The 72,089-nt window shown below is 36.3% G+C and overlaps 1 protein-coding gene across 1 annotated transcript; it reads left to right on the top strand.

Moving 5' to 3' along the window:
• Nucleotides 1-24,156: 24,156 nt before the first annotated feature.
• LOC144251639 (cGMP-dependent protein kinase 2-like) lies at nucleotides 24,157-65,769 on the top strand. The gene is made up of 10 exons (XM_077794456.1): nucleotides 24,157-24,183; nucleotides 24,287-24,364; nucleotides 26,187-26,281; nucleotides 28,965-29,033; nucleotides 33,269-33,367; nucleotides 34,987-35,140; nucleotides 36,989-37,125; nucleotides 38,647-38,736; nucleotides 40,764-40,905; nucleotides 65,674-65,769. The coding sequence occupies exons 1-10, from the start codon at nucleotides 24,157-24,159 to the stop codon at nucleotides 65,767-65,769; spliced, it is 987 nt and encodes a 328-aa protein (XP_077650582.1).
• The last annotated feature ends 6,320 nt before the right edge of the window (nucleotides 65,770-72,089 follow it).

Genomic DNA, 72,089 nt, shown 5'->3' with positions numbered 1-72,089 from the left:
TTTTTTAATGTAGGACTCAGTGCTCAAATCTTTCCTCTTAGAACTTCCCTCATTCTGTCTCAGAGATTTTAATATATTGTATCTCTATTTTTTTTGTCATAAGCTTTTAATCACTGTGACCAAAAGATCTGACAAGAACAATTTTAGAGAAGAAAAAGTTTATTTGGAGCTCATGGTATCATAGGCCTTTGTCCGTATATGGCCAACTTCATTTATGTGGACCAGAGATGAGGCAGAACATCATGTCAGAAACGTGCAAGAGGAAAACAGTTCAAGACATAGCCACCAGAAAGAAGAAAGAGCTTCACTCACAGGGACAAAATACAAACTCCAAAGGCATACTCCCAGTGACCCGCCTCCTCCAGCCAGACCTTAGCTGCCTATAGTTACCACTCATTTAATCCATTCAAGTGGACTAATACACTGTTTAGGTTGATACTCTCATAACCTTATCATTTCTAAATTTTCTTTTTCTTTTTTTTTGGAGAATTAAGGGTTAGCTTTATTAACTGCACTGAAATTATCATCACTGTAATTTTACCAAGCACAAAAATCATCCAGTACATATATATGCAGTACATACATATATATATCACATAGTCAGTTTTCTGTAGGACTTGCTGGTGATTCTGATCCAGCACAAAAATGCAAATTCCATGTAGTTAGGTTGGTGGCACACATCTAGAATCACAGCTACCCGGGAGGCTGAGCCAGGAGGATAGCAAGTTCAAGGCCAGCCTCAGCAACTTGGCAAGGGTGACTCAAAGAAAAAAGGCCGACAGTGCAGCTCAGTGGTAGAGCAGGCTTGAGTTCAATCCACAGTATGGGTGTGGGGAGATTGCATGTGAAAACAAAATGTACAGAGGAGCACAGTGGCAGAGTCTATCAACAAGACATTATAAATAGATATTAAAAAGAGAGCAGAATCTAGAGACTAAAACGCCTAAGAATCATTATCCTAGGTTTGATGTAAGGTTCAAGTGGATTAATGTACACAAAAGCTGTTTTAAAAATAAAAATCAGAACATATACACAAGATAATATCAAGTTGGGGGAATCATTTAGGAACATAGCGTAATAGAGGCCTTAAAACTCTGCTGTCCTTAGATAAAAAAATCTTGAAATATGCATAATCTTCAACAGATGTCATAAGTACATTTTTTCAAAAACCAGGAAAGTGAAATGGGAGGTGTTGAAAAATCTGAGGAAAATTAGAACTTCTGAGTATTTCAGGATTGGAACCCAGTGCCACATCCCACACTCCAAATCCCAGGGCAGGATCAGGTCCTACTATGGCACTCAGCTTTTTCTAAATATGCCCCATTTTTTCAGCACTAGTCTGCACTAACCTAAGCCCATCTGCGGCACATCTTCTCTCCTTAGAGGGCAGAAGAGGTGGGGTGAGTAGGACCTGTGAGCCACCATGGAAGCTGGCCCTAATGAGGCCCACCTTCCTGGCTTTAGGCTGGGTCCCCAGAGTGTGGGCAACAGAGATTAGTAAATTGGAGTCCATTCCCACGGCCAGAGAGTATTTATGAAACAGCTGCCTTGTCAGATGGATATAGTCAAAACCAAAAGGCATCTCTAGATCTGCAGTAGGAATTAGAAAAATTATCTGGGCATTTTGGCTTTGCACTCGTCTCTCACATATATATGTTTGGTTCAGGGAATCAAGTAAATTCCAGGGATGCAGCGCGTGATGTTCTGAAATTACTGGATAACAGCTCTACAGAAAGGTTTCAGGTTCCAGCTCAAAACCACAAACTCTGGGTCGTAAATGCTATTTTAGCTCAGGAATGTGTGGTGGCTCCACCCCTTGTGTAACCCAAGCAGCTACTTTTCTCTTAGAAGGATGCTGACAGAAAGGTCTGGCCAGCTAGGAGAGCACTTCAGTGTCCCATTTTCTTATGAAACTCACCTTCTCCTCCTCTAAAAGCTGGTCATTGTTGAGGAATCAAGAACACAGCACTGGCTGCAAGAGCAAGGGAAGGGCAAGAGCTACCTGCTAAGTGTTCTGACAACAAGTCACCTATCACCCAGTCACCTTGCAAGCTCAGCAATCCTGACTCTAGCTCTTCATCAAGGGCTGAGAGAGCAAAAGGGGCCTCCAGGTTTTTTCCATTATGGTTCAGTGGTGAAGCTGCTTTTGGAAAGGCGGATACAAATGAGGATATTCACCACATACATGCAGCCTTATCTGTTTGAAAGGATAGGGGGAAACATTTTTGGGGTGTCAGAGTCAGATGTTTACAAGGTATGGGGAACTTGGGGTTTAATCCTAGGATTCTCCTCGCTGCTCATTAATGCCCACTGGGTGTGGGGAAATTTGGAAATTCATGAGAACCTTGGGATCTGGGTGACAGCTTGCCTAGCATGGATGAGGCCCTGCGTTCCACAAAACCAACAAAACCAACAGGGAGAGAACACAAACTGGCAGACACCAGTGACTGACTTGTTCAAAATGCTCAACAACACAACAGCAAATTTCAAGTTTTGATATAAAATTTCTAAAGAAAAATCTCAAAATCAAAATAGTGAATCATGTATAAAAGTTAAAATGTTCTTTTTGGGTTTTGGTGCTAATACTCCAAGGGAATTAAGTCACAAATGGAACCAGCTAACAGATGCCATACTTCAGTGTATTTTAGGTTGTGTTTTACTAAAAGATTCAATGTATCTTTATTATTGCCTTTTGTGGCACTGAGGATAAAACTTGCACATGCTAGGAAAGTGTTCTTCCACTGAGCCATATCCTCAAACCCTTAAGGACTTAAATTTAGATATACTGTTACAAAAAAAAATTTTTTTTGGTTTAGAGATTTAAATTGCTTTCTTGCCCTTGGTCACTCTATCAAAGGCACCCGTCCCAGCTCCTTGAAAGAACACCCATAGGTCCTCGGCATGTCACATGTCTTCCTATCTACAAGACACTACAGCTCCACTATAATTTTGAAAAATATAGACTTTGTACTCTTCCTGCTCAAGTATTAATTTTTAATGAGAGCTGCATTCTCAACTTAGTAACATCTGACAACTGAAAAGGACAAATGTTCTTCAGAAGACAACATTACACACTAGTTTAAGGATAGGATAATGTTTATATAAAAATACATAAAAACACAGAGAGTGTATGGTCTACATATATGTTCCCATTACTACTCTGTCTCAGATCCTCAGAACACAGTTTGTGAATTCTTCTCCATGTCTAAGTCAACACAAAAACAGAATTAAGACAGTTTAAATAAAAAACAATGTAGGTTTTCAGGAACAAATTATCAAAAATTTTTAAGTAAGAAACTTACTCCAATATATATATATGAATAAAAGTTGATTTGGGAAGGAAATTAATATATTCTGTATTGTTAAGAACACCTTCTGACTTTGAAACAACAGTCACCTCAGTGTTAACAGCATTTTCTATCTATTTCTTTCCATGATGCTTGTTCCTCTGACTTATCTGGAATCAACGACCATGTTCCAGCCATTGTCCTGGTTGGTAAACACAGGCCAAGCAATGACACGTATGCACAGTGGTCTGAGGAAGCCTTTTCTCTCCTGGGAACCCCCACCTGGCTTTATTTCCGCTTCTCATTTCTCATATCCCGGTGTCCTGGGATATTCCGAGCACCCCAAAGCTGCTGGGGAGATGGCTGTGGGAAGAACCCATTAATTTATTATTCTGACTTACTTTTTCTTTTCCGGACCGGGTCGCGCTAGGCCTCCCAGCCTGGTCTTGAACTCGCAGGTTCTCATTTCTAAATTTTCTTGCATTGTCTCACACCTGAGCCTTTGGAGAAAACCTCATATATAAACTTTAACACTCTTGTTTCTAAGAATTTTTTTTTATTTCTCCCCTACATACACTCTTCTTTGATTTATTTCTCATTAAAGTGTATATTATTTAATACTAACGTGTTAGAGAGTTTCTGCTTTTTATCTTGCCATTAATTTATAATTTTATAATTATTTTATTTTTATCTTTATTTATAAGATGCCATGAATTATCTCTATTTTTTGTGTTTGCTGAAATTTGCTTTGTGCACTAAAATATGATTTATTTTAGAGAATAGCCCATATGCCACAGAGATAAAAATGAATTCAGTTGTCAATGGATGAAATATTCTGTAGATGTCTGTGAGATCCATTTAATTAATAGCACTTTTTAGTTCTGGAGAGGTTTTACATATTTTATGGTTGATGGCCTATATAGTGGTGAGAGATGTATGTTGAACTCACCCAACATTTTTTTTTACTGTGGTCTATTTTATTCTTTCTGATGAGAAGATTTTGTTTTTAGTATGCAGCATTGTTTGGGGCATAAATATTTACAAGCATTGTATCTTCTTGTTGGATGCTTTCCATAACCAGTTTGATATGATCCTCTCTGTCTCTTCTGATTAATTTTGGTTTGAAATCTACTTTGTCTGAAATTGGTTTCTGTTTGTAAGGTATGTTTTCCCCCATTTAAAAAAAAATTCATTATGTCATTGTATTTTTGAGGTAAACCTCTTGCAAACAATATATGGTTGGGTCTTGTTTTTTAATTTGTATCTTTTGATGAAAGAATTTAGGCTATTTATACTAAATGTTACTATAGAAAGATGATTTTTATTTCCTGCAATTTTTTTCTAGTGATTCAGACTTTATTCTCATTTAATTGACTATTTTTCTAACACAATTCACCTTTCTGCTGGTTTCCACTTTCATTTTTTATATATCTGCATGAAATACTTCATTGGATATGTTTTGTTGTGGAGGTTAAGTGATTTTGATTTTTTTCATTTTCTACTAATTAATTTTTTTATTTCATTTTCAATATTCTGAAAATTTTGCTGACTATACTAAAATAGGTTTCTGCCTGTTTTCTTTTGGGCCTTGGTATTTATCAAGACAAGCTATCTAGGGTTTTAAGATCTGGGTTGAGGAATGATTTGAAATCTGACTTAGTTTACCTCCAAATGTGACTTTCCATTTTTCTCTAACAGCTTTAAAAAAATCTATCCTTGTTCCATAACTAGGCATTTACTTCAAAATATGTCTGGGAGAAGATCTTCTGTGGTTCTATTTGGAGTTTATATATATATATATATATATATATATATATATATATATATATATATATAATCTCTTAGACTTGAAAACTTGAATTTCCATCTCATTCCTAAGATTTGGATTATTTTACAGTTATCATTTAATTGAAAAAGATTGTGCAGTCCTTCAGTTTGTATTTCAGAGCTTTACTTTACTCCAGTGATTCTTTAAATTTGGTCTCTTGATATTTACCCAGATTGCTATTGAATATCCTGGTCATGACTTTTTAACATCTTTTTATTTTAAGTTTATTATTTTCAAGATTATATGCTTTGTCTACAAGGCCAGCCAGAAGATCTACCCTCAGAGTGGTCTAATCTATTGGTGTATATTTTGTATTGAATTATTAATTTGTTTTATTAAGTATTTCATTTCCAGGATTTTCATTTTATTCTTTTTCAGAACCTCTACCTCTTTATAGGAATGATCTTCTTAATCCAATATTTTTTAATTTTATTTTTTAAATCTTCTTTGGCTCGTTGACCATTTTAACTATAAATTTTCTGAAGTCTTTTTCTGACATTTCCTTCACTATAGTGTCAATGTTGTCAGTTGCTGTGTGTTGTAGGCTGTTTGAGGTGGTTTGTTCCCTTGTTTTTCATACCGCTTGTATGTCTACTCAGCTATTGGGATGATTATCACTTTTTTTAGCAAGGAACAATTTTGTGAGCTTCCTTCAAGTACCTTGGGTTGGGTGAATATTCAGGTATTGATACTCTACTTTTTGTGTCCTCTACTCTTCCCAACATTGGAACCGTTTTCAAAGAAGACACTGAACCCTATTTACTATTACAGCAGAGTCAAGTCACACACTATTCAACCTTACACTATTCCCAAATTAAGCTCATTTTCTGCTATTATATTACTGAATAATTTTGCTATGCCATTAGTTTGTTTCTCCTATCCTTCCTCAATTCCTCTCAGTTTCAAGTTTGACATTTTAATGTTGTTCCAGAGCTCTATATATTCTATTAATTGTTTCCTCCCCTTTATTTCTGTCTAAGTATTCCAATGCACCTATATTATCCTTGATTCCTCATAATGTTAAGATTGGTCTATTCTGTTGATGCAATTCTCCACTAAGTTTTTATGCAATTAATCAAAGACGAAGGCAGAGGAAATGGGGAGGAGAAGAACTAGGGAATGAAGTTGACTAAATTATGCTAGGTATATGTATGAATATAGCACAACATGTTATGATTTTAAATATACTACAATGCCTCATTTAAGGAAATAAGTAGATAAATAGAAAGGAACAAATATAGTAGACTAAGGGGGTTTGGAGGAGGAGGAGTAAAGTCAATAAACAATACTGGGGATTTAAATGGAGAAAACTATGTTACATGCATTTATGAAAATGTCAAAATAATCCCCAGTATTATGTATAAATGTACTGCACTAAATAAAGACCAATAAAAGCCACATCTGAATTCTCCTCAGGAATTCTCCTCCATATAGGAATAAAATAAAATGTTAAAGTGTAGAACAAAACCTATACTAGTTTACCCTGTAAAATTATTTTTCAAAAATAAGAGAAATCAAGACTTCCTCAAAAAACGTTAAATTTGTTGCCAGTAGATCTGACTTACAAATAATATTAAAAAGAAGTTCTTCTGAGAGAAAATGATAATATAAATCAGAAACTTGTATCTACATGAAGAAGTATTAGGAAAAGAGTAGGGAGATAAGATAAAAATCTTATTCATTTTTAACTGATCTAAAAAGTAATGTTCAAAATAATAGCAACAATATTGGTGAGTGTGCATATAATTAAATATACATATTATGTGTACAGCCACATTGTAAGAGAGTTTGGCAATATTTTCTAAAACTAAACATCCTCATCATGTACTTTAGCAATCACCTTCCTTGGTATTTTCTCAAAGAATTTGAAGACTTGTGTCCACATAAAATCAAAAAACCTGGGTGTTTATAGCAGCTTTATTTACAGGTGTAAAACATGGCAGCAGCCAAAGTGTTCTGAAGTAGATAAATGGAAAAGTAAACTTTCACGTATCAAGATAATCAAAGATTTTTCACCATTAAATGAATAAGCTACTAAAACATGAAAAGACAGGGAGGGTCTCAAATGCATATAAGTGAGGGAAGGAATCCATTTGAAAAGATTATGTAGTACTTAATTCCCACTATGATAATATAGGAAAAACAAAACTGTGGCCAAAGTAAAATAATCAGTGGTTGCCAGAAGTGAGGGAAGAAGCAGAGATGAAAAGGCAGAGCTAAGATAATTTTTTTTTACACAATGAAACTATTCTACATGATACTATAATGGGTGATTCATGGCATTATGCTTTATCAATGCTTAACACCAAAAATGACCCATAGTTTGAATTTTGGACTTTGAGTAATGCCTATGTTTTAAAGTGTTTACAAGTTCTAAGAAATATATAATTCTGGTTGGAGATTTTGATAGTGTTGGAGGTTGTGTGTGGTGAAAGAACTACTATTTGAGTTTGGTATGAACCATCAACTGCTTGAAAATAGTTGTTTATAGAAGAATATTTACTTTGGTTTTAAGTGGTATGTAATTTAAGTGTTACATAGATCTGTTATTTGAAGGTATTCATTTTTAAATTTATTCATTTATGCTATTTTGTTATACATGACTGCAGAATGATGCAGGTGTTCATGATTAATTCTCTAGACTGGTTCATTTTCTTACCATATGTTCATCCTATTGCTGAGAGAAAGGTATTGAAATCTTCAAAAGTAATTGGTTATTTGTCTATTTTTGTCCTTAAAAATCTATCAATTTTACTTTTATATGTTTTATACCTGTTCATTTCTGCTCATTTTTAGAATACTTACATTGTTTTGTTGGATTTAACCACTTATTATTATATATATCTCTCTTTTGGTTACTCATCATACTTTTTGTCTGAAATGTACTTTAGCTTATGTTAATATAGCCACTTCTGCCTTCCATGAATGTTTTAAAGATGTATCTACTCCATCATTTTTTCAGCTGTAAATAATATATATTCACTGAGTTTCTTATAGACAGCATACCCAAGTACATCCATCCAACAACTTTTATGTGCATAAGAGGGACAAAATAAAATCAGGAAAACAGTAACAACAACAAACCTGTGGCATGATCCTTGACACAATCCTGAGGAATTCCTGCTTACTATAATGGTTGCTGTGGTGGATGATAGAAATATGAATTCCCCACTTATTTCTCTTTTGATTTGAAGGTGGTTTTAGAAGGAAACAGAGAAACTTTTCTGCTTTTGGTAAGGTCTAGCTCTATTTTGGACTCCTCTGATACCACCCCAACAGGAGAGGGTATTGATTGCTTCATTATAGTTTGGTGTGGGTAGAAGTATGGGCTCTGGGGCTGGAGTTGTGGCTCAGTAGTATAGCCCTTGCCTGGCATGTGTGAGGCCCTGAGTTCAATACTGAGCACCACAATATAAATAAATAAATAAAATGTTTCATTTACAACTAATTTTTTTTTTAAAGAAGTATGGGCTCTGTACTCAGCCTTTGTTGCTATGGGTGAAAATAGAGCCACTCTTGTGACTTTTCACTGTAGTAGCAATATTATTGCCTAAAGTGTTCTCTCTTGCGAGGTTGCCTCTTTCCTGAACATTTGGGTATACAGAAAGAAGAAGCATTTGCCATTTTTCTTTTTTTTTCTTTTTTTTCCTTTTTAAATTTAATTTTGTCTGTCTCTGTTAATGTTTTAAGTTATTTTTTAGGCCATTATTTTCTTATGGGGAGACCACTCAGAAAACACACTAATTCTGATTTAGAAACAAATAAAAACATTGTATTTTGTCAATTTTACCTGGCCAGGGACTACGTTTGTCAGAGACCAAGTGCTCTCTGAAAGAACAGCAGCCCTGAGTTGTTTGTGACCAAAGTATTTCAGGAAGAAAATAGCAAAGAAATTCATACCCTGGGGACTTTACTATGGAATTTTGCAAATTGCAAGCAAGCAAAATACAAGGGCTGAAAATGCAGTTAGAAAAGCAAAAAGAGAAAAACATATACTCATTTATGGGGGCCTATATCCTCATTTGTTTAGATCTACATCCTCATTTGTATAGGTCTACACAAAAACAATTTAAAAATAACACTACATCCATCTCTATATCCATCTCTATATTTATCTGTAAATATCTGTAAATATGTGTAACTATATTAGACCTCTAAGCTTACATTTATTACACTATATTTTCTATATCTTATTGTTAGCAACTTAGATTCTATGTATCACAGTGATTATATTGTTGTATTGTTACTTTTTATCTTTTAACTATGGCAGACTGGAGTAACTTAATATTACTAATTCTGTAACACTTATTTTCTAATCCTATTATTTTAGTAATTAATATTTTATTAATATATAAGTTCTAATCTATAACCAATAAACTGTATTGATTAAATTCAGAGTGTAACAATTTCTTTCATGTCTGGGATACATGACATAAAAAGAAAGCCCAAGAATTCAACACCTGCCTTGTTTTTGGTAATGTGGATTGAACTCAGGAGCACTTAAATAGTAAGCAAGCAACCAACATTTCTAGACCTTCTTTATGCTTTTTAAAAGACTTTCTTTAGAGATAGGTTCCCACTAAGTTGCTAAAGCTAACTTAACAACGGATCCTTCATCCTCAGTCTTCTGTGCAGCTGGAATGACAGGCTTATGCCACCGCAACTGGCAACCTCTTGCCATTTTTAATAATTTATTGAATTTAAGATAGCTAGCCACTTGACCTTCTCTCGACCTTTCAGAATAGTGTTTGTTTGGTTTGATTTCATTTGATTTTTATGTACTGTCCAAAGATGTTAGTTGTACTAGCAGAAGAAACAGGTAATAGTTAATTCTAACTCATCTTCATGAAAGCAGAACTATTGGTTAGTTTTCTATATTTTTTAAAGAAACATAATTTAGATATAAAATATGAAGGGATATTTAAATGTTTTTTTAGACAACAATAAATATCTGGAAAATGAAGGAAAACTTGATGTGAGATGGTGTTTATGCCTGCAATGCCTACATGCCAAGCAACTCGGAACCCTTAGCTATTAAACAACCAGGGTATCAATGGGGACATTTACTAGGCAGTTCCAGCATTGTCCTAACAGCTACAGGGATTACAGGTTTTGGGGGTAGCAGAGGGACTCTAACAATACCTAGTCTTTTGCTTTTTAACCCAATCCCTGCACTTTGGAAACTTTAGGATGCCTGGTCTTTTACACTTTAACTCAGACTTTTGCAGCTTAGAATCAGCTTGGAAATTTTACCTTTACACTATGTCAGTGGATCCCACTGGGTTTCTGGTTAAAGTGAGTAGAGAGAAGAATGCAGCCGTGAATGTGTCCTCTCTAGTGGAAATCTTTGCAGGACTCCTCATGGCCAATTGATGAATGGACTGCTACTTGCCTTGCAGATGGGCAACACCTACCAAGATCCTAAGTTCCTGTATTCTTCCTGAATTTTGGCCACTCTCTGAAGGGGTTCGTGGTTTTGTGTCCAAGATGAGTACCACCTTCAAGCTCTGTGACATGGCCATGGACTGGATTGCTGATGGGAACGCCAAGCATCTCAGAAAAGTCAAAAATTAGCATGACTGGTAAGCATCTCTCTGGAGAATCCCTGCTTGCATAGATAGCCACCCAAGTTGCATGATTAGGAGCTGTCAGTGCCACAGTGTTCAATTCAAGAAAAGTTTTTCTCCAGGCTTCTTTCCTCCCTAATGTTCTGTTCCCCTGAATGTCAGGCAGGTGTTTGCCTTAGGGCACTCCTTTGGGAATCCTCAAGAAAACAGTTTCAAATGGAAATGAAGAGGCCCAATCTGTGCCTTTTAGTTAAAGTGCTTTGTCAAAGCTGTGTCTGAATCAGACTCTTGGCCCTGTGTGTGGCTGTGAATGACATTCTCAGCACCCCAGGAAACTCAAGAAAAATCCCATGTGTCCATCCAAATCTAAAAGGATGAAAAAGAAGTGTAATATAGGATGAAGTCAATTGCCTTGCTCTGGTCAGGCTCCTGACCCCGATGAAGTAAGAACAGGGATCCTCTGGGTCAAATGAGTTGTTGCAAGCCCTCCAGTAACTAGCACACAGGTGTTTGGGTGTTTTCCTGAGTCCAGTCCACATAAAGAATCTACCCCTGGCAGGCAGGAGGACTTGAATTTGTTTAGCAGAGCAGTATTAACTACAGGCCCATTTTATCTATCCTGTTTCTGAGGAAGGGTGTCCAGGCCACCATAACATTTGGCCCATGATGGCCATGAGAGTTTCCTTTGCACACCATCTTAGACTGCGCCCCTATGGAAACCCCCAGCCAGAATGTTATGATGAGTGTCTGTATGGAAGAAGATGAGGGCCATGTGGGAGTGTTTTTGTTAGAATAGTGGTCTTTTGTGTGGTGGGTGGAAATGATGAGTGGGTAAACCTCAGCTTGAACTCTGGTGTGATGCCATTAGAGACTCAGTTCTGGAACTGATCTCAGAGAACTCTTGCCATGAATCCTGTTAGGATTTTACAAGGCAAGGCATTAGAGGAGCCTTTGGAATCTGAGATCTAGACCGAGGGTGGCTTTCTCCACAGCACTGGGAATCTCAGCCAGGATTTCACATGAGTTTGCTGTTAAAGCCTTTTCAGCTATAGTTGAGAGCCAAAACTCACATGAACCTCATATTTTAGACCCCCAATGGGCCTGGATCCCTGTGACCTTTTACCACTCCTTGAAAAGCCTTGCCTGCATGCGATCTCCAGAGCTTTTACTGAAAGGAGATTCCTCAACCCTTAATGGCTCCTGAATGAATCAAAACCCACGGTGCCAACTTCTTCATTCTTGAAATATGGCTAGGCCAATAACATGAAGGTTTTGAGAATCCCATGACCAGAAATCCCTGGAGAACCTTTAGATCTCCTGTTGCTCATCATGACTGAACCGGCCAGTGCCGTTTTTGACTGAGTGGAATTCCTGACCATGGTGAAGAACAGAGATGCCAGTGAGTAGGAGCCAGCAGGGAACTGGGCCTGGAGCGATGGAGGGCAGGTGTGTGACCAACATCTGTGGTGAGCCCCTGTGGTTCTGTCATTGGCTTCCAAATGACATGTGACTGACATGGTGCAGCCAGCTGGCCCTAAAATGTGAAGGCATGTTGATGTGGGGAGAGGATCTGGTGCAATGCTCAGAATCAAGTTGCTACGCTCAAGTGGGAAAGATATATGGGGTAGCAGCCCAGTTTGTGTTTTTTCCTTCAGACCCTGACTCCCCGCACGTGACAGAGCTCCCTCCAGCACTGTGTCCCGGTTGACCTTTATGTATTTCAAAAACAGAGACCAAATTTCCAGGGAAGCTGCAAGAAATGCCATTAAAACTGGAGGGTGAGCCAAAGGCTTCACAATCCCCCCAGGGAGACACTCATACCCCAATGGCCACAGTTACCTACAAAGAGAAGATTCAGCTCTGCTGCCTCCTGTTCGTATTGGAAAATATGAAACCATGTCCTCCTGTTCACATAGACTGAGACCAAGCTTTCCTGGTCTCACTGCAAAGGAAGCTAAAGCACAAAGCTATATTTCTAGTGCACAAATGTCAGAGGCAGATAGTCAAGAAGTCATTAGGCCAGCAATGTTCCATGTTTGTGGAATGTTTACCCTGTCCCCTACTTTTGGGATCTCTTCTGCCACACCCAAGTTTGTGAGCTCCTCAGAATTTCCAATTCCAGATATGTACTCACAGATTTGTTTCCTCTTCTCCTCTCATTGTGTCTTATTTGGGGTGATAGTAATGTCAAGGCATTGTGGTGGATGACAGTGGAAGATTGTTATGTGGCACGTGTTCGCATATATATTAGACTCATTTTCCCTTTTGCCATTTGAAATATTGAATCTCTGACACTGACCCATAACCTACTAGACTCTGACTACTTTTCGTAACATCTATAAAAATAATCTAAAGGAATAGAAGTAGAGGCATTTGATAGGATTCATGGTGTATACTTGGACTTGCCTTTTGCTTCATCAGAGATACATATTATGAAACCTGTCACACATTTTTCTCCTTTTATTTCTCCATGAATTTTCAAAATTAACAAATATGTAACTTCCTGACACCCTGTCTCTGTCGCCTGGGTCACGATGTATATTTTTATATACACATATATAATCCTACTGCCATCACAGGTATATTCTTGAGAGTACTCTGATTTTGGAAAACACAAATTTCATGAAGAGATCACTGCCCCCCAGTACACTGAGGTCACTGAAAATTCAAGCTGTGGTGAGCTTATACTTCAACAAGTTTATCCATGAAACAATGTAGAGGAAAATGAATATTTTGGGTACATGTGTGAAGGATATATATCCGCTTATGAATTTCGATTGGCATACGTACTATTACATTTTAATATATTAAACATATAGTATGGATTTGCAAACATGAAATATATGTGTCATATACTACCTTGATTCTTTCATGTCCATCTGGGTGGATTTATAATCAACTTTTCACAAGATATTTCTCAGAAATATTCATTTTCTTGACATACATATTCATTGCTGAATACTCAAAATGAACTTCAGTGAATATTGAATACTACCTCTAATATTTCTACAGTAAGTGACCCAGTTTAACATCAATGAAAGTATATTCATATGGGACATGATGTGTATTTTGAAGCAAATTTTCATTCAAAATTGTTAAATTCCTATCATTTCATCCAATATTCACAAATTGATATGCATATGATTCACTTACATTCACTCCCTGTATCAGAACCCATGTATTTCTCCATGTTGCTTTACTTGCTTTCTCATGGGATTTCTTTTAGAACACATTACTTTTGAATTCCATCATCATTTTCAAAGCAAAACTCACAGTTTGGTATAATCAGTAACCCTAATGTTACCAATAGATGTATAACTACTTGGATTGGATGTTTGTATGTGAATACCAGATTTCATGTATTTTTTAAAATATCAATTCAATCCATTATTTCAAATAGTAACCTGTTATATTTTTTATTCACCCTATGGTCTATTCATGCATCATCTCTTCATACGTACACCCAGGGTACACCTATTTTTATCCCCACACTCTAAATGATAGGGTTTCAAAACATGCTCCCAGAAATGGTGGGAGAAATACACATGTCACTTGCTCCATGTATTCCTTTCCTCACATCATCTTCTGGACCCAAAATGCAAAACTCACACTTACCTTATGATTCTTCCAAAGCCTAATTTGAATGAGAGCATGGATTAGTAAAATCATCTAGGTCTGCGTTGCCTATTGTTTTCAAATTTCAATCCTATGGTGAGTATACACTTGTTTCTTCCTAGGATAGTGTATTCAACCACCCCCCTGTTGAAAATATCCCTGATCTTATCACTCATTTTGTACTTTGCCCCATCTCCTAACATCCCTATTGATATCTATTTCCCCAAGTGCCATGTTGTGACTGACTCTTCATGTGTGCTGACATTCCCATTTACACTCTGATAGAAATTCATTCGATTGCAAAAAGGGCCTTTTGCCAGAATCCTAAACTCACTCTTCTTCCTTCCCCTACACTGGAATCCTGCCTACTATCTCAATTTCACTGGAAGTTCTCTTTTACATTCAGTAGTCCCAGGTACAAGATCTTATGCCATTGTATATGGATTCAGAGGATTCATCTCTTCAGAACATAATTCAAAATTATGTATCCAAATGAAGGGCCCAACACCATTGTGTGCTTCAGATCTTACCTAGTTTTCTATTTTCATACTTACATTTCACCTTACATTCTTATAAATATCCCAGTTGCCCAATACCCGTACTCATCCCGCAGAATGACTCCTAACCCAAATCGAACCTGATATGACCCTGAACCAGACTCTGTTCCCTCAATCTATTTTCACATAACAGCAGGTCCTGAGTTGATCTTGCCTTACAGGTATGTAGGGAATCCTCCAGCTGCTGAGAAGCTCAAAGGTAGATGCAGAAATGATCCCTGGAGCAAATGTAGGCAGCTAGGTAGGACCTGTGAGGTCTAAAGTCATCTTCCATGGCCAACAACCCAGTCAGGATGAAGGGCTGTGGCTGAATCAGCCTCTCCCTTCTCAATGCAGGGAAGATGGACACAATCAGGCCTGGGTGGGTTGCTGATCCCTGGCTGCTAGGGTATATAGACCTTTATGACTTGTGAAAATGTCACAGGAAGGTGGGGCAGCTTCCAGCTCATGGGACCCTTGGAAACAACTGTTAGGACAATGTGGTTGCCAAGGCAGTGACCTCATTCACTTCCCTGAAGGAAGTGACCTCATCTCACTTCCTTGGTGATGGAATTCTCTGAACTTGGGATCCAGGAGTCAAGGCAACTAGAGGCAGTTCCAGTCCCAGTGGGCTCACTTGTTTTTCTGTACCAAGGCCAGAGTCATTTTTTCTTGGCACCTGGTGATGTGTGGATAGCCAAATGCCTTGAAAGGAGTGAACAGGGGCCTTTCTTGAGAAAGAAGTGTTGGCTCATTGCTGGCTCCTGACAACTTCACAGAGATGGCCAAGGAGACCAGAGCTGAGACAGGACAGGCCACTGCTGGGGAACCTATTTTCACCCACCAGTGAGAGGACAGAGTGGATAGATGCAGACCAAATACAGGGGTGGTTTGTGTGTCTAAGTGGGTGTGTGTTTCAATTTGGCTATTTGTCTCATGTTCTGAGAACTTGAAGAAAAATCTTGTTGTTGTTGTTGCTGTTGTTTGTTGGTTTGAAATGGACTGTTAACTAGTGAGTCTTTCTATGTCAGTGGATCCCACTGGGGTTGTGGTTAAAGTGAGTAGAGAGAAGAATGCAGCCGTGAATGTGTCCTCTCTAGTGGAAATCTTTGCAGGACTCCTCATGGCCAATTGATGAATGGACTGCTGCTTGCCTTGCAGATGGGCAACACCTACCAAGATCCTAAGTTCCTGTATTCTTCCTGAATTTTGGCCACTCTCTGAAGGGGTTCGTGGTTTTGTGTCCAAGATGGGTACCACCTTCAAGCTCTGTGACATGGCCATGGACTGGATTGCTGACGGGAATGCCAAGCATCTCAGAAAAGTCAAAAATTAGCATGACTGGTAAGGATCTCTCTGGAGAATCCCTGCTTGCATAGATAGCCACCCAAGTTGCATGATTAGAAGATGTCAGTGCCACAGTGTTCAATTCAAGAAAAGTTTTTCTCCAGGCTTCTTTCCTCCCTATTGTTCTGTTCCCCTGAATGTCAGGGAGGTGTTTGCCTTAGGGCACTCCTTTGGGAATCCTCAAGAAAACAGTTTCAAATGGAAATGAAGAGGCCCAATCTGTGCCTTTTAGGTAAAGTGCTTTGTCAAAGCTGTGTCTGAATCAGACTCTTGGCCCTGTGTGTGGCTGTGAATTACATTCTCAGCACCCCAGGAAACTCAAGAAAAATCCCATGTGTCCATCCAAATCTAAAAGGATGAAAAAGAAGTATAATATAGGATGAAGTCTCTTGCCTTCCTCTGGTCAGGCTCCTGACCCCGATGAAAGATCTGGTGCCATTGTATATGGATTCAGAGGATTCACCTCTTCAGAACATAATTAAAAATTATGTATCCAAATGAAGTGCCCAACACCCTTGTGTGCTTCAGATCTTACCTAGTTTTCTATTTTCACACTTACATTTCACCTTACATTCTTATAAATATCCCAGTTGCCCATTACCTGTACTCATCCAGCAGAATGACTCCTAACCCAAATCGAACCTGATATGACCCTGAACCAGACTCTGTTCCCTCAATCTATTTTCACATAACAGCAGGTCCTGAGTTGATCTTGCCATCCAGGTATGTAGGGATTCCTCCAGCTGCTGAGAACCTCAAATAGTAGATGCAGAAATGATCCCTGGAGCAAATGTAGGCAGCTAGGTAGGACCTGTGAGGTCTAAAGTCGTCTTACATGGCCAACAACCCAGTCAGGATGAAGGGCTATGGCTGAATCAGCCTCTCCCTTCTCAATGCAGGGAAGATGGACACAATCAGGCCTGGGTGGGTTGCTGATCCCTGGCTGCTAGGGTATATAGACCTTTATGACTTGTGAAAATGTCACAGGAAGGTGGGGCAGCCTCCCTCTCATGGGACCCTTGGAAATAACTGTTAGGACAAAGTGGTTGCCAAGGCAGTGACCTCATTCACTTCCCTGAAGGAAGTGACCTCACCTCACTTCCTTGGTGATGGAATTCTCTGAACTTGGGATCCAGGATTCAAGGTGACTAGAGGCAGTTCCAGTCCCAGTGGGCTCACTTGTTTTTCTCTACCAAGGCCAAAGTCATTTTTTCTTGGCACCTGGTGATGTGTGGATAGCCAAACACCTTAAATGGTCTGAACAGGGGCCTTTCCTGAGAAAGAAGTGTTGGCTCATTGCTGGCTCCTGACAACTACACAGAGATGGCCAAGGAGACCAGAGCTGAGACAGGACAGGCCACTGCAGGGGAACATATTTTCACCCACCATGTGAATAGTGGACAGATGCAGACCAAATACAGGGGTGGTTTGTGTGTCTTAGTGGGTCTGTGTTTCAATTTGGCCTTTTGTCTCATGTTCTGAGAACATGAAGGAAATCTTTTTTGTTGTTGTTGTTGTTTGTTGGTTTGAAATGGACTGTTAACTAGTGAGTCTTTCTATGTCAGTGGATCCCACTGGGTTTGTGGTTAAAGTGAGTTGAGAGGAGAATGCAGCTGTGAATATGTCCTGTCTAGTGGAAATCTTTGCAGGACTCCTCATGGCCAATTGATGAATGGATTGCTGCTTGCCTTGCAGATGGGCAACACCTACCAAGATCCTAAGTTCCTGTATTCTTCCTGAATTTTGGCCACTCTCTGAAGGGGTTCTTGTTTTTGTGTCCAAGATGGGTACCACCTTCAAGCTCTGTGACATGGCCATGGACTGGATTGCTGATGGGAACGCCAAGCATCTCAGAAAAGTCAAAAATTAGCATGACTGGTAAGGATCTCTCTGGAGAGTCCCTGCTTGCATAGATAGCCACCCAAGTTGCATGATTAGGAGATGTCCGTGCCACAGTGTTCAATTCAAGAAAAGTTTTTCTCCAGGCTTCTTTCCCCCCTAATGTTCTGTTCCCCTGAATGTCAGGGTGGTGTTTGCCTTAGGGCACTTCTTTGGGAATTCTCAAGAAAACAGTTTCAAATGGAAATGACGAGGCCCAATCTGTGCCTTTTTGGTAAAGTGCTTTGTAAAAGCTGTGTCTGAATCAGACTCTTGGCCCTGTGTGTGGCTGTGAATTACATTCTCAGCACCCCAGGAAACTCAAGAAAAATCCCATGTGTCCATCCAAATCTAAAAGGATGAAAAAGAAGTGTAATATAGGATATAGTCTCTTGCCTTGCTCTGTTCAGGCTCCTGACCCCGATGAAAGATCTTGTGCCATTTTATATGGATTCAGAGGATTCACCTCTTCAGAACATAATTAAAAATTATGTATCCAAATGAAGTGCCCAACACCCTTGTGTGCTTCAGATCTTACCTAGTTTTCTATTTTCACACTTACATTTCACCTTACATTCTTATAAATATCCCAGTTGCCCAATACCTGTACTCATCCCGCAAAATGACTCCTAACCCAAATCGAACCTGATATGACCCTGAACCAGACTCTGTTCCCTCAATCTATTTTCACATAACAGCAGGTCCTGAGTTGATCTTGCCTTACAGGTATGTAGGGAATCCTCCAGCTGCTGAGAAGCTCAAAGGTAGATGCAGAAATGATCCCTGGAGCAAATGTAGGCAGCTAGGTAGGACCTGTGAGGTCTAAAGTCATCTTCCATGGCCAACAACCCAGTCAGGATGAAGGGCTGTGGCTGAATCAGCCTCTCCCTTCTCAATGCAGGGAAGATGGACACAATCAGGCCTGGGTGGGTTGCTGATCCCTGGCTGCTAGTGTGTATAGACCTTTATGACTTGTGAAAATGTCACAGGAAGGAGGCAGACATTGTCATTAAGCCTTTTTGCATGTTCTCATGGGGAAATGAGTGGGAATAACAATAACACACTCACTGAGGTGCTTATGATAGTGAAGTCATAAAGCATGATACAGATTTGGGATGGAGATTAATGATTAATGATGCTGGAAACCATAGTGTGACTATTCCCCCTGCCATTATGCAGAACAATATAGGAGAGGAAGGGGTTTCTCTTCCCATTCACAGATTAGTCCAGAAGCATGGGATTGACTGTGCCGTCTGAGTTACAAGCCCCATGATGAATCATGAGGTCACCTCACTGTTTGTTACAGATCTCTGGTATTTGACCTAGTGGCCTTGTGCACCGCCACTCTGACATCTTTCACAAAGTCACAGTTGAGAGGGGGTGAGTGGATTTAGAGTGGTGTGGAATGTTCTTATCCTTCCTTCTTCAGACTTGGGGGGCCCTTTGAAAGTTAAAAGGCAGGTTCCTGGGTAACATCCTTCACTTACTGAATCAGCAACTTTGATAGAGGCCCCCAAATTCACATTTTTAACTTTTAATGTTGGGATACTTATGCTTACTAAAGTTTGAGAAACACATATATGTTTATGACTAGAATACATGTATTCAAATTTCCCCAGTCTGTCACTTCATATAGGAATTTTCCATTTTTAATCTTTTTTTTTTCAAAATTTAGTCTTTCTTTCTTAAAGTTCCTAATAACAGTTGGATAAGCCAGACAGTTTTCCTCATTTTAAGGATTATATCCTGAGTCATGAGAAAGCTGAGATCATTGTGGATTTTGCCAGTTTATGGGCTAGTGTGTTAAAGGTGGGGCTGCTGGGAGTTGTACAAAGTTCACCAGTCCAAAGTCTGAAGACCAGAGTTTGTGGTCCTTTCTCTGTCACTACCAGCTGTCCATTAATCATAATGAACATATGTAATGAGATTTCTAGCTATAGTGTCCTCTCATTACAAAACAAGAGGGTTATGGACCACATCTCTATGGGCTCTTTCATTGTTTGTATTACTGAATTCTATGTAGTTGACTTGCTCAAATAGAAATAATTTCTGCTGGTTTTTATTTTTTAGGATCTAGTTCCTTGGCAATAACAAACCGGGTGCCAAATTAATGCTGAATGGTTGATAGGGTCCAGCTGATCTAGGTGTATTTCTTTTAATATTTCTAAGATTGTAACTATTGTACTTGGAAAAAATTACTAATTCTCTATGTATCCAAGTTTGTTTAAACTACTTGTACTCAAACAACTGTAAGCAGTTTTTAAACAAATTTGAGAAGTAGAGACCTGAGGCACCGAGGGTGTGTGTGTGTGTGTGTGTGTGTGTGTGTATGTGTGCATGTGTGTGTGTATACTACATCTTGTTGTAAATCGTCAATACTTAATTGTAAAGAGATTTCTAGCTATAAACTATATACTCTAAGAAAGTCTAAAATGCTTCTTTTTCCATCACCTTTAAATTTCTTTTGGTTTTATATAGTATTTTTATGGGCACTGTATTTAGACTTTTGCTAGATTATCATAGTATAAGCATTTTATGTATAGCAAAAATAAAATCTTTCCACCTTTGCTGTTGCTGTTTGTATAGTTTTCTTGTGCTCTCTACCTATTATTCTATCCTGAAATTAATTGATTTTTTTTCATACACTAAGTACTTACTCTCCAGGCTTCTTGACATCTTCTTTTAAAACATCTTATTCAGACTGTGGGTAATGAATCATTGCTAGGTCATGAAATCAGTTTAGTGGGACCTTTAAAAGAAATCAGAGTAGTAAGTATCATTTTGAAAACCATGCTTTAGTTTCATATAAATGTATGTGTTCATGCTATTATGTGTGTATTGAGTGTATATGTAAAATATATTTCTTACTGAAGGTAAGAATAAAAAATGCTTGAAAACTTTGCTCTACAGGTCAAGGTCTATGGCTTCTTGGTCCTCTGAGGGACCCCTCTGCAGTGTAACCACAAGGACAATAACCACACTGTTTGCGTTTCTCTTTTTGGTCTTGGTTACCACCCTGGCTTGACCGGCTACTCTCCCTGGTTGACAAACACTGGGCAGTCCGGCATCACAGCCAGTACTTACCACTGTATATTTTTGGTCTGACCTATTTCCACAGCCTTTTCTGATCTATGAAGTTACTGTCAATACACTGGGAGGTATTATTTCTCTTCCTCCCATGGTTTGGGATGACAAAGAATCATCCCTGGGAAAAATACCACTAGGAAATTTGTCCCTTAAGAAACAATGAAGCTCTATCTCAGGTATCCTTTCAAGCTTTTCACCTTCAAACTTACTGGTTGACAGTAATTAAAGCTGCACCTCTATATGTACCAAATGCTTTATAATAATACAAGAAAAGCCTAGCAGTGCCTCAAAAATTCTCCATGTCCTTCTGCTCCATGTGAGTAATGAAGACTGAGATTGGGATGAGGACAAGAGAGACTGAAGGGCAGTCTATTAGAAATGAGAATATAAAACATGACTCCAGCAGTTTTATTAAAGAGAACTGAACATTAGTTAAAGACAGCAGGACTGTGGGAATGAGGTCATCCATAAGGGTCATAGTCATTGCCATTTTAAATTTAAGCTTGTCTACAGTGAATGTTTGGGATAAATATAAAATGAGGAAGAATGAAGAGTTAGAGTAAGTAAACTTATGCAAAGAAATTTAGAAAATGGCAGGGGGAATAGGCACACTATGGTTTCCATCATCATTAATCATTGATCATACAAAAATTTTGGTCTGACAGATGGATAAATACAATTCTGCCTCCTGTTAATTTGACAGTCTAGGGAAGATGGCCCTGTTGACTCCACATAGTAATTCAGGAACCCAGGCTCATGACTACAAAGTCCTTCTGGGCTATACCATTAAACCTGGGGGAAAGTAGGAAGATACATACATGAAAGAGTTCTTAGACCTTTTTGGAAAAAAGGTACACATCACCTCTGTTTTGATTCTTTTAGATAGAAGTTAATTATATGGCTGCAACTAACAGCAGGAATATAATTTATCTGGATAACCATATATTCCTGTGGAAGACTCTGATGACCACCTTGCACTCTCTTTTTGGGAATTAACAGTCACCAGGTGCCTGTTCTGTACCACGTTCCACAAGATCTTTTAGCTACACTATGTATCTATGGTAGATGTGCAATATTAATTTACAGACAAGGAGACTGAGGTCCAGAAGATAATACTAACTAAGCAAACATTATCCTCCTCTTCCTTAACATGGCAATTACTAATAAAGAATTTGCCATGTTTAAGATTATTTTGGTACTTCAGAAAACATTGTCTTTCATTGGCTTATTATGGTAGGCAGAATGGTTCCCCCAATATCCAGACTCCAATCCCTGAAATGTGTAAGTATGTCACATTATCTGGCAAAAGAGACTTTACACATGTACTCAAGGTTTGGGGCTTTAAAATAGGAGATTACCCTGGATGGGTGAGGTGGGGTGAATATAATTCTATGAGCCCCAGAAATCAGAGAATTTCTCTGACTAAAAGCAGAAGTGGAAATCTGAGAGATTTCTGGGGTAAGAACTGGACCCGCCATTGCTGGTTCTGAGATGTAGGGGCCCCAGGCAGGGGGACAGCAGAGGTGTCCAGGAGGTAAGGGTAGCTTCCACAGATAGCCAGTGAGGAAATGGGGACCACATCCCCAAAATGAATTCTGACAGTGACCAGAATGAGCATGAAAGCCAATTCCTCCCCTGGCCCCCAGCATCCAGAAAGGAACACAACTCTACAGACACTTTGATTTTATGCCATTTCTGAACTATGCTGTGGCTGGACTTTCTGACCCACAGAACCTAAGGTAATGAAAGGGTATCATTCTAAGCCACTAAATTTGTGGTCATTTGTTTCCACAGTAGCAGAAAAACTAATGTACTTTTTTAAATCTTTGAAGGTAAATGTTCTTATTATAATTTTATGGATTGATGAAAGTAAAATTCAGGGTAGAACTAGGATTTGAGTCTAGATCTGTGTGGCTTCAAAATACTTTTCTACCCTAAAATATCATGCTTCTTTCTATGAAATGTTGAAATGTCTTGTAAGATGTACATTGTGCTATGAAAATAAAAGGTATGTTTATTAATATTAAATAGTATTAATAAATATTGATATTTATAAATATTAAAATTAATAAATAATATTTAACAGTAATAATAAATATTTAGTAATGTTTATTCCATACATGTAAGTTGTGTTTAAGAGTAAATGACCAGAAAGGTATTTAAAAAACAAACACAGAAGTTGTTTAGTTTGAAATTATTTTCAAGTCTAAAAGAAAAAAGAGACAGTGAGCTATTATGTGTTAATTATATATATTTTTTTTAAATTAAACAATCCCATTTCTGTTTGTATAAATAATTAAGAGATACATTTTAGTTGTATGATTTCCAGACAAGATCCAATTAAAGCAATATAGAGGCAGACAGTTTAATCCATCTTTTGTTTTCTCGGGTACTGAATTGCTCTTTTGGTCTGACAGGTGGATAAATTACTTTTCCCTACCCAATAATTCTCCAATCACACAATCATCTATAAATAAAGGAAGCATTTATACATAAAAAGAAGTAGGTGGTCATTTGAGATTTCATTAAGATGGAACTACATTTAAAAATAGAATTTATGTGTAAAAAATTCCAGTATCTTTATGATCTTTTATGATGATGAATCTTTGGAAGTAATATGTATAACAGCGATTTAGTGTGTATGTGCAATCGTCCCAGCAATTGTTGTTCTCCAGGAAATTAGAAATTGAGGTTGATATTCCTAACACCCATTAAGGGTGATATTTTCAACTTATTATGTGATTGTTTGCTCTTTTCTAAATCCTGGACCTCGTTTTCAGACTGTTACCCATCACTGTGTGGTTTGTATTTAGATTATGTAGGTGAAAGTGCACCAGTGCATAGAGATCGAGATCGCTGCCCTGATTTTGCGTCTCTTCGTGTCGTGGTCTCCATACCTGAAATTCAGTATTCCAGGTGATTTTTTTCTGTGAAATAAAACATACAAGTGCAAAAGTAAAGTAAAAGTCATCTCTTGTACCATTTATGATGGCAATGTAAGAAAAACAGATATGGTAGACCAAAATTTAAAGAAACAGGTGTGGAGACTCATTTCAGAAACCCAAAGAGTCCTGTTTCCCTGTGTCTTCAGTTGTACCTTTCTGCTGGACCTCACATCCTCTTTCTTTCTCATCCCAATAGGAATACTACGACAAAGGCGATTACATCATTAGAGAGGGCGAGGAAGGGAGTACCTTTTTCATTTTGGCAAAAGGAAAGGTAAATATTAATTAAAGCTTACTAAAAATAAATTTTTAAAAAATTAATCATTTTGCCATAAATGCAGCAATATTCTATACTGCATCATAAGATAGTCTCTACATTGAATACATTTGGAGCTTCCTCCAAAAGAATCTTCTGGGGTCTACCTGAGGGCTGGGTTTCAGGGTGGGTGCCACAGGAAACTTGTGATGGGTTCCAGGTGGGATAGTCTCCTTTTAGTGACCTTATGCAGGTCACTTGACTTTCTTTGGACCTTGATTCCTGGTGTACAGCAGCTGGATGGTTTCTGAGGTTATTTCTAGCTATGAGTATGTGATTCTCACTCAGCTCCAGGGTTCAAGAACAGGGCTAGAACATTTTCCTAACAGATGTGACAGGTTGCAAGTGGAGGGGAATGAGCTCAGCAGCTGGGGGTGGCAGTGGTCAGGCATTAAATTATAGAACCAATAAGCTTGGAACTTAAATTTGTATGCAGTAGCTGAAATTGACTTAGATGCTTATGAAAATTTTATTTTTATTTACTTTGTTATTTATATAATTGTGGATTTAAATTTATTTTTATTTATATATTTCATAATTTTATGTTGTTTATTTATTATATTTATATAATTTTATTTATATATTACATATAAAATAGGTCTTTTTCTTTATCTAACTATGAATAGATAAAATGTTGTCAGTTGTTCCTATGTTGACTCTTAAGGTTTGTCAGAGACAAAAAGCATTTATGAAATACTGAAGGAATCAAATCTCTTGAGCCCCTGTGTCTGTCAAATATTTTGTGTATGTTGCCTCTTCCATGAAAGAGAGAATCGGGCACTGCCTTTTGTAAACTGATTTGTGGGTAAACTTTGAACTGGGCCTCCAGTGAAAAAAAACATGAACAAAATAGTTTCGAACCTCTTATTCGTCAACAGTGAGAACCACATCTTAACTACTTCTCCCCTACGTGGACCTATGCTATGAAAGAATTCTTGCTAATTAACATGTTGTACTTACTATCATTATTTTTAATTTTTTAAATTTATTGTAACATACATGAGTGTCAATCAAAAATTCTAATCAGCATGAAACAACATTTATTACTGTGTTGAATTAAAATAATTCTAGCCACAGATATGAAATATTAAAGTTTTGTTTGGCTGTGCTAGAGGGTTTTTACAGTTTCCTGGGCTATGGGTTCATTTGGAGATGCCCACAGAAGCTGTGAACCATTTCCAACCCACATTTTGTATCCAGTTTTAGTAGATACATAGGATTTGGCAAATCTGTGGACACCTGACTTAGGACTCCCAATATTCAACCTTATTCGTTTTTTGTTTGTTTTTGTTGTTGTTGTTGTTTGTTTTGGTGGTACTGGGGATTGAACCCAGAGCCTCATGCATGTTAGGCAAGTGATCTACCATTGAGCTACATTCTCAGTCCTCAACTTTATTCTTGATTAATTATTCTTGATTAATTTGTCAATTCTTTTTAAGCTTTCTGGAAATAACAAAATTTCCCACAGGACCATTATTATTTCCTTTGAGAATGTCTTGGAAGGAATAACTAGATTCACTTTTAAAAATTAACTTTAGGAGGTAGGGTTTAAGTGGAGAATCTTCTTCTTTCAGAGAGTAGTCCTTTATGTTAAACCACAGTATCACTCATATCCATCAAAATGATCTGAGTGTAGTTAATTGTCTTACTACTGTAAAATTAAAGGAAAATCTTACCTTTTTTCCCCTCATTTATCAAGTTTATCTAGGTCTGGAGGGTTTGCTTGAATGGATATGTGTCTGATTCTCCCCCTCCTTTTTAATCGATTAACATTATTTAGGTTAAAGTCACTCAGAGTACTGAGGGCCACGATCAACCACAGCTGATTAAAACACTGCAGAAAGGAGAATACTTTGGTGAAAAAGCTCTGATCAGGTGAGCCCATGAATCTATATGCCATAGCTAAATAAAATGTTTTCTATGTGAAACTAGTCATTTGAAGTTGTCCAATTGAGCCACCAAATTAATGGCAAGAGATATTCAGGAATTAAACAAAAATGTTAAACTGCCTTCTAAAATAATCAGCTCATTTTGCAAGTCTTTGAGCAATTCAAAATAGTACATTTGAGATTTCTACCTGAACCTTCAGTCTTTGAGACATAAGTTGGTTTACTCTTGATATGATTTATAGAAAAATATTTTTAATGGTTAATCAAATGACTTGGACACTATGTATTTCCTACATAAAACCTCATGACTTAAGAAATATATTTTCCTAAATTTAAATAATTTCATAAAATCTCAAAGTTTGGGCAACATGATGTTTTGGAATTACATGTTTTTGAGTGAATATTTGGAATTACTGGGAAATCACTTAAAATTTATGTTATGACTTAATGCTTTTATTTCATATTGGTGCTTGAAGGAATGGAATAGTAATTCTGTTCATTTACCTTCTTAATTTTGGTTTATAAAGCCCCAGTTCTACTGATTTGTATGACAGATTTTACATAATTACAGATCAAAGGAAGATACTCAAGATTACCTGAAGAAAAATCTCATCATGAAGATTTTTTAAAAAGAAAACCCAAATATTAAAGCTTAATAAATTAGGTTATAGCTATTATGTAAGCAACTTAAAAGTAGAATTTAAAGCTAAGCTAAATTTTTCTTTCCCATTTTCTTGCTGGTAATGAACTTGATTCACTAATAGGAAAAGTATCTTTCTTTTGTGCATTATCATAATGTAATATCATTATCAAAGACTTCAGTGTATTTGTTTTCAACATTTACAGGCTATTTTTTCTCATACTTCTAAGCAAAATAGCTTAAAGCTTGAAAGTTCAAAGGCCTTTATAAATGTAGTGTGGAGACAAAATAGTTCTTGAAAGGAAATGTATCATCTTATTTTGTAGGACCTGCAGTGATTTATGCTATATGTTGTAGCCAGCCAATTATAGTGTTTTCCTATGGACAATATGGGAATTTATGTTTACTATGGACTCACAACTTCCCAAGGTATTTGAAAGCATAAAGTTAAAACCAATGGGAAGGAAAGTGGAGACAAATATTATAACATTTTTGTGGGTTGCTGCTGACTGACTCAATTTTCCTTTTATTCTGTATATTTCCACAAGTTGACATTTAAAAGTCCCAGAAGTTCTTTCAGAATTTCAGATGCAAATATAAATCCATGATACTTACACACTACTATGAAAGAAATATAAGTGTGTTTATGAACATTAATATTTGTAAAGTGTTTGCAGAGAATATTCTCAGTGACAATGATGACACCACCGTGTGAAAGGAACACGATATCTCTTTCTCTGAACTCAGAGATCCAATAGCTGGTCCACAATCCAATTTGGTGTCTGTGTCTGTTCTGTTTCTATATCTACCTGGCTCTGTCTCTACTACCTCTGTCTCTGTCTTCACTACCTCTATCTCTATCTCCATCATCTCTCTTTATCTCTGTCCCTATCTCTGTCTAAATCACATTCATACAAGTTGAGCAGAAACTGTCCTGCCTTTGACTCCAAAGTTCATGAAACTCAAGTGTCTTTACTGATGTCTTCTTATAAAGATCCTATAAAGGGATCTTGGTGGGACTGGAAGATATGTCAGAATGTCTTTGGATATCAGCTAGGCAGAGGGCACTTCTTTGGAATGGTAGAGAGGGGCTGCCCAAGTTTTCTGTGTCCTACCACTAAGAAAGGTGAAGGAGATTTGTACAACACTATATTTGATGAAGTTGACTGGAGCAGTCCTAGTAATGGTATTCTACCATTTGCTGCTACTGGTAGGACATCTTATAAGTCTCTGAGCACTGGGTTCCAAGTGGGAGAACCTGTTTTCATTTTCTTTAATTTATAACAAATAGAGGGAGGAAAGTAATATAAATAAATCTCTAAAGAATATTTGCTTGATGCTTAACAAGTTGATATTCATTAGAAAATTAAACTTACCATCAGGTCATATATGACTACTCATCATATCTAAGATATTGATTGTAAGGTATTACCTACTCTATTATGCACCATTAAGAAAGATGATACTGCTAATTATCCTACGACTCATCATTGATTTTCATATATAAATTGATTTCAGAGATTTTAATGGATTTTAATGTAGAAATACACATTTTCATTCTATAAAATGAAAAGTATTTTAGTATTTAATTCACTGGATGATCTGATACTGAAAACAATTTCCTTGGGTTTTATTTTTGATGGTTTTCCCAATAAGTTTCTTTGATCAGTTCATTTCTGTTTTGCTTCCTTATTAATTAGTCTTCTTTGATCAGGGGAGAGCTCTTTTAGTTTAGCTATCACAAAGCTCAGAATGATATTCCACATGCACTTGCAGTCAGCAATTCCTCTACATTCTCAGTGCAATTATCTTTTCCTCTGCATTCCTTGTGTAGATGACCTTTATTGGGATACATTTTAAATTCTTGTGGTTTTTCTTTTGGAAGGGGGTTGAGTATAAATTAAAATGTTTTTTTCAAAAGTATAGTATTGGGAAGATGCTTTCATACAAAGTAGCAGATTTCCTAATCAAATTGGTGGTTTTAATTTCTAACTGCAGTGGAAACTGACTCTCCTGCTTCTGTCTGCAGTGATGATGTCAGGTCAGCTAACATTATTGCTGAAGAAAATGATGTCGCTTGCCTGGTTATAGATCCAGAGTGAGTATCCTCATGTTCGAGAAGGCAGACTCCTGCCACCTTTGAAGACTTGGCCTTCCCGTACTCCCAGGGCGGATCTGTTTTCTCATTCATCACCACTTGGAAATGCTAGCCAGTCCTCAGCTGCAAGTACATTCTATTAAAATTCATGATAAGGAACAGGGCCTCTGATCTGAATGTGTCTGTGGCAGTGGCAGATGCTGGCAGGCTAAATATTTTTTGTGCAGAGTTTGTATATAAATATCAGCAATTGACTGATTTAAATTCTGCATCTCCCAGAGAAATAAGTTTATTAGTGTTCTTATGGATGTTTTCCATACAACGTATGGAAATTTTGTAATTTATTTCTAAAATGCCTTTAGCAGTCAAAAACAGTTTTGAATAAATCCTCTCTCAATGTATAAAATAATCATTAGCTATTTCTATTTCCAAACAAATTTTAGTCATTTGTAAACAATGTGTATCAATATTGATGTCTAAATATCTTAGGTTATTTTTCAGAATAAGTTTTATCTTGTTTCACTCACTTCAAATCATACTTTATCCCTGCATCTTGGATCTCTCATTAACCATTTAAATATTTACTGATTAATTACAAGATACACTAAAGGAAATTCTAATGTAGCAGAGCTAGATCATTATCCAAATAAAGTCATTGTGTAGTCAAAGAAATAGGTCAGACTCACATGAAATATTAACAAAAACCAGTAAATTTACAAGAGGCATATAGTCAACTTCTGATCGAATACAGCATTTATTGAACATAGAATCATAAAAATGTAGAGCTGGGAAGAATTTAAGAATGTTTAGAAACCTTTTTATCATGGAAATTTACAAACATTAAAAAATAGAATGGCATCAGAACTCTACAATTCAAGTTCAACAGTTATCAGTTCATATCTTATCTGTACTCTTCACCACTCTGTGACATCTCCATATTATTTTTAAGCAAATTCCAAATATAAAATTGTTGCAAAAAATTTGGGGCACCTCTAAAGCCAAGTATTGACTACAATAATATTAACATGTCTAAATAGTGATTATAATTCACATGGAATTATTTCAATTCTTTCCTTTACAGATAAGAAAAGCAAATCCAAAGTAGGTTAAAGAATTGTACCAACAATGCCATCTGTGACTGAGCAGGGGTTACTGCCCAGGTTTCCAGATTCATCTCAACTTTCTTTCTCCAGCACATTTGGCTCTCATAGCACCTGCCCAGAAAGAAAAGCAGTCCCTATGCAGTCAAATGGTTAAGAATTTATTTTATTTTTTAAAATATGGAAATGGAGCATAAAGAAATAATAGGATTTTTCTTAGCAAAGAAAAAATTTAAAATTCATCCCAGCTTAATTAAAACTCCAGAGCAAAGGCAGACAGCTAGGAAGTGAAAAGTGTGTTCAGATAGCACTCTTTGAATGCCAACTCTTAAACGGAAAATGATTTGGTATATTGTCCTAATAATACATTGTTTTGTTTGAGTTCCTTAAAAATATGTGCATGTGCTGAATAGCAATAGCTGTATGGAATAAATGCTCTAAAATGTTAGCACAACAAAATTTGATAGAAAGGAAGGACTACTTTCCTTCATTATAATCACATATACCACACATGTATGTAATATCTTTTAATCCATGAAAAATCTTACTTGCAAGATTATAATTTTAGGATGTTTACTTTACATATATATCATTGAGAGTCTATAACATACACTTGGCATAATGAAAGATAAAAAATTACATGGATTTACTCTGTGGGTGAGAGATTTTGACTATCTGGTATTGCTAGTTTCACCTATAACCTGGTTTTCTTGGGACAGTTAGGGTTATCCCAACATATTTATTATTGGCATCTGATTTCATTCTGGAAAGTATTTCAGTTTGAATAATAAATGTTAGGATCATCTTAGCTATGATTTGGAGTAGATTAAGACCCCACAACGCTCCCATAGTCCACTATTTTTACCCAAATCATACCATTATTCACACTTTGTTTTATTTACCATCTCTTGCTGCTCTTTTGTAAGCTTCACGAATACAGAAACATGTAACTGCATTGCTGCTGCAGTTCCAGCATCTGATGTAGTCCTTGGCATGTGGGAAGTGCTCACCAGATGGTGGCTCAATAGAGGGCATCATCCTTGCAATGAGATGCAGGCACGGAAAGCCTATGGATTCTTATTCTTTCCTTCCTAGTCCACGTTTTTTTTTTCTTTTTTTATTGATTGTTCAAAACATTTCAGAGCTCATGATATATCATCTTTCACACATTTGACTCAATTGGGTTTTGAACTCCCATTTTTACCCCAAATACAGATTGCAGAATCACATCTGTTACATACTCACATTTTTCCCCCACACCTCAGATAGTCCACGGTTTTAATACATGCTTAGAATGATTATAGAGCAAGAAGAATTAGAATTTGAGGTTTTCCTGTTTTTAAAGTGTGATAAACCGTGAAATAATCCTGCTTTAAGATCTTTAAACAAATGGAAGGTGTATGGTGACACCACCATCGTTAATTTTTGAGATAAATCCCAAAGGAGTTGGTTAGTTACTGTAACAGCTGAATGAGTACAGGCTGTTTGAAAGTTACAGCTATAATGTTGCAGCTGTTGAAAGAGTGGTTTAAGATTAGTTAGGAAAGAACCTCTAGGAACCCATGACCCCAGTGTCACAACATGAAAAAAGTAAGATTTGTTTATAACAATAGTCTAGTGGTAAGCAAAAAATTGGTAAAGGAAGAGTAAATTAAAGGAAAACAAAGTACAAGAAATATTTCCTTTTTTATTGGTTCTTTATATATGACAGTAGAGTCCATTTTGATATAATTGTACAAACATAAAATATATCTTATTCTAATTAAGACCCCAGTCTTATGGATGTACATGATGGTGAGAGTCACTATGGTGTATTCATATATTCACATAGGAAAATTATGTCAGAGGACTGGGGATATGGTTCAGTTGGTAGAGTGCTTGCTTCCAAACACAGGCCCCTGAGTTCAATCCCCAGCACCACAAAACGAAAGAAAGAAAGAAAGAAAGAAGGAAGGAAGGAAGGAAGGAAGGAAGGAAGGAGGAAGGAAGGAAGGAAGGAAGGAAGGAAGGAAGGAAGGAAGGGTAGGTCAGATTCTTAACATTCCCTTTTTGTTTGAAAATTTCAATGATTAAGGAAGTTAGAAATTTTGTAGTGATATTATTTTATGTCCCATTACTATACATCAACAAAGGTCAGTTTATAGTAAAGGGTAGAAAAGAGTGGGGAGTACATCTGAGGGGAGGGATGAAAAATACCCATTCCAATGTGCAACACATATTGACAAATGGAAATATTGATTGATTGGCTGTCAGCAAAATGTGTATAGAGGCATTAAGTTGTGACACTGTATTATTGAGGTGTTACTGGTTTATTAGTTTTAGGTATGTTGAGGCCCATTTTTATTATTTTAATTCTGTTGTGTACCAGACACTTAAAATGATACCACGATGGTAAAAGTGGGGTCTCTATCCTAATAATCACAAATCAAGGCAGATTGTTAGATACGGCATAGGAAGCTTTGGAAGTACATTCAACAAAACTATCCTTTCTGTCGTGAGGAAGGGGATTCATTTTTCTCACGGACAGTGGAGTATGTAAGAATTTCTAAAGACCATGGACTGGGACAGGGAGATTAGGTCAGGAACAGGACAAGGCTGTGGTCTATGAAGGATGAGTGAGGTCAACCAGATGAGCCTCAGACAGAGAACTATGAAATTCAGGTAAAAAGAAATTATGAAGGAATGAGAAATGGGGAGAACTATCAGAGACAAAGAACAGATAAATTTTGCCTTTGATTTTAAATTGTTACTTAATTAAGCAAAAGTATTAAAATCTGTAACCCCTATAAACTATTGACTCAATAAGCAGATCATGTAAGCTGTTTCTTCTCCACTGTCTTAAAACAAATGAAAAACTACTTGTTGGCATACTAGAACTGCAAAGCAGAAAACAATAGAAATGCCGTCTTTTCTCACTGGTAGCCTCTTTAGCTTGCATGAACTCAAAAGCTCAATTATAGAGCTTTCAGTAACTAGGCCACATGTTACAGCAATGTTAATATTCCATAAATTATTGAAAAACAATTGACTCCATGGGTAACTATATACATATTCTTGTATGAGTTTAAGAAAAATGTCAAGTTACTTTGGTACTATTTTACTTTATTTTATTCTATTTTATTTTATGTTATTCAGAACATTCAATCAAACTGTTGGGACATTTGAAGAACTCCAAAAATACCTGGAAGGGTATGTGGCGAATCTGAACCGTGATGATGAGAAAAGACATGCCAAGTAAGTGGGGGAACATCCTCCCAAGAGAGATCTGACCTGTTGGGAAGTCAGTAGATAAAGAAGAAGACATGGGAGCTCCATTGGCTACACAGTAAACAGTTAATGTGCCTTCACTAGAAACTTCTGGAGAGCTCTTTTTAATAATTCTTCCACAAACAAGATACTAGAATGTCACTAGAATGATGATTAGTTAAGTCTCTGAATAGTCAGCAGCTTTATTTTGCATAATGCATAGAAATTTTAGGGAGAAATTTCCTGGTAAAGGGAATTCTTTACAATGGTAACATCTCAAAAGAACATTTATACTAGATTACAGGTAAAGAGTAGGGTCATAGTTTAAATTTTTCAAAACATAAGGGAGCTATTGTCTAGATAATTGTATGTATGGAGGAGGAGTTGGGTAATAGGGATATAGTAATAGGGATGAATTAATATAATTTGATAGAAAATCTACATTTTTAAATGATTTGTTTTGTTTTGTTTTTTGCTAAAACACTTCTTATGTTTCTTTGTTTATTTTTTGCTGTGTTGGGGATTGAACCCAGGGCCTCATGCATGCTAGGCAAGCTCTCTACCATTGAGCTGTACCTACACCCCTTGAAACATTTTTTTTGAGTGAAAGCTTAAGCATATGTGCAGTAGATAGTGCTATTGAAACTGTATATTCAAAATTTCTAGAAGGCTGAAGTTGAGTTAAATTAGAGCATTCAATCAGTACCTAACAAGATTTTTTTGTTTTTGCAAGGAATGCATTTGCAGTTTTTACACCAAAGGCCTATTGTACTAACAGCTTATGAATGTATAACTCAGAGCAGTAAGTCTTAATTGAGGCATAAAATGGTTGTTTCCACAATTCTTAAGACATAAAGTGAGAAATGTACTTTTCACATTTCAAAAATCAATTTTTCTGGGTAAGCCATGGAAAACTTCAATATCTGAGAAAAGGAGCAAACTATGGCCAAGATCCTCAGTGTGGCATTGTCCTATATGTGCAACAAAGAGAATGGCTCTCTGGTTTTATTGCCTGCTATTCACTCCTTTTCTGGGTTGTTAATAGTTTTATAGAAATGCTATAGAAATGAGATCTTTAATATTATGTTTTAAATGCTATTCACTTTTATTTATTTTTATTTATTTATTTTTTTTTTTGGTACTGGGAACTGAATTGGGGGATTGAACCACTGAGCCACTTCCCCAATTTTCTTTTCTTTCTTTTTTTCTTTTTTTTTTTTTTTTACTTTTTAATGAGACAGGGTCTCATTAATTTTCTGAGGCTGGCCTGTAACTTGAGATCTTCCTGCCTCAGTCTCCCTAGTCACGGGGATTGCAGGCAAGTGACACTATGTCTGGCTAAAATTCATCAATTTTACCTTGATGATTCAATTCTATTTTTGTCTATCTCTTGTTTTGTGCATATGAGGGTTTTTGGTTTGTATATTCCATTGTTTTTATTCCCAGATGTACCTGAATCTGATCCTATCAAAGTTGAGATAGCCTTTGAGGCAACTATAGGCAGTGTTGCCGGCAGTTGTAAGACTATTTTAAGAATGGAATTTATGAGAGGCATGGTGACTGCCTGACTAAGGGTATGTGTGTAAAGTTTCACTTCTTTTGTTCAGGCGGTCCATGTCTAAGTGGAAGCTGTCCAAAGCACTCTCTCTGGAGATGATTCAGCTGAAGGAGAAGGTGGCCAGATTTTCCTCATTATCCCCCTTCCAGAACCTTGAGATTATTGCAACACTGGGCGTTGGTGGGTTCGGAAGAGTTGAGCTTGTAAGGGGTTTACGTTTCAAGCATCTGAGAGAAGCCTGTTGACTTTTTTTGTTTTATATTCCAGCTTATCTCGGAGGATCATATGAATTATTATTGCTATCTTAAATTTTGTTTTGAACTGAAATTGAGAAAGTAAAATTTTGAATCTGCATATGGTATAGTGGCAGGTCTGTGTTAGTAACTTGTAGTAATGAGCTGTTATTTCCAGCTTCTTACATCAGATCCTTTAGTGAATTTGTTCTTGATTGTAATTATTGGAGAATGAACTAAGTAAACATTCCCAAAGGTTGTAAAATGTAAAAACTGTATTTCCTAATGGCAAAATATGTATATATAGATACATATAACCACAACACATGAGCTCTCTATACACAAAGGAAGAGAAGAATGTGTCCTGCAGAAATGCTATTGAAATGAGATCTTTAATATTATGGTTAGATCCCTTAGACAACTCCACTACCGTGTCTGTATTTGGCTTTCATTATCCTATTTTTGGGTTGCCCCAAATTTTCCATCAGAAAAAAAGGAAATAAGACGAATGCAAAATGATGTTTGAAGAGCAGCCTTCTGCAGTGCTGAACAAACAGCTGGAAACTTACAGCCTGATTTCAGTTGTGTCTTCCATATCACCACCTCTCTGTGCTTAATAATCATCCTCCAAGTTGTAGAATAACAACAGATCTGGTATTCTGGAAACTGTAGAATGGAAATCTGTGACCTTTTTGGTTACATATGATTCTGAGCCCTTGGCAATTACCAAGCCCATCAGAATTTTAACAATGTACTGTGTATTGATGTCTGGGTACTCTGCTGATGATGTCTCTGTCTGCCAGTTGGCCCTGGGCATGAACAGATCTGAAATCCTGCCAGGGACCCTGGATAACACAATTCACACTCAGTTCATACCTCATCTCTGACAAATGAGAGGGGAAAATGGTTTCTAAATAGAGGAAGAATATTCATGATGTCTCTTATGTCATATGAAGAGACAAGGGCAATATCCATCTGTAGTGTATTTTCCACCAAAGATCATGGCAAAAGGATTAAATTAGCAATGCTGAGATCTGTTTTCTCAGATAACAATTATTGAAGCAGTATTTCTCCCTGATTTAAAATTTATAGGCAGTACCAATGGTAAACATGATAAAATATGGGAAGAAGCCATTTCTGTATAACCTCGTTACTTGTCCAGTATAGACCATTTATGAAGTGTTAAACCTACCAGGAAAAATGTTTATTTTAAAATTTACTTTCCTCTTAAGGGAAAAGATTGATTTTTATACCTAGAGTGTCACTTTCCAATAGACATTTCTATGATGATGGAAACGTCATATATCTGTGCCATCCAGTCAGGTAGCCAGTAGGTGTATGTGGCGTTGAACTTTTGAAATGAGGCTACTGCAACTGAAGAACTGAAATTTAAATTTTAATTAATTTAAATTTAAATAACCTCATGTTATTACTAACTACTGTTCTGAATGGTGCAAATATAGAACATGATTTAATTTGTTTTTCTTGGAAAATCAAAGAAGTAAATATTAAGAAATAGAAATTTTTGGCCATTTTGGTCCAGGTTTTTTCTGTTACATAATCAAAAACATTTGATTTCTAAAGATTAATACTTCTAACCATATGTTTTCTTACTGTAATACAAAATTTTAGAATCAGATATATGAACTACTTGAGAAATTGTGATGAAACTGAGTCCTAGAGACCTAAGTGGCTAAAAGCTTCCATTCTCTTTAAATGTGAAACAGGTTTAACTCTCACTAATTATCATGTTTTAAACAGATATGGCAAATTGTTCCTACTAAGTCAATGTTGAGGATTTTTCCTTTTATTACATAGGTTAAAGTAAAAAATGAGAATGTTGCTTTTGCTATGAAGTATATAAGGAAAAAGCACATAGTTGACACTAAGCAACAGGAGCACATCTACTCAGAGAAGAGGATTCTGGAAGAGCTGTGTTCTCCATTCATTGTGAAGTAAGTGAGCCTTTGGTCTCCCAGGACTTGGAAGTTTTAGGCTCTTCTTTTGAATGTTTCTGTGTAAGAGGACAGAAAGAAGAAGAGGAGACTCTACTCTGGATTAGCCAATGAAATCTTGGATCAGAGTTTCCACTTGTTTTTATTCCTACAAAAGCATGTTGTTTGTGTGTGCGAATACAAAATTATTGCAGAATAACTTGAACTGATTATTTTATCCAGACCTATTGTAGAATTTGGGGGAATCAATACGCTCTAAGAAACCCCTCAGAGGGTGTTCTGATGTTGAATTTCTGTAGGAAGGGCACATGGGGCACATGGAGGTTTCCAAAGGAGAACATATCCTGGCCCTCGAATGCCTATGTGCCAAAGGCATATCATTTTCTGATAGTTATTCTTTTTTCTGTAGCTATCCTTAGTGTTTGAAGGGGAATTTAAAATTATTCTAGGTCATAGCTCTCTTTACTTGTGAATTCATGGGTTAGTGATATTAAGCGAATTTATATCTTCTCTAAATGCCCCAAACTGTAGTTTTTATGATTTCTGGGTGATAGTGTTCATATAATGAAGAGAATTTGTACTTTTTGATCAAATACCCTGAGAAGATCTTTCTGTTTATCCATATCCCTAGACCCATTTTTGCAAAGTTAAAAATTAAGTCTGAACTCAGGTAATACTAACAAAAATCATCCAATTACCTTTTATTATGCTCCCAGAATGCCCCTTTAAAATTAATATTTCACTAATGACCTATGATGACCAGCTTCAGGGAATGGATTAAGTTGTATTAAGTTTTGCATTTCTAGATATTTGTGATGTATCTGGCAAATAATAGGGCAATAATAATATACTAAGAATAAATATAAATGACAACATTTGTATAGTGAGAGATTAACATGCACCAGTCACTCTTCTAAGCCAAAAATATAGGAAGAGGAAGTGAGGAGAATCACAACATTTCCTTCACTGGTCCTTTAGGAGGATCAAATAAATATGAATAATTTTTAGTAAATATTTATTATCAACAATATATACAAATAATATATAATCAAATGAATATATAATATCTCACTATATATGTATATATACATATATATTTTTTTTTTCAATGAAAAACAGAGATCTTAGACTACATAACTAATATGTGTCTGATCTGGAATTTGAGCCTGAGCCTCTTGGTTGAGCTCACTCTCTGAATTGCCTTGCTAGGTAGGCAGAATAATGAGCTGCTTTTTAAAGAGTTATAGTCTTGCAGAGAAGATAAAACTTTTACAGTGAAATGGAAGACATTTCCTCTGTGGGCAGAGGGAAAGCAGTCTGAATAAAGGGATCCATGAGCAAAAGCACAGCAGTAGGAAAGATGAAAGAAGCTTTGGCGAGAAGCCAAGTGTAGCTGCAGGATATTTGTATGGAGATGAGGGTCAATCATTCAAAATGTTATTAAAGATAGTCTTAAGAGACTTTAAAGAGCTTTAAAAGCCATATTTCTAATCATAACCATGTTTTTATCTGTCTTTGCAGATTATATCATACTTTTAAGGACAATAAATATGTGTACATGCTTCTGGAGGCCTGCTTAGGTGGGGAGCTATGGAGTATATTAAGAGACAGGTAATGAACAAGCATTATAAGCAAGAGCTTTCTTTACTCATGTCAGTCTACAGGATGTTGGATTTAGGAACATTTAAAGAGGCACAGAGGAAATGATTTGGAAATTATTATAAGAAAATATTATTGCTTGATAAAGTACAGTAGGAATAGTCTATTAGCTGACATTGCAGTCATGTCATATGCACCCTGTGACGTAGTCAGTTTTAGGCAGTAAAGAATCCCAGAGACGGAGAACTATCCAAGGTCTCATGGTGAGTACAGGGCAGAATCAGGGCATTAACTCAGATGTTTCTGATTCCTAAACTTAAAGAAATGGGGCGTGGTAGGGTGTCGTTAAGACCTCACAGAAAAGCATTGTAAGATGTCAACAAAGGTTCAATTTTACTAAAGAAGTGGTTTTCATGCACTCTAACCACAGATACATACTAAGCACCACCTCTGTAGAAGACTCCACAGCAGACAGTATGGAACTATTCTAGATGATATATAGAGTTTCTATCATAAAGAATAAAAAGTATGAACCTTTTTTTCCTGGCACATCAAGAGTTCCTTTGGGGAAATTATATGATTTTTAAAACGTTTCATAAATATGAACACTAAATAGTAACAAAGATGTTTGGCAAATTGTAATTAAATAGCAGGTGAGTTTTGTAGACAGTCAGCTCAGAGGAGGGGAGAGAGAGAAATGCATGATGACAGAGGAAGGTTTTGAATTAAACTCTAAAGATGACAAAACCTTGGAAAGCCAGAGCAACAGGAAAATACAAAGCAGAAAAGTTGACTTGGTACTAGGTCTCCTTATAGTTAATGAGCAGAATTTGAGTAGGAAATAAGGGTAGTGAAAGAAAATGTAAAGGTAGGCTGGCATAGATTCTGGAGGTTACTGCCCAGCAGACATTCTGACAGCCTTACCTGGGACAGTGGACCCCAACCCTGGCTATGCTTACAATCATAAGGGGGAACTTTTATGAAGAAAAATGCTGGGCCATAATGCCAGTTGTTATGATTTCATTTCATCTGGGATGATATCCAGTAAATTTTTTTCATGCTTGTTAGACAATTCTAGTGTACATTCATGACTGAGAATCACTGACCTTGGAACATATATTTTGGATGGATTGGGGAAAACCTGGAAGGATAAGAAAACTTTAATGATGCTACTGCAAAGACATTAGTCTTTGCTTCAACAGTGGAATATATATATATATATATATATATATATATATATATATATATATATAGAAAATCTAAATCTACTTATGAAAGAGAGTTCCTACAACCTGTTAAGTACCATGCTCAATCCTAAAAACAACATTGCTAATTAAGGAGTAAGTCCATTTTACTGCATGGATTCTGCGGCTTAGAACAGTTAAACAACTTGCTCAAGGTATAGTGAGCAAAGGAAACAGGAATTAAATCCATTTTCTCTCACCCCAAAGCCATAGTCTTCTGATATACTATGAGGTGAATCACGACCATGTTTAAAAAGATTCAGAGTATAATAATGCTTCTCACTATGCTGGTACAAGGCAACTCTACTAAAATATCAAGAGACATCAAACAAGAAAAGTTATGGCCCCTTTCTACCTGGGTTAGTATTGTATGCTGTACCCACAGGAAATTAAAGTGACCACTTGAGCCATTCTTTAGTCAAGCAATAAATTGCTGAAGTCTCTTTTAAGCTCTCCACTGAGATAGTCGTATTTTCTCCAGAGTGTTCCACAGACATCTAAAGAACTCTTTGTTTCCTTGGTTTTCTATTTTATATGTTCATGTGTGATTATCAGAAACAAGTGCTTGGATAAAGATATTTTAACTTTAGTGAAGTTCTTTAGTTTGCCTCAAGTAACCTTCTCAATTTCTTTATCACCAGTAAACATCCCAATTTTATTGACAGTATAAAATACATTTTGATATTGACACAAAATATTTATATTACATATTTGTACTAATATAATAATTGAGACCTAGAACAGTAGAAAGGACATGTGTCCAGGACACTGAGAATGAAAATTATTTCATTACAGAGGCAGCTTTGATGAAGCCACCTCCAAATTCTGTGTCGCTTGTGTGACAGAGGCATTTGATTACCTGCATCGACTAGGTATTATCTACAGAGACCTGAAGCCAGAAAACTTGATTCTAGATGCTGAGGGTTACCTGAAATTGGTAAGATAAGTTCTTTCATTTATAGTGTCACATAAGATATTTCCAGAACAAAGTTGTGTTACAGTTGCAATTTTCTTTTTAATTTTGGTACAGCTATTATTTTCACTATGGGGGATATGGCCTTTGAAGTTGGCACACTTAGTACTGGGAACACTGTTATGAGTACATTCTCTTTGTCCTGTGAATTTAATGTTCAACCATATTTATGACTCCTACTGAAAATTTTCATAACATAATGCCCTTAACATTGTATTTTATTAGTATTTTTTTAAATAATTTAACTAGGTTTTAATTGATTCATATAATGACTGGCTATAAGAAATAATGAAAGAAGAGAGTATATCACTTCTGACCCAGGATACCTGCTGTCTATATAAGGAGAAAAGATAAACCTAACTGTTGGTAGTCATTTTGAAATCTTTCCAGGCAATTCTAATGGGCAATCAGGATTGAAATCCTGTTAGACTACAGGCTTCTGAGGACAGAGACTCCCTTGCTGTCCATCTTTGTGGCCCATTGATGTCTAACAGGAACTTCCTTATATGTTATAGTAAAGAATAAAAGAAAAGTGAAGCTGCTTTCAGTGAGAAAGTACAACACAACTGGGTGGTGGTAACTGAGGAGAAGCCAAGGCACTTTGGACCTAAGGAGGAAACCCCACAGGGTGGGAACCGAAGGCTGAAGTTTTCTAGGTCTTGAGAGTCTCTCAAAGACATTCAAACCATCTCTGAATATTAAGAAAGATATCAAAAGTTACTCACAGAGACCTTTTATATAAGGAAATAATAATATTATTTACTGAGTAGTTATATGTGTAAAGATACTATGCTACTCTTTGACAATTAATCTGTTAACAATTTGTGAGACAGGCTTTATCACCAACACATTATAGTTGTGAAATATAGCCATAGGAATTAACTTTGTTATGTGTGATGGCTACACCATCTCTCCCCATGGTAAAGGAGTAAAAGAGAAGCCCTTTCATGTGATATTTGGCTGACTTCCAAGAGACATTTTGATCTAGTCAGGCTTTATTTTATCCATGAAAGACAGCTTTGAGAGCTGGTGAGATACTAACACAAGGCTTCAATCATTCATATTTGTAATTCCTTCATTGGTTGTGTCTCCTACAGCTCTTTAAGGAAAAGCTTTGGAGTATCCTAGAAGTAAAACCATCACAGGGCTTGAAGGCTCTTGTCCTTCTCAGAGCTGTTTTTCAGCATAATCAGTATTTATAATAATGAGTCTGTTCACCATTGTGTCCATTCTGTTAATTCATTTGCCAATGACCTAAACAAAGAGTAAGGACTAAAGCCTGCAGAGGATAAAGAGCAAATGTTGAATGTTTCCATTTCTAGCTATATATTGATCTAGATATCCTGAAATCCTCTTCCTACAAAATGTCTGAAAATACTAGATGAGACATGGAAAGCAATCTTCCAACTGCATGATTGTTCACAGCACAGCATGGGAGTTCCTCTGGGGCTGGCAATAGTGGGTGGTCAAGATCCAACACTGAAGCTGCCATCTTGTGTGCCCAGCAGCCCTAGGTCACCTAGAGGTTTGATTTTAGTAGCTGTGTCTTCTGGGAACCGCAAACTAAGCTTTGGACCTTGGCAATGTGGGAAAGTTGAATCAGAGAACATTGTATAGAGCCAGGAATCACACAGATTAAACTCTAAGAGAAAAAGAAAATAAGAAACAAATGTCAAATTTACAAAGACAGAGTACATGCAAGGAAACATGCTTTTCTCATTATTGGCTCTTGGTAGAGGCAACAGGAAAGGTCTCGTCTAAGAATTCTTGGCCACAGGCTAGTCTTAATGGAGAGTGGTGTCCAGTCTTCAAGGATGGAAAAATCCAAGTAAGAATCTAAATGAAAATAGATCCAGGTTGGTTGCATGCCCAAGTCCCAAGAACCAATGTATATTCTCTTTGGAAGAATATACTTTTAACTCCAGTCACAAAGAACTCTTGTAGACAAAGTTCCAGGGATCATGAGCTCACATTTTTAAAATAATAAAATAAATGTATAAGGAGGAAAAAAGCTACCAGGAGCATTAATTTTCAGAAACAAAAAGAGCAGAAGGAGACACGTAAACTCCTCATATATTGGAGTAACTAGGTACAGAATGTACAATGAATACGTCTGATGTGTCTTGAAAATAAGAGTGGGATAAAAAGTGAGTGAGGAGCAGATGTTTTCAAAAAATATCCAACAGGTTTTGGGGGAAAAAACCTAACAAGTAAAGCATCTAATAATAAATTAAGAGTATAATAATTGAAATTAAACGTGCAATGGAAATTTTCATTAATGGTTGAATAGTTTGCACTGCACTGTCCTCTTGGTGAGATTAATTATGCATATAAATATGTATGAAGGCATTGGAGAACAATAAAAAGTAGATAATCAGACCTTGAAAAATGGCAACACACTAGGTGAGATTTACAGTTAAACAATTTATAGCCAGGCATGGTGCACAAGCCTATAATTCCAGCAGCTCAGGAGGCTGAGGCAGGAGGAGAGAGTTCAAAGCCAGGCTCAGCAAAAGTGAGGCACTAAGCAACTCAGTGAGACCCTGTCTCTAAAAAAAAAAAATACAAAATAGGACTAGGGATGTGGCTCAGAAATCTGAGAAACCAGCTTTCAGAGTTTTTTCTGAAATTCCCATGAAAATTCAGAATGTTTAGAAGTGTCAATAACTAATTTGTAAAATAATAAAATTGAAGAATTTATATTATCTGATATGAAGACTTACTATAAATATAAAGCTGTAGTAATCAAAACACTGTGGTACTGGTATAAAGATAGACAGATAACTCAGTCTAGTACAATAATGTCCAGAGATAGACACACACAGTCAGCAAAAGAGGATATGCTAGTGTCTTCAGAAGGCATTGCTGAAAGAACTGTATAGCCGTACTAGCAAAAAAAGAAAAAGAAAATGACCTGATTGTACCTCTTACTATATGTAAAAATTATTTCAAGGTCGTTCATAGAACTATAAACCATTTAGAAAGTAAACATAATATGTATTTTCAAAACTTGGGAAAAGCCGAGATTTCCTAGAACACAAATAATACTAATCTTAAAAGAAAAAAAAGATGAATTGAATTTCATTAAAATTAAAAATTTCTAGCTGGGTGCATGCCTGTAGTCCCAGCAAGTTGTGAGGCTGAGGCAGGAGGATCACAAATTTGAAATCAGCCTTAACAAACTTAGCAAGGACAAAAGCAATTTGCAAGACCCTATCTCAAAATAAATGTAAAAAGGACTGGGGATGTGGCTCAGTGGTTAAGGGTCCCAGGTTCAGTCTCTGGTTCCCCTCCCCAAAAAAAGAGTAAAAAAACATTAAAAATTTATGATTGTGAAAATGGATTATCATTTCATAAACTAGAAGAAAATATTTTCAATATATATTTAATTGACAAAAGGCTCACAGTCAGAATACATAAAGAATATCTAGAAGTAAATAATAAAAACGTGAGCTACTGTATTTTAAAAATGGTCATGGACCTTGAAGAAGCACTTTACAAAGGAAAGTATGAGCATGATCACTTAGCCATATCACTAATTATCAAGTAAATAAATATAAATTAAAACCACAAAGAAATACACTTCACACCTAGTAGAATTGTTATAATTAAAAAGATTGACAATATCAAGTGTTGGTAAGGATGGTCCCCTACACTTCTGATGGGGATAAAAACTGAAATCATTTTAAAGAACAGTTAGTTTCTCTTGGAGCCAAACATACATATTCTATGACAGAACATTCCACTTCTTAATATTTACCCAGGAAAACTGAAATCAGAGCTTCAGATATATTGGGAATCAATGCCCATAATAACCTTATTCCTAACAGGCCCCAAACAAGAAATAGCTCACATATCCATCATCAATTGTATGTATTTACATACAGTAGTACCTTCAGCAACATAATTCAGTTTAGTGATAAAAAAATGAGTGAATTTCTATAGGCAATAACATGAATGAATTTTAAAAACTATGTTAATAAAAGAAGCTACACACATACATGATTACATTTATAAGAGTTGTATAGTATGTGTTAGAAAGCAATATAATAGATATATGTGGGAGGAGCATTTGATTGGGAAAAAGCATGAAGAAATTTTCTGAGATAATGGGAATGCCTGTATCCTGAATGTATATATGGTGGGCTGTGGTTATATGAGTATAATCTGTATGAATTGTATACCAAAGATGTGTGCATTTTATTACCTGTCAATTGTATTCAATTTGGAAAATGTCATGGAAAGGTTAAATAGTAGATGATTAACACAAACAGAAAAAACAGGGAAATGAAAGAAAAAGTGATTTATGTAGAATGTAGCATAGAGACATAATAGAAATAAAAGAAAGAGGAATGAAGAAACTTGGAAAAGTTTCTTTAAAAGTTTAATTGTACTCCCAGACAAAAATAATATAGAGAATGAGGAGAAAGCAATATTTCAATAAACCATGACTGAGATTTTTCCAGAAATCATAAAAAGACAGCAATCAGGTAAAGGAGTCCAAATTCCAGATCATATTTCTTGAAGCTCTTGTTTTGTATAACAAGTCACTTCAAAACTTAATGACTCAACACAGCAATAGCCTTTTACAACCTCGCAGTTTCTGCAGTTTGGGAATTTGGAAATGTTTAGCTAGGTGATTCTGACTCCAGGTCTCTCAGGGAGTCTTGGTTAGATGTTGGCTGGGGCTGCCATCACCTGGAGGCTTGTACATCTGCTAGGGCTGGAGGATCAGTCCTCTTCAGAGGACTGATTGAATGTTCTCATGGCATGGCAGCTGGTTTCTGTCAGAGTAAGTCTTCCAAACACCGAGGAACTGCTACCTGCCTTGAAAACCTACTCTCGAGGTCATCTACCAGCACTTCCACTGTATTCTGTTGGTCTGTTGTGGATGGGCATACCACTCAGCACAAGGGGAAGTGGCTCACTGGGGTGCCCTTGGATGCTGGCTACTGTAGTAGTAAAAGTATAGAACTAAAATAGACAGCATCTTAAAAGTCATCAAAAAGAAAGGGAAGTTTATGTAAACTGAAAGGAACAAAGGAATAAAAATCGGACTTTCAGCAGAAATCTCACTAGTAATAATAGAAGTCATAAAGCAGTACAATATCTTACACATTTTAAGTGAAATAACTAAAAACTTCATTTGTAAGCCCAGAAAACAAAGTTCAAAGATGTTTATTCCTGCATACAAAAGTTATGCTTAGAGGGGCAGAAAAATGATCCCTCATGAAGGCTCTGGGATGCCACAAGGAGAGACGGCCATAGAGAAATGGTAAACACGTCACGTCATTTAAAAATTATGATGTAAATTAATAATCTTTGTAATGTATACTATTAAAATGATAAAATACTAAATACCCGAAAACCAGTATCATATAAACAGAATGTGAGAGTAATTGAAATTGAAGCAAAAGGAGAAAAATGTCATTTTAATAGAAGGCAACAAAGAAGAAATAAATCAAGAAAACAGAGAAAGCACAAATTAATAAAGTAGGAAGAAATCTAATGTATGTAAATGCACTTAACTCTCCAGATAAAAATGATTGTCAGACAGATTTATAAAATAAAGATCAGCTTGATGGTGATTCTAAGAGAGACACCTAAAATAGGAGGATGCAGAAAGGTTGAAATTAGGATGGGAAAAGATATTTCTGGGAAATATTAAACCAACTAAACTACAGGTTTCATCATATTAATATCAGGGAAGGTGTGTTCCTAGAGATAAAGGTGTAACGTTATGATAATGAAAGGCCCCTTTCAGTAAAATGATATAAATATTCCAGTCTTTTATATACCTAATAAAATATTTCAAAAAATAAACATCAGAATTTGGCAGAATAAAGAAATGTGAATAATTGTAGACTTTTTAATATGCGTGTCTCAGCAATTGCTTGGACATTTAGACACTAAGTCACTTAAGCTATAAAAAAAGTATATAACAAAATTAATAAATTTAATCTAATAGGGCTTGTAAAATCTTCAATTCAATGAGTGACTCAGCTGTCACTCATCAATAGGTGGAGAATACACTTGAACAAAACTTGATTTTCTACTGGGTCATTAAGCAAGTTTTAGCAAATAGCAGAAACAGGCACTGTCTGTTAGCTGAAAGCCCAGCAGAGCTGAGCTGAGAGTTCCTGAGGGAGCTGCTGTAGGGATGGATGGTGGGGTACCTGGTGACAGCACAGCAGTAATGCCATCTGGGTGATGGACCCTGGGCAGTCCAGCCTTGGACAGAAATGTCTTTAAGGATGAAAGATGCCTTCTGAGAGTACCTTAGTCTCATTCTATTAACTCTTACAAGTAGCATTTTCATCCTTCTTCAGTTTCCTGCAGTGTGTAGGAGGGGTGAGAGACCTAATGGAAATATTTGTTTTTTCCATCAGTGATAAAACAGGAAAAGCTTGGGGCAAACTTTTCCTAAATAAGAGAAAAACCTGGATGTTGGAATTGTGTCTCTAGAAGGCTGTAGAACTGTACCCTTTTGTGATAATTACAGACAATGGGCTTATGGGGAGGGCTGAAGACCTTATTCCACTCTTTCTGCCCAAGTCATAATTGAGATTGGTTGGTTTATTCCTAAATGAATCCCCTCTGGGACCAAGCTGTCTTCATCAGAAACTGCAGGGGTGTAGATTAAGAATTAAAGAACTGTAGGACCTGAATACTCTCACATCATCATCTTTCACCTCCTGTCCTATCATTTCTTAAATAACCTTTCTCCACTTTCCAGGCCAAGGAGAGCTGATAAAGGCAATAACACTTTTGAGTCCTTATTCTGGCTAGAATGAATGAATCAAGAACAGCATTAAGATGTAGGACAGTACATAAAATGTTTAAAGAAGACTTGCCTTGTTCTCAGTCCAGGCAGAGTATGTAACCCTCTTGCACTTATTCAGGAGCCAACTTCATAGTAATCAAATAAATCTCAGTTGTCACTCACCAGTGAACATTTGATGCGACTGTGGAATTAACTGCTGTGTATAATGCCCCTCAGCCAAAATGCAAAGATGCTTTTGCACAGGGTGCACTAATAGAGCAGATTAATTTTACTTATATTGAATATTATTACATAAGAAAGTATAGTATAAAGCATATTAAATATTGATATCATTGCTCATTTTTATGATCTATCTGCTTCCTTCTAGCAATAGCCCCATGACAACAACTAAGAAAATTTGCTGCTGAGTTGAGCAGATTTATTAGCATGTAAGAATGAAGGAGGGACCAAGGAGGCAGCCCTTCCCTCACTCTCAAAGTAGGCACAAGTAGTTCTTGTAAACTGATCTCAGTGTATTTAAAGTAGAACTCAATAACAACAAACAGGAAGAAGCCACTAACAACAATCGAACTTGTCTTGGTGGAATTTTAAAGATAATGTGGAATGACTCAACAAGCAGTGAAGAAAACTTTAATGAATATTTAAAAACGATGCCCAAGAGAGAGTATACTATATATCAACATATATGGGCTGCAACAGCTAGAATTATATTTAAAACCTCAACCATTTCAGCTAGGAAATAAGAACGATTAAAAATCAATGAGCTTAGGGTTGAGGATTTATCTCCGTAGCAGAGTACTTGCCCAGCACACACAAGACCTGGGTTTCGTCCTCGGTCCTTGGGGGTAAGGGGATGGAGAGGGATGGGAATCAGTGAGCTAAATATCCAACTTAAGAAGATAAGAAAAAGATATAATATAAAAACAAAGAAAGGAACAAAATAAAGAGCATGAATTAGTAAAACAGAAAATAAAAAGGAATAGACACATCCAAAGCTGGTTTTCTGAAAAAGGTAGATTAAAATTAAAAAATCTGTGTGAATGCTGTTCATAAAAAAGGCTATAAAATAAATACTTTTATGAATGAACATAATTACTTAAAGCAGAGATTTATGTGGACCAGAAAATACTACATAGGAAATCTTAGGCATTTTGTACATCTTTTCCATTTAACCTAACCAAACAAAAAGAAGTAGAAAATCTGAGTGATCTTGTACCTTTGAAAAAGCAGTCACTTCGAAGACCTTTAATGTTAAAATTATGGCTATCGTTCCAAAAATAGTAAGGGATAACTCTTATTTTATGGGGCTAGTTAATATGAACTTAATTCTCCAAAGAAATCTCCTAAAAATGACAAATTAATATAGAGTCTTACTCATGAATTCAGAGCATAAATCAGGAGCAGAATATTAACAAACTGACTGATGCTGTGAATACAGATTCATAACAATTCATCATACAAGGTTGGATACGTCTCAGAAAACACAAAGCCATTGGGCCAGTTCTACACGTAAGGAGCTTGATGTTGCCACTCTCACCTCCTGAGGAAAGAGCTGAACAGACTGAAAGAACAACTCTTCCTGGATCTGTAAGAGAGAGGGGCGAACACAGGGAAAACCAATGCTTCCACTTCTGGAGGGAGAAACATGGGAATACAGAGAGTGGCAGGTCACAGGAGCAAGGACTCCCCAGGGGAAACCTCCATGTGCTGCACAGGGAAACCTTAACTAACCCATGAGTTGCTCTTCAGAGTTCTAAACTCCAGCAACTGCGGAAGGTCTAGACATGGGCAGAAGGGCACACTTTTGTGAGTCCTCCAGGAGCTGCACTAGATTCTCCCAATAAATATCACAGGGGCAAAAATAGTTTTGATGGGTGCAATAGTAGACTTGACATAGTTAATTTAAAAATCTCTAAGTTTAAAGATATATAAAAACAAATTTCCAAAACTTAAAAACAGGAGAGAAAAAAAAAGACTGGGCAAAAAAATGATATATATATATATATATATATATATAACATAATATTAAAAAATATATAAATTATATATCCAAGGACTGTGGAACAACTACAGAAGGGAGAATGCAAGCACAATAGAATGGGAACAGAATGAGAAGACAGAGCACAAAAGGAACAGAAGCAATATTTGAAAGAGCAATGACTGAGAATTTGTCTAAATTAATGTCAGTGACCACTTACGTGTTCAGGAAGTGCATAGCATATTATGCCTCTATACATAAGTGAAAAGAATGAAAGCAGTAATCCACACAAGGATGGAGAGTAATTAGGATTATTTTGTTAGCATACCTGTGAAGTGATTTAGCATCATTCGGATACCTGAATGTAGACATTACCATGTCTGCTCAGAGCACATGGAAGGAACCTAGAGATCCATAACAGAAAGATAACTGGAAAATCCCCAAACACATGGAGACTAAGCAATACACTAAAAAACAACACATGGGTATAATAGAAATATCAACAGAAATTTTAAAATATTTTGAACTAAATGAAAATGAAAACACAGTTTATCAAAATTTCTGGAATGCAACCAGAGCAGAGTTGATAGAGAAGTCTCTAGCAGTGAGTGATATATTAGGATCCAAAATAATCATCTTTGCTCCTACTTTAGGAAACTAGGAAAAAATAAAGTGAAATTCAAAGTAAGAGAAGACAATAACTAATAATTTGTGCAGAAATTATTCAAATCAGTAACAAGAAATGGACAAAGAAAGTCAATGAAACCCACAGCTAATTCTTTGAAAAGATCAATAAAACCAGTACATCTCTAGCTGTAATACTAAGAAAAGAGAGAGACATGGGGGGAAGGAACAGATTACTAAATCAGAAATGAAAGAGGGGTACAATGACAGAATTCATGTATATTAAAAGGATAATAAAGGACTACTATGAATAGCTGTATTTCCACAAATTTGATAACCTGGATGTAGTTAACTAATTATTTGAATGATAAACTCTCTTGAAAGACAAAGAAGAAATAAAACAATCTGAAGAGGTTTATATCTATTAAAGAAATTGAATAAATAATCAATAATCTTTCAAATGAGAAAATATCAGGCTCAGATGGGTGTACTGGTGAATTCCAGTCAACATTTGAAGAAGAAATTATACCAATTCTCTATAGTGCCTTTAAGAAGATAAAGCAGAGGGAATTCTCCCTAATTCATTATTTCTTATTAGTGGATTATAATTATATGTAATAATGGGATCTATTGCCCTAACATCAAAAGCTGACAAAGGTTTTATAGGAAAAGAAAACTAGAGGGAAGATCTCTCCTAAACATAGCTGTAGAAGTCCACAACAAAATATTCGCAAATTGAATTCAACAATGTATAAAAAGAATTAAATACTAAAGTAAAATTAACTTTACCCTAGGAATGCAAGGTTTGGTTCAACATTTGAAAATCAATCAGTTTAATCCATCACATCAACAGGATAAAATAAAAACCACACAATCATATCAATAAGTATAGAAAAAGCATTAGACAAACTCTATCACTATACAGATTTGGTAAAAAAATCTCTCAGTAAACTAGGAAAAAAGAGGGATTTCCTCAACTCAATATAACAAATATCTACAAAAACCCTACTTCTAACATAATACTGAATGATGAGCAACTAGAAGCCTTTCTTCTATGATCAGAAAAAATACAGATGTCTCTTCTCATCCCTCCTTTTCAACATCCTACTGGAAGGCCTAGTAAATGTAACAAGAGAAGCGAATAAATTGTTTTCTATTCTATTATTAAATGTGTTCAAAATAAAAAAAAAAGAAGATAAGCAGACTGGGAAGAAAGAAATAAAAATTTCTCTATTCACAGACAATATGATCATCCATGTAGAAAATCTGAAAGAATCAACAACAACAAAAAAATCTCTTGGAATCAGTAAGCAATTACAGCAAGGTCACAGAATATAAGGTTCATATACAAAACTCAATTGCTTTCCTAGATACTAACAGTGAACAAGTGGAATCTAAAATAAAAACACCATAATATTTACATTAGCACCCCTGAAATGAAATATTTGGGTGTAAACATAAGAAAATGTATAAATAATCTATATAAGCTAAATAACAAACCCTGCTGAAAGGAAATTTAGCTGTCCTAAATATATGGAGAGCTATTTAGGATTGTTCATGAATAGGAATACTCTGTATTTTTCACAGTGCCAGTTCTTCCCAACTTGATCTGAGATTCACAGCAATCCTAATGAGAATCCCATCAAGTTACCTGATGGATAGTGACAAACTGATTCTAAAGTTTATATGGGGAGGCAAAGACCCAGAATATCAACACAACATTGAAGAAAAATGTCAGAGGGCTGACAGTACCTGATGTAGCTGCAGTGAATAAGACAGTGAGATATTGATGGAGGAGTAGATAAAGAGAGCAATGGAACAGAACAGATGGCCCAGACATAGATCCACATAGACAGAGTCAACTGATCTTTGGCAAAGGAGCAAAGGCATACATAAAGCAGAGTCAGTCTTTTCAACAAATGTGCTGGAGTAGCTGTATATCCACATTCAAAAAAGGAATCTAGGCAGACCCTGTACCCTTCTACTCCCTTCACAAAAGTTAACTCAAAATGGGTCATAGACATAAATATAAGACCCAAAGCCATAAAACTCCTAGAAAATAATATGAGAGAATAACTAGTTGGCTTCGTGTATGGTGATGACTTTTAAGACATATCAAAGGCCATGGCCTATGAGAGAAATCATTGGTTAGCTACACTTCATTTAAATTAAAAACTTGCTCTGTGAAAGAAAATGTCAAGAGAAGGAAAAGACAAGCCTCAGAAGTAGGAGAAAATATTTTTAAAAAACATACAATAAAGGACTATTATTGAAATGTATAAAGTACATTTAAAATAAAAGAAGAAAATTAAGAACTTTATTAAATAATGGGCAAAATACCTGCACAGACATCTCACCTCAGGAGATATATAGATGGCAAACAAGCACATGAAAAGATGTGTACAATCTAAATCATTAGGGGTTTAAACATAAAAACAGCAAAATAACACTTCTCACCTTCTAGAGTGGTTACATCTGGAACACTGACAACACTAAGTGCTGGTGAGGATGTGGAGCCATGGCAGAAATGCAAACAGCACACACACTTTGGTGGATGGTTTTCTGGTTTCCTAACAAAGTTAAACATACATCAACTATATCATTTAGCAATCCCAATCCTTGATATTTCCTCAAAGGAGTTGAAAACCGATGTTCACTTCAACATCTTCATGCAAGTGTTCGTGGCAGTTTAATTCAGAATTGCTAAATCTTGCAAGATGTCCTTCAGTAGGCAAATGGGTAGGTGGCTGAATCCAGACAATGGAATTTTATTCAATGCTAAAGGGCAATGAACTATCAAAACCATGACAACACATGGAGGAACCTTAAATGTATATTACAAAGTGAAAGAAAGTCCAATCTGGAAAGGCCACATAGTGTTTTATTTCAAATGTGTCACATTTTGTGAAAAGCAAAACTACTGGAGACAGTGAAAAGACCAGTGGTGGCCAAGTTGTGGGGTGTGGGAGAGAAATGAACACAACATATTTTGGGGGCAGTAAAAATACTTATATGATATATAATGATTGACACATGAAATCATATGTTAGTTGAATGAAAAGTATGGACTTTGGGTGATGTGTCAAATGTACCACTCAGATGGGGTATGTTGACTATTGAAAGACTGTATGTGTGTGTGTTAGTAAGAAGTACATAAGAAATCTATGCATCATTCCTCTTAATCTCACTGATTGTTCTAAAAGTCTTAAAAACTTTTTAAAAGCTCTGTTAAAGTAAACCACCACCATAATAGATTAAAGTAGAAAATCTATTATATAATCACTTCATAGTTGCAGAGAAAATTTTGATACGTTCAGTTATAATAGAATCTCTTAGCTAACTAAAAATAAAAAGAAATTTAATGAATCAAATGAAATATACCTAACAAAATTTAGAGCAACCACTGTAAATCATGATTAAACACTTGAAGTATTCTCTTGAAATCAGTGATCTATGCACCCCCAATTCAGTATTTTATTTACCATTGAACTAAGATAGAGATAAACTTAAAAGACAGATGGAAAACCAAAGGACAAAATCTACTAGTTGATAAAAATTAATTATATAGAAATACAAAGTGGAAAAACAAATGTTAGAATTAATTAGAGAGTTTTTAATGTGGGTTGCAGCATGTAAAATTATTAATACAAAAACAGAATATTTTAAAAATACAAAACAGTGTTATTTAAAAATCAGAAAAATAGTTGATAGAGGAAAAAATACCATTTATGAAAAAAACATAGCCAAGACTAGCAAAAATGGCAACAATTTTACTGAGAAAATTAGAAAAATCATATTTAAAAGATATTATATAAGACTTAAATTAATAATTAATGTTGCTCATTCTCTCTTCTGGGCACAGAGCTAGACAATCCATTTCAGCCCTTTTTCTAGGTAGTTGTGACCATGTGGCACATATTAGCAAAAGTGATGTGTACTACTCACACACCTGGCCTGTAAAATTTCTATGCAGTGGGTCTCTGTACTCTTTCTGGCTTGTTGCCAACAAACATAGCTGATTTGAAGTTAGCAGAGCCCTGAGATGGAGGGAGCCTGTCTCCCTAAATCACTGTTAATGGAGATCTACTCATTCCTCAGGAAAACCCAGAATGTGAGAAAGAAGTACATTAATATAGATTTTAAGCTTTTATACCTTCTTGGATATATTTAGTGCAGCAACTAGCATTATTTACCTAACTCAGAAGGATGCACTATATTTCAAAACAGACAGACTGAACATCCTAAAGATATCAGTACTCTTCAAGTTGATCCACAGATTTGATACACTTCCAGTGGAAATCCCAGCAGAGCTTTTTCTGAAAGTTTGGCAAGCTGGTTCTAAAATTTATGAAGAACACCCAAGGGCCAAGAATAGTAAGACATTTTTGAAGACAAAGAGAACAGGATGGAAGGAAATTGCTCCCTCAGATATGAAAGCTAATTATAATGCTATAGCTCAAACTAATTACTAAAGGAGGAAATACTAGTTAAAACCACAGTGATTTTGTACTCACAGATGGCAAAAAGGGAAATGTTTATATTATTAAATCATTGTGAGGATGTAGGTCAATTAGAATTTTTATACACTTCTGGTAGAGAGAGTAGCAATATAATATAACCCCTTTGGAGAATGTAGTTGGCAATATCTAATAAATTTGAAAATGCCATCACATCTTTGACTCAGCATCTCTACCGTCTTATACATATCTATTAGATAACATGGAAAACAATATCACTAGAAGAATTTTGGAGTGGCATGTAGTTGGAAATAGTACAGATGTCCACCAACAGTAGAATGGATAAAAATCATTGTGTGTTAATTAAATGGTGTTAGGATACAGCAGTGAAAATGGACTTCAGGAAAGATTAAATTCACAGATATAAATTTGAATGATAAAAAATGCAATTTGCCCCAAAATAGATAAGATCTACCTAAAGTTTAAAATATAAAAGTTTTGTCATACTTAGGTATATTATATATGGGGCAAAATTAGAAATGAATGCAAGCAAGTGATAAGTGTAGATGTCAGGGAAATGATGACCTCTTGCCCATTGGGCAAAAGGACTCCCTAGGAGAAGCACGTGGACCTTCCATGTTGGCTTTTCTCTAGTTATTTAACTGGTGGGTGGTACAGGGGGTTTTATTCTCATGCTTTATAGCTTGTTTACATGTCACATTGTTTTATAAATAGACTTTATGTATATAAAGTATATATACTTGCTATCTTTCTCTTTTTAGTTTCTCTCTTTCTCGCTATATAGATAGATAGATAGATAGATATAGATAGATAGATATAGTATTTCCTAACTTAAAAATAATCATCAGCTCCCACAATATTCTTTTGCCAAGAAATTATTAGCTGTACTTAGTAAGTGACAGTTTTTCCCATCAGTGTGCTTCACATGGGCTACTGCTTCTCCTTTAAATACCTTCTACCTCCTCATCAATTTACCTGTACAAGGTTCCCTTAGAGCCTGGTTCAAGTCTCAGCTCATACAAGTACCCATGACCTTCCTAGACCTCATGCTTATTATATCTTATTGAAACCTTCCTAGACCTCATGCTTATTATATCTTATTGAAACCCATATGAGCAGTTATCTCTTCATTTTTTTTCTCACTAAACACAAGTTGAAAATCTGTTACAAATGTTGTAAGGTACAAAATGAATAGATACAATGTCTTTTCTTAAGGAGCTAGATTTACTCACACCCAATTAGATGGTACTCCTACTAGGGATGTAATTGTGGAATATAAGCAGTGTTAGAGATCCTTATAAGAGAGGAATTGGTTCTGTGATTCAAGGAAATATTCAAAGAGCCTCAAAGAATTTTTCCAGTTTGCCTTTGTGCATGCAAATCATCCCTTTTTTGCCCACCTTCTACTAAATACTATGAGCATTTCAGCTGAATCTCCATACCCCATAAAGAACAGGCCATTGTTATGAAAGTTTCATCCATACATACCTTAGCCTCTCTCTAACTTGATGGAAATCACCTATTGTTTCCTATTTGGAGGATGGACAGACGTATCTGCTAACTAGTTCAACTGTGCCTCTTCCAGGAGGGCCACATCTTTTTCATCTCCCTAAACCCAGGTGTCTGACCTACAGTAGGAACTTGATGGATACTGCTGAATGAATGAATGAATGAATGAATGAGACTCACTCAAGTATCATTACTATAAATTCTCTTTTTTAAAAAATTATGCTTTCAGGCAAAATCCAACAGAAAGACTGGGAAATCTGAAGAATGGAATCAATGACATTAAGAAACACAGGTCAGTAGTTACTTTTTTGCCCAGAATAATATAGAAATTATGGGAATTTCTATATTATGTAGATTTTCCATTTTTCCGGTGTGTGTGTGTGTGAGTGCAAGCGCATGCGTGTGCAAATTTGAGGGGGTGGTTTGGTTTTGTTTTTCCTCCTTTGTTTTGGGTGTGGTCAATGCAATCAATCTCAAGGAGATTTTTATACTGTTGGAAATTCATATTGAGAATAGATGAAGTTATAAAACAAGTAACAAAATCACATCTTCAGGTCATAGAAACAGCTTTTTATTCACTATTTTCATTGCTTTGTATGATGAACTTGGATTCTGTAAGGAAATTAAGCTCTGTTTTCAACACTGACTTTTTAAATAAAATAGACTATAATCATTACTGTCAATATTCAGGAGAAAGTGTTAGCTAAGTAGGTAGTAAAATAGCACCAACTTATGATGTTTTAACTTTATGATTGTGCAAAGTAACACACAGTCTGTAGAAGCTATATGATGAATTTTGAATTTTGATCTTTTCTGGGGTTACAGATATGTGGTTTAGTATACTCTTTAGTGATTTCTTGCAGCTGCCAGGCACAGCTCCTGGACAGCCACATGATCATGGGGGCAAACAACCAATACTCCTTAAGGGACTGTGTTGTTAAGCTATAATATTCAGTAGGGTAGGTATATTTTAATTTAGGATATTTTCAGGTTATAATGGGCTTATTAATATGTAACTTCATTATATTTCATCATATTCTCTTTCAGTTTTAATATGTTTAAATATAATTCTCCTTAGCATATTTCTCTGAATTCTCAAGTCTCATGTTAATTTTATTTATTTTGGTGAAGAACATAGATTTATGCAGAACTTCAAGCATCGAGTTCTCCTTGTGCTGTAATTTAACATGCAGTTAGATTTTTCAGTTCTATGAGTTTCTAAAAATGGTCTTCAGCGCCATTGATAACTTCCTTAAGACATCCTCTCTGATTTGATTAAATATTCAAATGTGGCCCTTCAAACCTGGAGGATTTCTGTTTATTCAGTCAGTACCTGGCTGTGTCCTGCAATCTTCAAGATGTTTTTACTTTGCTTATTATTTACAGATAGAAAATATCACTTATAAATAAACATTGATATTACTAAAATAATTTTGAGAATTTCATTAATTGAAAACCTTTGGATCCACTGATGCGGTCGCTGTTAGAAATGAAAACGACTCTCAATAATTTATTACTCTGTGGATTTTCCTTTCTTTATCTTTTCTTCTTTTCATGCTGGGGATTGAACCCAGGGCCTTGTGCATGCGAAGCACACACTCCCCTACTGAGCTACACCCCCAGCCTTCTATAGAAATTTTCACTGAAGAGCTGGGGACACATCAAAACAGTGTGAAAATAAAAGCAGAGACGTGGCTACCGATAAATAGAAACACTATTCATTTTCCTAAACAGTAAGCAGTACAGCTTAAAGAAAAAATCCCCAAGCTGCCAGCCCTGCTCTATGTATTCATGAACTTACTTGAAATAAAGCCATGTATTCAACATTGTGAACTCATATCAAGCTCTGCCTTAAGGAGGAAAGAGGGGAAGGAGAAAAAGCAGAAAGAGGGAGAAATAAGACAGATAAATCTGCGGATTTTATAGAGATCAAAATGCTTGTAGTATTTTAATGTTCTTTCTTGTCCTTTGGATTGCCTCCAGTTGTAAAGCTCATTATTTAATCTTAGATTACAATTTATCTTCTCCCTGCATTCCATGCTATTCTCACAGTTTCTTTTCTCATTATAAATTGACACATCAACACACCATTCACATGGCAGAAACAAGTGTCCTGTCAATTAAAGTGATTCTTTCAATATATTTTCTCCCTTTCTCTCATTAAAAGACGTCTTCAGGTTTGGCTCTGGGGTAATTGAGAACCAGAAATGATATAATTGTTAACTGCTTGCAGCTCTATCTTTTACTTACTTCCCCAAGTCCATTTAAATGTAGCTGCCAAATTGTGAATGGATGCACATGGGAGTTGATGGTAAAGAACTTCCTCCCCTGGGCATCTTAATAAAGAATTCTGAATTTCATTCCCTGTGGGGAATAATTTGCCTCTTTTTCCTAAGAGGCAAGGTGGTCTTTGCTGTGGGTAGATGTGACGAAGTCAGAGTATAATGTGTAGAAAAGAGTTGACTAAAAAGATACACCAGGCTTACACAGTGCTCAAAACCATGATTTCATTCTATATGTCTGTTTTCATGCTGTTTTTAATGAAAGTTTGGTGGGGGGGAAGACCTCCATATCTTTCACCAAACAGAAGTGTTTTTCAACCTTCCCCAAGTCTCCAAGGTATATAGCTTTACTCCCCAGCATATTCTTAGAATATTAAGGGGGAAAAAACCCAAAGTCTGGCATTAGATTTTCCCCCCTCTCTAAAGTAAAAGCTTCAATGCTTTTAGAGACCTATTCATGTAAGCATTTCATTTAAACACAATAGAGTTAAACATGGAATATTGTTATATGGATTTATTCATTCTGTGTTTAATTATCTTTTCCTAAAAAAATTATTATAGAGCTCCTCCTTCCCATATTTATGAGCTAACTTATAAACGAGGCATCAATCACATCTCCCAACACCTATTTTTAAAAGAGGAATAATAGACTTGTGGGGTACTATTAATTTTTTTTTTCTGATAAGAAGAGGAATAATTTGTTTCAAGTATTTTAAACATTGTTTTACTTTTAAGAATAGCTTCTACAAGCCTTCTGAAAATAAAGAAGCAATTTATGTGCTGTTAATGCCAATATTTCCTTGGTGAATGTTTTTCACCCATGAGTACATGCTGGCATTCACATTACTTAAAATGTGCTTAATATCAAAAGGCCAAGTATGAAGTGAATGGCCACTCATGTTAAGTAAACATTATCATAAGTCAAATTGTAGCAAGTACTCTATAAAAAAAACATACAGTCTCTTTGATTGAGTAATGGAAATGATACAGTCTGAGTAGAATAATGGTAATGATTTTTATTAATGTTTGTGGAATACTTCTGGGTAGAGAGAATTAAAATATGTTAAATGTATTGTTACTGTATTTGGTGGCAAAAGAAAACAATCTACAGAACTATGTACCCAGAAATCTCTAAAAATGCAGCCTCTGTCTGTGGGAAGCAGTGATGGGTGGATCCAGGAGAGAACTGTGGTTTCTGTCAGAACTGCAGGGCAGTGGAGGGCGATGGAACTCCTGGTGCTACTGCCTGGAACTCAATCTTTGGCTAGAGTTCCAGCAGCTTCTACTAAAATGGCACTTTGGTTTAGGAATGGCATCTGAAATGGAATGTACTAGCACTTGCCCTCTCTGTTTTTAGTTCCTACACTTTTGCTAAACTTAGGCTTGGATTAGGAAATGTAGTCAAGGACTGAACCAGAATCAACTCTGGGGTACAGAGAGACTGAGAAAGGTAGAAGCACTGACTTGGCTGATAGAAGAATGTGACAGCCTCCTAAGTATCACCTTGCCTTCTATCTCACCCCACCACACCATCACCACCTGACCAACCTGGTCCCCTATGGTTATTCTCTACGTAGACAGAATTGTCTTTTGAAAACTCGATTGATTGCATCATTTTCTTAGAACTTTGTAATGGCTTCTCATCACAATGAAAAATCAATTTCTTATTGTGCCCTAAAACACACTAATATGATCTGGCCTCTGGTTATTTCTCAATACCTTTTTTTTTCTTTTTTTAGTTTTCTCTGCTCTCACCACATTTCAGTTCATTCCTGCCACTTTCTTCCATCTGGAAGGCCCTTGCCACAGATGTTCTTGTGGCTTCTTCATCCTTCTCTACATTCTGGCCTTAATTCTAATAATGCTTTTTAAATACCACCCCAGCTAAAAATCCACTCCTCCTATTATTCCCTTTCCAGCCATCATTTGTTGCTGAAAGCTCCGTCCTTGTCCCCAGTGCCAATCCAAAATAAGGATATGGTTCTGAAAAAAATGAAAAAGAAGTTTTATTGCTTTGTTAGTAAAGGAGAAACACAGGGGACTTCTGTCCCAAAGTCTGTGATTCTGCCCATCAGCAGGAACAGGGGACTTTTAAAGAGATGATTCAAAGGCTACATTCCATTCCACGTGTTCTCTGTTGGAGTTATACTTCATTTGTTAATTTTGGAGATAGTCATTTCTGACACCTTCTGGTACCATCCCCAAAGTCTGGATTACTTCATTCCTATGGTGAGTGTGTACCCAAGGACAGATTAACTCTGTCTAGGAGGGGGAAGAAAGGTAACCTGTTGCCCCTGATATTAGGGAAGGGGAGAGATTAGGGAGGAGCAGGGAGAGAGGAAGTGAAAGAAATGTCCATTTAAAAAATGCTCTGCAGTGGCAGAGCAACAAGGGTTTTATTCAAAGCATGTTACATTTCCCCACTGTCAATTTCTACATTCCATTTTTTGTGGAAAAATGGGCAAGCACATCTCCAAACTGCTTCCTGCTGAAAGGGGGCAAAGTTGGGGGAAGTAACCCAAAGTACTTATTCTGTATCAGGTCGGCCGTGGACAGTTAAGGGCATTCAGCATCAGAGGAGTCGAGTTCCACAGTGGCAGATGGCAGGTAACTGGACATAAGGCAGAGATCATGCTCAGACAACAATAAACAATACAGCAAAGTATTACTTTTTTGTAAATAATTAGCACAAAAATACTTAGTATTTCAGCCAGTCTCTGAAAACCATGAGGATGGTATCACAATCTTATCAGTGAAAAGCAGATCATGTTCATCAATGTAGGAGGTTAGGAAGATTTGTGAGTCTATGAAATCAGACTCAAATTAACTTAGGACAACTTTGTGACTCTTGTAATCATTATTATTAGGCACTGTCACACAAGAACCCTTCCTTTATAGCCTCCAGATTTACTTACTTTTGGTAGAGCTGACTTAAGTATACATCTTAAGTTGCATTTTAAGAAAACCAAAACATTGTTTTTGCTTTTAAATGTCCATAGGACTGTGCTTTTAGTATAGACTCTCCTGCCAGGTGTTTAAGACCAAGTTGGTCAAAACTAACCTTGTTCCTATCTACAATTAAGAGTCAGCTGAGATTCCTCAGAGATCACACTTGGGGACATGTGTGAAGCCTCCTGGCTCCTTTAGCTTTCCTCTACTCGTGGTGCCACCTGCCAGGATAAGTCAGGGTCCTGCTGACCATATGTGGCTTCTCTTGGAAGCACCAGGAACAGTTCCCTCTCCAGTGACCCTCCTCTTTGCAGAACGTGCACTAGTTGGCTTCCTGTGCTCTAGGGTCCTGTCCATTTCCCTAATCAGCAGATCAGGTGACTCACCAGAGTTGCAGGGCCCAGAGAGGTCCCATCATTCTCTGCATTCTAGCTGACCTTAGAGGGCAAGGGCCAAAATATTAGCTGTTTTTGCCTTGGCCCTTTTACTTTCTTGACTTTGGTCTTCAAGTTTTGGGTTTTAAACATCCAGAAAGCCAGTTTCACCAGTCTTAAAGAGGGAGTAACAGGTTATAAGTTCAATATCTATAATTTTACATAGACTTCTTTCATTTGATTAGGGTTAATATTAGTACTGGAAGTCATCATTATATACTATCTATCCTGATGGTTTATCATCTCAAATTAACTCAGATTTATTAATTTTGATTTTTGTTTTAAGAAGCAGTACCTATGCAAAACACTAACAGGTAACAGTTATAAAGTTTACAAGGAAAATACAAAGTGAAATTAACAAAGAAAAAAAATATTCAGTTTGTGTAAAGCTATGAACCAAGAAAAGACTTTTATAATCTTGAACCTTTACTTAGTTAAATATTATATCCCTGTTTGACATCACAGTAATCTTTACAACAAAATTCAATCTTTTGAACACAACTTTAAATGAGCTGAAATCTAGCCGATTTTGGAGCCATTCCAACATGGACTAAGGTGGGAGGAGAGCCTTATCTTCGGTAAGGCAGAGCTCTTCACAAATAACACAATACAACATTACATCTGAAACATGAATCAAAGAAAGGCTGAGAGATCTTTTAACTTTCTTTTTGTGGAAAAAATGGCAGAATGCTTCCATGTTTTACAGTGCCACTTTTAAATAGATCAGGATCTCCTTGTTACCTTCCAAAAATGTATTTAAATTCCAATTTCAGTGTGAAGAGTAACACAAAATTCTATATATTTAAAACTTATTGACAATAGGTTATTTTATCCAGCTATAGAACATCAAATGACATGAATAAATACCAACTAAATCCAAGACTTTTGGATACAAATCCAAGATTTTGCTACAGATTATTTTAGTTTGGATAACACCAAATTGGCAAAGTGCTCTCCTAAGTTTTACATTTAACCAAGTTTAAAGTACAACATAGAATCCAGAGTGGACAGTAACAATAATTACAGTCTGCATGGGTTAACAAAAATCAAAAGATAGTTTTAAATCTCTTATACATTTAGGACATAGTGTTAATGAATCAGAAACTGACTTGATTGAAGCAAACAGGTATAAGACAGGTCTTCAAATGACAGTGTGGCCCTTCTATGTCAAATACAATGTATAAAAGAGAGCACTTATTGGTTATCTTGCCTGTAAACTTATATAAACTTTCATTTTATAAACATTTACATTGCCACTCAGATAGATATAGTTCTCAGATGCATACATATACCTAGTTACGTTTTGAGTGTCAACAATAGTGTTATAATCTAAATAACAGTTTTTTGTTAAACCAGTTACAAAGTAATGATTTAAGAATTTAAAATAGGTACAGACCCTAATTCCTTTAAGACTTAATTTCTCCAAGTAATAAAACCTAACAAATGCAAGAAAATTATCTCAATAGATAAGAATCAGTGTTTCAGATTTTGCTTCATATCAGCACATTAAAGTTTAAATAACTTTGTACTAATTATAGCCAATTAAACACAAACATTAATATTTTAAGATTTACCTTTTGCAAATCTTCTTCGACTTACTAAAACATTCACCACTACTTTATATCCTTAGTTTTTCTTTCATCTTGGACTTTAGCATAAAAATATTACTTTACCTATCAGACAAAATACTTTCTCATCCAGAAACATTTCTTTTACCTTCTAATTTTCCATACTAAAATATATTTCCATACCTATAACTTTCTTTTATCTTTTCTAGTTTTGGACCCTTCCTTAAATTCATATTCTGAAATGGACTACTTTAGTCAATTTTTTGTTGCTGTGACTATAAGATCTGACCAAAACAATTGTAGAGGAGGAAAAGTTTATTTGAGGGCTCACAGTTTCAGAGGTCTTAGTCCATAGAAGGCTGGCTCCATTCTTTGGGGCTTGAGGTGAGACAGGACATCATGGAAGAAATGTGTGGCAGAGGGAAGCAGCTCACATTGTGATCAGAAAGTAGAGAAGGAGACTCTATTAGGCAGATAGAAATATATACCCAAAGCCACTCCTCAATTCCCACCTCCTCCAGCCACACCCTACCACTACAGTTACCACTCAATTATTCCCTATCAGGGGATTAATTCACTGATTGAGTTAAGACTCTTACAAACCAATCATTTCTGAACCTTGTTACATTGTCTAAAACTTGAGCTTTGGGGGGGATACCACATCTAAACCATACACATACCTTATGAATGTTATCTGTGCATTCAATTTATACAACAAATTTTATCCTGGGAGGTGGACAGTCCAGTGTATACTAAAAAAAAAACTAAAAAACAGAATTAATATTTTTCCACATAGGTTGTATTTAAAAGGTTGGAACACGGGATTCTTTTGAGTCTGACCTGTCTCTGTTATCATTATCACAGTGTCATCAACTTTTAGTGAGTTCCCCACTGTCAGTTGTACCCAGAGTATCCTTTGGGACATTTTTCCTACACTAGGCATATTGATATGCAATGCATCCTTTTCTTTAGTCTTCCTTGAAGATCTGTTTGCAGAGGATGCCTTCAAAACACAGGTTTGCCTTCATTTATGTCTTTTTCTTATCTGGGTGCAGTTATTTATTCTGACAGTCTTCCCAGCCATTTTAGTTTGATGGGCTACTATTATAGAAAGAATTGGTCTGCCCCAGTGATGAATATCCCCTGTCCAAATGGGGTATTCTGTTAGATTTTAAAAGAGGAGACTAGTCCTGTCCCTAGGTCATAAACTGACAGTGCTGGAATCTACTGCCACATTTTTTGTGGCCATCAGCCTTTACCTCCCATGGACAAAATGGGGCTGAAAGGAAGGGCAGTTTCTCTTTGGACATTTTTCTACAGCTCAGGCAGCTTTCATGGGATTTTTTTCCTCAGATTAGGGCTAGTGTCCTTGACCACATGAGATGATCTATGCCTGAGAAACAGTGTGGGCAGTGCCAGCACTGGGTGTCAAAGATTTAAATCTTTTTAAAACCCTTTTTCTGGTGCCTTGCTCTCCTTGCACACCAGAAGCAGTGCCTTTGGACACCTTCAACTTAGTTCATATACTTTATCCCTGACAGACAAACTACAAAGTCAAGATTATATAATAATCCAGATGTGGCTCAAGTGGTAGTGTGCTCGCCTGGCATGCATGCGGCCCGGGTTCAATCCTCAGCACCACATACAAACAAAGATGTTGTGTCCGCCAAAAACTAAAAAATAAAAATAAAATAAATATTAAAAAATTCTCTCTCTCTCTCTCTCTCTCAAAAAAAAATCAAGATTGGTAAAAAACTTAAGAAGAAGAAAGGCTCTGACAAACTTTGACTTTTACATATTTGCTTTTAAAATATTTTTAAATTTGATAAAATCATAGGTATTATTCCCGTTACTTTTTCTTTAGAAAGTAATTCCTCATGGCAAGTAGCAACTAATGAATGTAAGCCACTGACTACTGATCATTTGCTTCTTAAGAAAAAAATCTCAGTAAGCTGAGACTATGACTCAATGATGATATTTGGCCCATATTTTCTTAATGTGTTTTTTACAAGTGGCTGTGGCATTGAATCAGTGTTCAGGTAGGAAAAAAAAAAAAGATGGCCTGGGTGCAATAGCATGCTTAATCAACATCATTCTAACCTTTGTCTTAAAACTTTCTATATTAGCTCAGTGGACCCATCGATCACAGCTACTTTGACAAGTATCCTCCTGAAAAGGGAGTGCCTCCAGATGAGCTGTCTGGCTGGGATAAGGACTTCTAACAGAAGACAAGATGATTATTGCCTATACGGAAGAGGACAATAAGGATCAAAAATCTGACAATGATTATTATATTACAGTATCTTTTGGAAGACCATTAGGGAAAAGAAATCCCTGTGCAGGAGGTGGAGGAGAGTGGTATGGATGTGGTTCTGAATGATAATGTCTCATTTAGATGCTGTGAATTATTCATGTATTTCATTCTATGCTTGTGTCAAATGTTGAAGGCCATCCCCTGCCCCTTTTCCACAATCAAAACATTTTTGTTGAAGTAGCATAGTTTTCTCTGAAATCTACTGCTCCCTCCCAGTCATACTCTTCTCTTTTGAGTCATAATAAGGGCTTAACAAGGGCCTTGCCCTTGAGCAACTAAGTTCTACAAGTAAGAGGAAGAATCTGAGTAAATTTTGGAAGATTTCCCCAGCACTCAACAACTCCACATAGGCATGGTGGCATCTTAAAAGGTGTTATGTAGAAATCTTGGTAATCAATAGTTCTTGACTTCTTTCAGCCTAGAAATACACAAATATGCTTCTGAAACTAGTCTGGAAACTGTGTGAGTATTAGAGAGTGATACTCCATAAAGCAAATAAGTCAATTTATCCATTATATTCTATTGAGAAACTTTAAAAAAATTAAACAAAGCAAAACTATTTTTCTTTCTCCTGTGACCAGCTATGAATGATATCTCAGAGATTTTCAAAAACTCTGCTAAAAGTGGTTATAATTTATGGTTAAATGAGGACTTTTAGAAAGGTTTTATCTGCTAAAATGTTTTCACGACCAAAGTAGAAAATATATTAAAATGAAATCATGAAAGCTTTTCCTCCCTGTTAGAGATAAAGGAGAATAAATTCCAATTGGTAAATTTATGGACTCTTTGAAACTCTGAGCTATTTTGGTCAATTCTGTCAGTGTTGCTATTAATAAACCAAAAAGGGATAGAGTGGCTACCATTAATTTTTAATGAGAAACCTATTAGCAAATGTTGATGCTTTGCAATCTCTGAGGAGTTAATGACTCTTTTTAAAGAGATTTGAGTCTTGGATGTGTTTATAATTACATGCCATTGAAGAAGTCACAGGATTTTAGAAGTAAAAGAATACCTACTACTGGTTGCAGTGGCTCCTGCCTGTAACACCAGTGACTTGTGAGGCTGAGGCAGGAGGTTTGCAAGTTCGAGGCCAGTCTCAACAACTTAGCAAGACCCTGTCTCCACCAATTTAAAAAAAATGTGTCTCAAAATAAAATAACAATGGACCTAGGGATGTAGCTCAGTGGTAGAGTAACCCTGTGTTGTATCCCCAGTACTGCAAAAACAAAGCAAAATGAAATGAATAAACACCTAGCATCTGGCCTCTTCCTGCCTCCTCCTGGCAATCTTCCAAATAATGAATAGAACATTTTCAATATTGTTGGATACTAGTACCTAAGAACATCACTAGTAAGTGAATGTTTATAGGGATTGACCATGATCACTTTATTTCCTCTTTCCAAAATGGATGGGAAGCAGAGCTTTCTCTGTAATTTTTTTTTCTTTTACAAATGATATACAAGTTCCAGCATTATTCAAGCTTCTGGTTATATTTTTATATTATAATAGTCTATGTGAAATGCAACCTCCACCTGTTCTGCACACCTATTCATCATCCAGAGAAAGTCAGTTATATGTTTCCTGAAGACCTTAACCCCATAAGTGAGGCCCAATCCAAGAAAGCGCATCCTTAACAAATCACATTTCCACACTTACAGTCCTTTTGCTGAACCAAAGAGTTTTTGTTTCCTGGAGTAGTATTTTTAAAGATTATGTATTGTACATAGAAAAAACATTTTTAATAGGATTAACATAACCTGCTTAAAGAATTTCTAAAGTTTTTAAAATATTTTTATTTGCATTTGGTTTGTATGTACTATATGTTTTTCCATGTATATATTTTAAAATTACCAACATATACAGGTAGAAAATTTATGTATTGGATGGATGTTAAAACTGTACAGTTATAATAGCAATGATATTCTCAAAAGGAGATCAAATGGTTGTAACTTTAAAAAACCCTACGTATAGAGAGATAAAAACCTGTAAGACTACTACAGGTTTATTTTTCCTGTGATTGGTCATATCATATGTAATTCCCACATGTGATTTTATTGTGTTTTCTTTAGAGTACTTTATAAAGATGAGGATGTGAGAGATTGAACCATTCTATAATTCCAACTCCACTATTTCCTAGCTGGGTGACCTTGGGAAAATGATTTACCTTTTTGAGTACTAGCTTTCTCACTTGTAGAAAAAAGGCAAAGTAATATTTATTCTAGAAGCTTGCTTTGGGGATTAAAAAAAAGTATGTAGAGAGTCTTTTGCCAGGTATCTGTGAAATAATCAATGTTGCATTGATGGGAACTATGGTTACTATCTCTGTGAAAATTAAAGGGGCCTTAATAACCAGTTAGTCCTGAACCTTGTGCATCATTGATGTCTGTATGCAAAATTGTACTGATTAAATCCCATATCTGTCCTTGCTTTTTCTTTGAAGTAAAGATGGTTATCAAGCCTTAGTGTATAAAATGAAGGCTTAATCCTCACCAAAATGAAATGCTTTGTTAAGCTGACCTAAATTTTAATTTTTTATAAATTAAAGACACATGCACACACAGGGAAATACAGAAACTTATCTCCATATATAAACTCATCATATTCGTAACCATTAAATCATCCCTTATCTCTCTTTTCTAGGGTATAAGGTTAACTTTTCATTCTGACACTTCTTCAATGGGAGCAACTTTTCATAATTGGAGTTTCTTAATCTTTTCTCTAGACATTAAAATGTCTGGGAGGAGGAGAATATAGTAATGAAAAATAAAACTTAGAGTAAAAAAAAAAAATCTAGGTTTGAATTCCAGCTCTGCCCATATTTGCATGACTTTGAACAATAAACCACATCTTTATTCATATATAATTTGGAAATATACTTTTAAAGTTTTGGAACATTGGACCAGAAGATTATTACTAGCAGATCACTGATAGTGATCATTTAGAAGTGTATCTACACATGTATTTCTTTTGGCACAAGAACAAATACTTTCTATTACTAGGCATGGTAATAGGAGCACTTACATTCATTATCTCATTTACATAAGATCCAAAAATATTACAAACACATTGCCTATTGACTGCTCCAAAGCTAAATTTTGGTCTCGGATTCATTTCATTCACAGTTTAGCTGTGATGTTTTTGCTTGGCTTAGTCTAAGATACTATGACTACACCTCAAACAACCCCAATACTTAATTTCTTATTTTCCTAAATTCTTTGGGTCTGGATTTGGACAGTAAAAAGCAAGGATGGTTTGTCACACTGTACCACAATACCTGGGGCATCACATTGAAAGACGGAAAAGCAGGGAGGGAATGTGATTCAAAGACTGGGAACTAGAACAATCCAAAGGCATGTTCAGGTACATAGTTAGTACCTGGACTGGGATTGCTCAATGACTATGACTGTAACCTGGTTGCCATCACATGTCCTCTCCATGGCTTGGACTTCACATCATGGCCTCCTTAGAATAGTCAGACTCCTTTTGTGGCAGCATGAGGCTCCAAGAGCAAATGTTCAAACCAACAAAGCAGAAGTGATATCCCATAGGAATTACCATTTGTCATCTAAAGGTCACATAACATCACTTCTCCCTTGCTCTATGGGGGGAAACATAAATTGTTGAGAGCCACAGCCGAAGGGGCCCCAGCAAACTTCCAGCTACTAACAAACTTCCAGCTGCCGGCTGATGATTGGCTCACAGCAGCCCCAGCAACATCTAGCTGATTGGCTCCTCTGTGGTGATGCTCATTGGGCTGTTTCCCTGCCCTGTCAAACCACAGAGCTGCTCATTGGGGGACTTCTTTGGCTCCACCCATGCGACCCAGCCAATCGGCCTCAAGAGCAGGAGGATTGTGGGAGGTGGAGAGGCTGGTGTTGGGGTGAGAGGCTTGTGGGAAGCCGGTGGTGGCAGTTGGGCTCTGATGGTTTTTTCCTGAGGAGCTGTTTTGTTTGGCATGTGTGGTTGTAAAAATAAAGTTAGTTTCTTTTGACAAGTGGCTCCTGAATTGTGCCCAGCCAGACTGCGGCAATAAATCAACCCAGATTACAGAGGAGGGAACATAGACTGGACTTCTTAGTGAAGAGTATGTCAAAGAACTTACAAGCAAGTGTTAAAACTGCCACAGTCCACTTTCTTAGCCACACATTGTTTACATTCCTATGATCTTCAAAAACAAATTTCATTTCATCCCAAGGGTCTCCATAAAAGCATCCATCCAATTCATATGTGAATGATGCTCCTTGGGTGTCATTCCTTGAATATATCCCTTTAGGTCTGAAAGCCTATGAAATAAGTAAGCAACTCAACTGCCCCACCACTCCCAAGATTGGTGAAAGGAGTAAGGGATAATTACAACAGATGACTTGCATTTAGAGCGTGGTAAAGGGAGTCACAAAGCAGCCACCAATCTGTCATAATTCTGAAATCTGGCCTGACATATGTTACCATGTCTCTGTTTGAGGCAAATCCCTGCCCACTGTGGATTGTTCCCACAGCCCTGGTTCCATCACCCAGAGTCTTGATTCTACCTTCTGAACTGTTCTTTCTTTTCCATAAGATATAGCAAGTATTTTCAACAGAGTAGACTTCCTAGTCATTCTCCTGCCTATAAAAATTGGATGATAGAAATGCTTCTTTCAGGTTTGCCTGTCCCTGTGTCTCTATTCCACACCAATTCATTTTCTTTAAAAAATTTTGTGAGTTTCCCATGAATGAATTCCTAATCTACTCCATTAGTTATAAGTCACAGACACAAATCTTTTCTATTAAAAATACTGTGAGAAAATTCTAAGATTCTTAGAAGTTCTGTTAATTTTTTAAAAGAGAAGGTCTGCATAGCACTTACTTAAGCTTCAAAGATCTTTTTAGGAGGATGTGGTAGACAGCTTCAAAGTTAACTTCTAATGATCCCTGCTTATGGTATCCATGCTCTTTATAGTCTCCCTCCCTTGAGTGATAGCTGAATCTCATGACTCCCTTCCAACAAGAAGAATACAACAAAAGTGGTGGGCTGTCACTTCCCAAAATAGGTTTCAAAGTCACTGTTTCTGTCCTTCTTACTAAGTTGTTAAGGAAAGAAGAACATAAAGTTTGGGGAAACAAGAACAACGTAGACATAGGAGAAAGATTGTATTCTTAAGGCAACACTGGTCTATGGAGATAGATCAGAACCTATCAGTTCAAACTGGCATATACATTTGTCTTTCAGGTTTGCCAACATTAATCATATAGGTGACCTGCAAGATAAGCTGGTGTACTTTCACATATGCCTGATTTAGGATTTGAAGATGCTAAAGGAGCAATTTGGCTGGAGCTAGAAGAGCCATAGGTCTGGCTGTTGCTCTCCACCAACTAGGGGAACCCCCAGTTCAGCAACAATGTGGATGAGCTACCACCAGAGCACAAATACAGCTACTTTTGCAGGGCACAGGGGTGCATACCTGTAATCCCAGGGACTCTACCCCAGAGGTTGAGGCAGGAAGATGACAAATTGGAGCCCAACTTTAGCAACTTAGCAATTGAAGGTTAGCTTCAGCAACTTAGCAAGACCCTGCCTCAAAATAATATATAATATTAACAAAAAGGGCTGGGTATGTAGCACAGTGGTAGTACACCCAGTAGTACAAAATCATAATAGTGTAGCTGTTTTTCACATCTCTGCCTTACAAATCTTATGTAGAAATCTTCATGAAAAGGCTTTGCTCAAAAACTACTGAGAGGGGTAGAGTTGCAGCTCAGTGGTAAAGCACTTGCCTAGCATGTGTGAGGCACTGGGTTTGATCCCCAGCACACATAAAAATAAACAAATAAAATAAAGGTATTGTGTCCATCTACAACTAAAAAATTTATATAAATAAAGTTAAAACATAAATAAAATAAACAAATAAATAAACTGAGAAGGGAATTGTGGGAAACATATCTGGTTTAGTTAAATTAACACAGTACAAATTTGCTCCGTTTTGAAATTCATAACGCATAATGATTCTTATGTAGTTATTTAGTTTGTATTTTTAATTAATAAGATTTGCCTTTTCTCTTTCTACCCAATATTTATCAAAATGTATTTAGGGCTCAAGCCACATAGCTCAATAGAAAGTTGCAAAAATAATTCGTCTCAGGTGATTTACAGGTAAACTCTAAGCTGAATTAGATCAGAGGCATTTTCAACTGTGGAAGGTCATAAAACCAATATTTTAAAAAATGTAATTGTTGGTTGTTAAATTGAAG

This window comes from Urocitellus parryii, unplaced genomic scaffold, assembly GCF_045843805.1.
Source record: "Urocitellus parryii isolate mUroPar1 unplaced genomic scaffold, mUroPar1.hap1 Scaffold_140, whole genome shotgun sequence".
Lineage (NCBI taxonomy): Eukaryota > Metazoa > Chordata > Mammalia > Rodentia > Sciuridae > Urocitellus > Urocitellus parryii.
This window is presented reverse-complemented; position numbering and strand designations above follow the sequence as displayed.

Excerpts from the sequence above, each read along its gene's own strand:
- LOC144251639 (XM_077794456.1), top strand. The coding sequence starts at position 24,157 with ATGGTAGACCAAAATTTAAAGAAACAG. Across the intron at positions 33,368-34,986 it reads GATGAGAAAAGACATGCCAA|GCGGTCCATGTCTAAGTGGA; the intron begins GTAAGTGGGGGA and ends TCTTTTGTTCAG. Across the intron at positions 40,906-65,673 it reads CTGAGGGTTACCTGAAATTG|CTCAGTGGACCCATCGATCA; the intron begins GTAAGATAAGTT and ends TTTCTATATTAG.